At 40.1% G+C, this 72,089-nt stretch overlaps 1 protein-coding gene and 1 pseudogene across 2 annotated transcripts; one reads left to right on the top strand and one right to left on the bottom strand.

Annotated features, from left to right (window-relative positions):
• The first annotated feature begins 19,601 nt into the window (after positions 1-19,601).
• On the top strand, positions 19,602-21,327 carry LOC141477287 (tubulin polymerization-promoting protein family member 2-like; annotated as a pseudogene).
• Positions 21,328-31,099: 9,772 nt separating this feature from the next.
• SYK (spleen associated tyrosine kinase) lies at positions 31,100-62,871 on the bottom strand. Of its 2 annotated transcripts, XM_074166201.1 has the most exons (13): positions 62,458-62,871; positions 60,850-61,010; positions 53,607-53,745; positions 52,082-52,163; positions 51,006-51,055; positions 46,359-46,427; positions 39,173-39,263; positions 38,310-38,487; positions 36,788-36,997; positions 36,147-36,336; positions 34,578-34,718; positions 34,226-34,338; positions 31,100-31,172 (listed from the first exon to the last, which is right to left on the bottom strand). In XM_074166201.1, the coding sequence occupies exons 1-13, from the start codon at positions 62,869-62,871 to the stop codon at positions 31,100-31,102; spliced, it is 1,911 nt and encodes a 636-aa protein (XP_074022302.1). The 2 variants fall into 2 exon arrangements, with proteins under 2 accessions (XP_074022302.1, XP_074022303.1); XM_074166202.1 differs by lacking the exon at positions 46,359-46,427.
• Between the last annotated feature and the right edge of the window lie 9,218 nt (positions 62,872-72,089).

Below are 72,089 nucleotides of genomic sequence, written 5' to 3'. Positions count from 1 at the left end.
CATGATGTTTAACACACAGAGCACGCTTTCCCATGAAAGACTTTGAGAAAATTGAACAGCCATTATGGAGAGACTGAGGCACCGAGGAAAAATGTGGTGTCTCCCTAAAAGGCAAAGGCAGTCTCAGGGATAAATAATCCAGGTGTGCTATATATTACTTCTGTTGGTTAAAAAAGAGGGGGGGAAAGGTAGGTCTTAAAGATCTTTGGAGAGGAAGTTAAAATATCCACTTCTGTTTGAAATATACCTCGTTTTCCTGTTAAAACCTCCAGGTTTAGGAATTGGGCTTACATGGTGACCACAGGGAGGGTTTAGGCTAACCATGGTAGCACCGATAGCTAATCCCACCTTCTGTTTCTGCCCTGACCACAAAATGCAAACCCTGACAGGCCCAAAGGCAGTGATGAGGTGAGGGCTGCCCTATGTGCATGCTGGGTAGTGTTTGCAGTTACAGGAATATGAATAAAGCATGCTCCAGAGAGGCGTTAGTTACTGTCAGTTACAAATACCAAGGCAGGAAGGAGAACTAAAACCAGCACACAGTTTCTCATGTTGGTGATGGAGGGCAAGTATAGCCACAAACGGAAGATTTGAGAGGGAAAAAAGTATTTGTAAATAACAGTGAGGAGGAATTCTAAATTGGAGCAACCACACACTGACCACAGCATGGCCCTGGGGCCATCCGCGCTGCTGCCACCAGGACCGGAGCCTGGCTTTGTCTGCCACAGCGAATGGCTGGATGGGTGGAGGATGTCACTGCTGTGTGTGTGTGCATGGAGCAGCTGGACAAGTCACTGCAAAAATTGGCAGGACTTCCACCACTTTTCTCCAAAGTAAAAGGGAAAGGGAAAAAAATAAAAATCAAAAGGACTGGCTGGCACAAAAATGTGTTGTGCATTATGACGCACCAATAACCACATTCCTAAAACCCCTGAGAATCCCTAGCTCATTTCAGTAGTATTGCTCTTGCTGGGCCTGACTTAGTCAGCCCAGTAACCTCCAAGCCTCTGCACAGCTGTTCTGGTCTAAGTCAGTGTGACTGACTGGGGGAGAAAAACACACAAGACCTCTGGAAGGTCCCTTCCCATAAATTACTTCCAATGAATTATTTACAGTTTACATTAGCAGCCACACCCTACATAATATCATTAAACTTTACAAGGGTTTGGATGAACAGCATCTTACACAATATTTTTTCATCTTTACATGTAAGACACTGGTTCTTCCTAGGCTGTTCACTAGACCAGTAACATTTATTTTATTCAACCACAGGGCAAACAGCCATTACTTGCTTGAAAAACTGTACCTCTGTTTATAGTGAAGTATTAACAGTATTTCTTAAAAGCTAGCTTACTTTGGCCTTATGGGTAAAGTGTGAAAACTTGCTCTCACTATAATTTAGAAAATTAGTTTATTTCAGAGTTATGCTTACAGCTGTAGCACTAATGACTCATGGCATAGAAACCTTTTGGGTGATACCTGTGATGGAGAAAGCTCCCTGCCTTCCTAATGTTAAGATGAGGACTTTTGCAGCTGTTGGACTAAAGGCTCCATGAGCTGCCATTGCTTAGAGGATGGAGATGCTTTAAGTTTGGGCAAGTTTAGTCTGGTGTTGAGCCTGGGTTTTGCTTACATGCAAACTGACACAACCCAAGGAGAGTTAGTACCTGGGGCCTGAGAGGACTGATATGGTTTTCCAAATAGGGCCAAATGTAGGCAAGGTCTTCTGCAAGGGGCTGGAAGGAGTCCTATATCCCATAGTCACAGCTAGCTGAATGCAAAGACAAGTGAGGACAAAAGTAACATCATATTTTCCTGTAATGCAAACCTGAACCCATATGCCTGGATGCCAATGACAGGATGAATTTGGCTTGGCAAGTGTACCTGGAGCAGCCACACTTGAGCATCTGACCGGCTCTTAACCTCTCCCATCTTTCAAACCAAGAAACAGAGCCTAGCAATTCCTTTGCATCTCGAAACAGCTTCACAGCAGGGGGGATATGCCTGTGCTCCACATTTAGGGCCCCTCCTACTCCTTGAAGAGACCTGAAGTAAGGATTTCCAAACCAGAGGCTGGATCCAAAAAAAGGTGGTGATGCACTTGGGAGTGAACCTGATGCACAAGGAGAGATGGTGGCACAAGCCACCCATATCTAGCAATAAGGCATGGTTATTGCGCTTTTCCTAAACTGTCTTGCACATTTGTCATGTGTTTCTGTTTTATAGAAAGGAGCAGCATCCAAGTGTGTTTTGTTATTTGGCAAATGACAAGAAATTAGGTGATTGCTATTCTAACTTCTCTTCCTTAAAAGCAAGGCCTGTCCTTGCCCTGCTGCCCAGCAGAAGTAAACAATATTCCCTGGCCCAAAATTTAGCTTTCCTCTAGCTCTTCATAACATTTAGTTCACAGCGGTTAATGCCATTAGTCAGAGATCTTCAATTTAAGTGTCATAAAATACTAATTATAAAAGGCACTTATGTCTCTTCCCAAGCATACCAGCTCAGGATGCTGCTGAAGTCCTGTTGGGCAGGATTTACTGGGACAGAACAGGAAGGATGGTTTGTCGTGCTATGGAGGAAGTTAATTAGAAAACTTGCATTATTGGTGAACCTAGTTAATTTCATTACTTTAGAAGAGAGTCCTGATTACATCTGGAAAATAGCTGATAACCCCAAGAGCAAATTATGGGTAATTTGATGCAAGACGACTCAAGTTTATGGTTGCACAGCAACAGTGCATTTTGCTGACTTCTGAGCTAGAGTAATGACTAAGACCCAGGCAGAGAGAGCAACACACAATATCCATGGGACAGAAAGTGCCTGGTTCTGGTTTCCTGGGGGGAACCCTGATGATTTCAGGAGTAAAAATGGATGTTGCCATGGAAGGAGACTTACTGGTTGTTCCCCATTTCCACTAAGCAAATTATGTCTGGAGATCACCTTCCCAAGGATACTATTTGTCAAAGCTTACTTGTTGCCCTATGTTTAAATTCTGCTGAAAAGTACTAATGGGCTGCTTTCTTTGCTTTCTTTATGGGTCTATAAACAAATAGTTCTTGTCAGAGACGTTATGCACATAGACTTGCATGAAATCAAAGTTATTGTGGCTTTTAACCACCCCTCTGTACCTGTCCTTTTTGAAGATGTATTTCAAAAGCCATTTCCAACAGCTGCTGAGCTGGTGATACATGGGATTTCTTTAGTAAGATGGATAGATACAAGCTGACATCCTGGTTGAATCAGTTATTGGAGCTGGGGGTTACAGAAAATCCTTAGGGATGTGTGTACAGGCGTGTAAAACTACCAAGATAAAGAGCAATATAAAGAAAGTCTTTATTCTTGTTATTGCTCTGAGCTGTGACAGTTGTCCCAAAGGTTAGGCTGGCTTTGGAACTGGATGTAGCAGAGAAGCCCTCTTGAGCTAAATACTTGCCTTTTATTTTGTTGTATCTCCTTCCTTATATCACATTTATTAAACTTTTCATGTTAATGTAGTAAATATAATAATACATATGGCTTGCTACAGCCTGTTGCTAAGAGTGACTGGGAGGCTGACAGAGCTTCCCAGGGATTCACCAATGCTGGGAAGTCCACTGAGATTTTTGGTGCGTTCCTCCCCTGATCTGCCAAGCCCAGTCTGGCTTCTGGTAGCAAAGGGTGGGGGAACAGAGCCTCTTGGGCACCCGCTGCCCCATGCTACTGGGTCACGCAGCAGGGCATTGGGCAGAAGGCCTGGGATGCCCCACGTAACTGTAAGGTTGTATATGCTGCCTTGAATGTACAGTCATACAGGGGCCCTGTAATGAAAGGAAGGAAAAATAAAGATGAGGTCTTGCCCACACTGCAGAGGGTCTGCTACGGATTTCCAAGGGACCTCTGTTGAGAGGAGATTTTTGTGTGTAATGTAGTTCCTCTTGACTGTGTTGGCAATTGCAGCTTTTTTGCCAAGTGGATCTTGCATCTAGAGCTTTTGCCATTGTAAGTGTGTCGGCGGGGAATAAAAAAGAAATCCTAGCTGTGATGACAGTACCTTTCAACACTGATGAGGAACGCCTATGATCACACCCAGAGACGGGAGATGAGTAAGAGACTTGAGGCCACATTCTGCTCCAGCTATGCAGAGATGCTGAAGAACAATTAAGTTGAGCAGTTTGCCACTGGATGTTGGATATGTGCCCCTATTTTTTGGAAAGTAATAGCATTAAGTCATAGAGAAGAGAAAGGACGACACATAGCCTTCTGAAAAAAGGCCCGTTACATCTCTGTTTTTTCTCCTTTCAGTCCAGGGAAAATACTGTTCAATGCAGGTAATGGATGTGTTGCATTTACAAAACCAAAAGATGAAAAGTCACTTCTTGCAAAACTCAGACTTAAGGTGGGTTGCATAAGAGAACAGATCTGGCACTGCTTATGATCTGATTGGGAGTGGAAAGTTGTACATGTGCTTCTGTGTTTCTGTAGATTAGGAGTTTGTAGCAGTTTGTGTCCTGCCCCATCAAACTGTCGTGCCGTTAGTAAAGTTAGGTGATGTGAGACAATTTCTATCAGGAGTCTTTGGCAAGCAGAGTGCCCAGTTGCTCCAGGCCTTGCAGCATCAGCCTGAATGTTTGTGACAGGCAAGTGATCTACAAAATTTGAAGTATTCAGATTTGCACACAGATTATGTCTACTTGGAGTTTCCCATGCCCTTTCTCACCAAAATCTGAAAAATTCTGATGCCGAAATTTTGCTCATTATTGCTTTGCTGACAGAAGAATTTTTGTTGGCTCTCTTGCTGCAGATACCTGAAGAAAAAGCTATTTGTCTTTTCAGAAGAGGCTTAAAAACATTTACCCAATTTATTTTCATTTAAGCCATTGTAATAAGTTTATGACTAGGTATGATTTTTTTTCCTTCCCCATAATTAGACCAGCTTGCAGTCTTATCTTTATGCCATAGTTTAAAACTTGTGAGTAGGATCTTAATAAAAGACAAATGCCAAAACTTTTTATAAGCATTATTACTGTTTGTTGGATATGCAATGTAAGTACTAAAGTCGGAAAAGGTACTGCCCACTATTCTATCAAACCTGTTTCTGTGACAAAACTTATGTCATACTGAATATTTACTTGTAATAACTCTACCATCTAAATTGCAGTAATGCCATCTTTAATACATTCTTTTCAATGCAGAACTAACATGATTATAGAGGATTTATTTTCATTCAGTTTCTAAAAATCTGACTGTTCTGTACTTACTAGCAAGTGCTGAAGTGTTTATAATCATGCTGAAGGCCTGCTTTTACAACCATAATATGTTCATGAACGCATTGAAGAGGAGCTGAGATCAGCCCACATATGGACTTCCCCTTTAATGTGTGGCCAGCGGAGAGTATTTCTCTAAACACAGAAGAAAACCAAGCATGTAGATGTTCGGGGACAAGTTTCTTAATTTATGGAAATCACTACTACACAGTGGAAGTCAGTGTAGCTATGACAGCTCATTCCCTGCAGCGGATCTGCCCTTTGGCTTCTGCAAATGTGTGTTTGTGTGGGTAATGTGGAACAAGCTGAATGTGTCCAACTACACTGACTAATATCCTTCCATGGGAATAGGACATCACTCTCAAAAACATTACTTTTGCATATTGTGTGCTGAATAGGAACTGGTTTCTTTCTGGCAATGCAATGCAATGATGCTGCAGTCTGCACTCAGGAAGACTCTATTTCTTACCAATCACAGAATCACACGGGGTTGGAAGGGACCTCTGGAGATCATCTAGTCCAACCCCCCTGCCAAAGCAGGTCCACCTAGAGCAGGTTGCCCAGGAACATATCCAGACAGGTTTTGACTGTCTCCAGAGAGGGAGACTCTACCGCCTCCCTGGGCAGCCTATTCCAGTGCTCTGCCACCCTCAAAGTAAAGAAGTTCCTCCTCATGTTTAGGTGGAACTTCTTACATTCAAGTTTGTGCCCATTTCCTCTTGCCCTGTCACTGGGCACTACTGAAAAAAAACCAGCTCCATCCTCTTCACACCCTCCCGTTAAGTATTTATAAGCATTGTTCAGATCCCCTCTCAGTCTTCTCTAGTCTAAAAAGACCCAAGTCCCTCAGCCTCTCCTCGTAAGGGAGATGCTCCAGGCCCCTAATCATCTTTGTAGCCCTCTAGTTGTACCCTCTCCAGCAGTTCCCTGTCCTTCTTGGACTGGGGAACCCAGAACTGGACACAGTACTCCAGATGGGGCCTCATCAGGGCAGAGTAGAGGGGGAGGATAACCTCCCTTGACCTGCTGGCCACACTCTTCCTGATGCACCCCAGGATGCAATTGGCCTTCTTGGCCACAAGGGCACATTGCTGGCTTATGGTCATCCTATTGTCCACCAGGACTCCTAGGTCTTCCTCCTCAGAGGTGCTCTCCAGCAGGTCAGCCCCCAACCTGTACTGGTGCATGGGATTATTTCTCCCCAGGTGCAGCATTTATTAAAAGCTCCCAAATTACATCAGTGGTAAAACTCCTATTGCCTGAGAAGAACTATTTGGCCAAACCACAATACATCTAGAAACTTCAGCAAATATTCTTACAGGTAAGAGTATAAAATGTGCTCCTACCTTTCTAGGTGTCAGGACTGAAGACCCCAGCAGGTCTCCAAGTGTTGTTGATTCAGACCTCTAACAGGGACACTATTAAATAGGTTCAGGAAAGATTTTAGAATTCCTGCCCATCTCCACATCTTTTCAGGGATTTACTGCTACTGGTGGGGTTTCTGCAGCAAATTATATTGCCAGCAGTGTACACATGGAAATGAATTTGGTCCTAAAAAAAGAAAAAGAAAAAAAATCCATAGTTGTAAACCAGAACAACGTACAATGAACTTGTAAAGAAAAAACATTTGGCATCCCTTTTTCAAAACAGTGTAACTTTTCTAGATTGATTCCTTCTCATTTTCTTGTCTCTGGTGCATATGACATGAAGAAACAGACTCAAAGTAAGGGAAGAAAGACTAAGCAAGTCATTAAAAGCAGAGATAGTGAATCACTTGGATAGATTTCCCAGAGAGGCTGTAGTATCCCTATTACTAGTGTTTGATGTTTGTCTTATCTCATCTAAGATAAGACAAGCATCTGTAGGGAATGACAGAGACAGCGTTTTTGCCCTAAGAAAAAGAGTGGATGGCCTCTTGAAGTCTCTTCCAGATTCCTGCTATCCTCCCCTCTCCTTTCCCTGTGATTTATGATTCACTGAGGTTTCTGCCTACCCTCTTCTGTTTTCTTAACTGCATATTATGGAGGACTTGCATATAATTGTTGGGTATTTGAGTGTAATTAGTTGTTTTTCATTTTCTTTGATTTTCCAACTACATTTTGGTTGTTACATATCTGAAATAGCCTATGACTTTGTTAAACCACACTTCAGTAAACGATACTTCGGAACAAAGAGTGCTGTTTTGGATTTGAAGTTCGGCAAAGAACAAACCAATCTGATGCTACTGTCCTGACAAAGAACAATGATGTGGTATGCTTGAGGTGAAGGTCCTCAGAGGCCACTTGGAGGCCAGTGAGCCATCTCCTCAGCCACAAAGTATACAGGTTGGATCATAGGGAGGGTATTAACCCCATCCCATCTGGGTGGTCTTCATCCCTCAGCCTGGCTGATTTGTAGACTATGCAAATCCTCACTCAACAGATGAGCAAGGAAGAAGACACAAGAGTTCTTTCCATGGTAGGTAAACCACACATTTCATGCTGTCCTTCGATCGTGTTACATGAAGCCAAGTTTCTGTTGAGTCATGAAGCCAAAAGGACCACTGTGTTCCCCTGTGATGTTAAAAAGCTAAGACCCATTCTCCAAAAAAAGATGCTTTGTGTGGAGACATTAGGATGCCTTTTCCTGAAGAATTTTACAAAACCTCCAGAGTAGAATTTGAGGGTTATTCTCTCTTTAATGTGTATATGCATACATATATGGGAATATACCCATGGGTAAGTAAGTCTACAGGCCAGGAGTGGGTGCTGTGGTTTTTATGCAGGTAGTTCTCTGACTTTGTTTTGAATATTTGCCACAGATAAAGCAAGAAGGCCTCAGCAGCAGGACTTATAAACCTTGACCCTATGCTACCTTCTCATAGCCCCAAACAGTATTACTTCTGAATAGAGAACATGTGTGTGTTTTATCTCACTGCAGGCACAAGTGACAAGCGTCTACTGCAAGCAGAAGAGCGATTAGACTATGACAAGGTTTTTCTTATCTCAGCAAAGGTTGAGTGGATCATTTTAAAAACCTTCTAGTACTTGACTGCCCACTCTTTGGGTATCCATTGATGATGATGGATAGGTTAGCAGGTGGCCCTAAGTATTGAATTTCAGATCACAAAATTGACCTTAAAAATCAGCTATGGAAATAATACAAGAGTTAAAGAGAAGTTAGGAAAAAAAAAAAAAAAGAAAGAAAGAGACTTTGGGGCCATCAAGGTCTATATTTATATCTTGTTGCCATGAAGGGACCAGTGCTTGAAATTAGCGGTTGAACGGTTGTATTCACAGAGAGTGAGCGTGAGTGTGTGCTTGTGGAGGCTGTTTTTCTGCTAATACAGACCAGGACTGCCTATAATTAGAGGTGGCAGGTGGCGAGGTCCTGCGACAGCCATGCGTTCATTCTGGCTCCTCACTTAAAAATAGGATTTGGGGAAGCGGTGAGGTGTACAGAGAGATGTCTCAGGTTCTTGGGTTTTGCACAAGGTGTACTTAACATGAGTTAAGTACATGATTGATATCAGTTTGAAGCAAACTCGGTTTATTTTTTTTTATCTGCCCTTAACCAGACCTGAAAAGCAGTCCCAGGCTGTGGCTTCAGCAACCGGCAGCATGAGGCCAGCTGAGTTGTGTAGACTCCCACAAAGGGTGTCTTGCTTCCGGCAGATGTCCCAGATACCAAGCCATTCGATCCTACCACAAAAATAGCTGCGTTAAATACTGTGCATTGACTCTGGCCAGACAGCAATGGGACTGTTCCGCTTCACTGGGCGGGTGGAAACATCCCGCCGGGGCTGTGGCTTGTGTCCAGCAAGCCTTCTCCCTCCATGGGGCAGCGAGGTGCCTCTGTGCAAGAGCACAGGAAGGAAAGAGATATGGGGGAATTTTCTTTTCCCTTTTACAGTTATACTTTTAAAAATGGACGTGCGTTTTCCTATCTGGCTGCTGGCACCGAGCTTTGCTGCCAGGAGGGATGGAAGAGGGAAGGCAGCAGGGCTTAAGGCGTTTGAAACATTTTGGGAGTGTTGCTGTTGCTGTGCCTTCAGGAAAATAAGGACTTAGAGCCAAACCCTCAGCTGGTGTCAACTGGCAGAGCTGGGTGACTACAGTGCCGGGAAACTGATTTACACCTGTGGGGGGGTGATCTGACCCCAGAGAAGAACCGTGGAGGAAGCAACACGTTTTGCATTGTGCAACATAAGATGGTGAGGAGCCTGCATGCTCAGGAGCATTGTTATTGTCAACACTGCTGTTGGTCTTCTTAATGCTTTCTTTTTTCAGTGTCGTGCACTTCCCACACATGGCCTTTCACAGCCTTGCTGGGGCAGATCTGTGCTATTGCAGAATTTGAAGCTGGTAACCACTACTGACTACTGCATACATATATTTTTCAGAAAATTGTACCATAAAAATCATGCCACAATTATCCCAATTTTACAAAATAGTCCCATATGGATGGGTCAGTGAAATCATTCAAGAATGCTGCTTTTGCAAACAGAATGTTCTTAGCCAGAAGAGGCCTTCTGTTTAGTTCCATGGGTTTCAGACCTGGCTGAAAACTGGCTCTGCCCGCCTTGTCCTTCCTCTTGGTTTTATGGGACGTGTACCATCAATCTGAGCTGTGAAAGTGACAGGGAAGCAGTAACCTGGTACTTCATCAGTGAAGAGATGGCAGCACAGCCCATCAGCCTCAGAACTTCTCCTGGGATGCTGTGTCTGACAAAGCCTGGGCTGCCTGACTTGCAGGCAGAGTGAACTAAATTAATCCCACTTGGGAAGTTCAACTGTGTTGCAGCTACACGTGCCACCCCAAGTCTCTGCCTCCATTGGCTTGCACTGCTTGAGTACTGCAGAGAGTACAAAACAGGTGTCAGCTCTTCTGACACAGACTGGAAAATTTCACTGTTGCTTAAGTCAAATGTAAGTTATTTTATAAGCTGTAAAACAGTGGAAAATGAGCACTTGCACTTTCCTGCTTTTTATGAGCTGTCCTCTCTGAGTTTCTGGCATCCAGGACTCTGGTAATCATCTTCAGTGTAGTTGAAAGTGTGAGCTGCTCTGGCTCCCATCTGCTTTTACATGTGGCTTTTACAACCTTCCCAGCCTAAAAGCAGCAGTATTTTGTGGTGTGCTGGCATTTTGTTTAGTTGGTTTTTTGTTTGTTTGCTTTAGAAGAATCTCCAACCACAGCATGTTTTTCCTTTTTCTAGGAGAAGCACTGTAGGCCAAAAGTGCTTCACTGTAGGACTACAGTGGAGGAAGAATAAGAACTGCGAGAAAATATAAGAGGATAATGTCTCTGTAGGTCTGAAAAGCAAGAAAACTAAGTTGATAGTCAGTATGAAAATAACCATATAGGATCAGAAGAAGAGTTCATCCACTCATGCTCCTAGAGTATCATCTGATATAAAACTTCCTGGATACCAGTCAGGCTTAGAGGCCTGCCACGCTGGAGGCTGTTGCCTCTCTATCTTCAGTGGTCTCTTTAAGGACCTTCCCTCCATGGATTTTACTAATTGTTTTTTGAACCACTTCATATTTCTGTCATACAAAGTATCTCGTGGTGGTGGATTTCACCATTTCACACTATGAGGACAGAGTGAGGGGCTGTCATTTCTCAACCTGCTGCAAGAGCATGGAAGCACAGAAAGCACAGGTAAAGAGCAGCCCCACTAGACTGTGTCAGCACCCAGTATATTGCAGTAGTACCTAAAGGTCGTAACTTAGTTCTGATCTGCATTTTCGAGATGCTGTAAAGATGCAGCAAAAAGACAGCTCAGCTCCCAAGAGCTGACCACTGAAATATTTAGTGAGCAAGAGAGCAGATTCAAGTGGGTGCACAAGGCTTGAGATAGCCCCTACCTTTCTTTTGCCATTTCTAGATTTGCTGGTTGCCTGAGATGGTGCTAGACAGTGCAGGTTTTGAGAACACATCAGACCCTGACCACAAAAATGAGAAGGCCCAATTGGTTTCTCAGCTCCTTATGATGCTCTTAAAGGAGCACCCTCTGCCCCAGAATGGATTGCAGCGCTGTGTCCAATACATCTGCCAAATTCATCTCTGCTCTCGATATGCCTGGGAGGTGTTTGTTAAGTAAAAACTGAAACTCTAGTCTTGTCAACACTGGCAACTCAGAAAGGCAACAGAAGTGTGCACCTGTGTGTTAGGCCACACAGTGATCTCCTGCAGAGGTGTTTAAAGGGTGAGTGCCCAGCTCCCTGTCTTTGCCTTCACAAAGATGTTTGAAGCCTGAACTAATGCCTGACAGTAAAGACAGCCTTTTCCTTTGCAAGCTGCAGTGTGTTTTGAAATAGGTTGTTTGTTTCCTTAATAGTGATAAAAACATAACCCCTATTTTATTTTTTTCATTGATAGATCAGAATAGGAACAGGTCTGTAGCTTTAAAAGTCTGGTGTCCTAGACCACCCTTACATCTGCTGTTGGACTTTACAACCTGCTGTTAACACAACAACTTTATTTACTGACTAGGATGCAGAAAAACTAAGCAATCAAGCAGAAACCTCTTAAATATAATGTAAAGCCTCTTGTGTTGTTTAAGTCTGGTTGCGCTCACTGCTTTTAGCTGGAGTATGCTGTATAAGTGATTTGTTTACTTTTATGGAAGGCAAGGTAGAAGAGAAGGTGAAAACATAGTGCAAGGACAGTGTAAGACAAAGACTGCAGTTTGTGAAAGTGGACGTTGTATTGCTTAGTATCTCAGCAAATAAGGTCCAGTATGTGCTTTTAAATATTAGTTAAGCCATGACCTCTATGGACTGATTGTGAAAAATATTGCCGCTTGACAAAATAAGGCACAAAAATAAGGCTGGTAATTAGTTTTTAATATATTTTCCTTCTTTTGCTGGAAACTCACTTTTAAAAGCTTGAAATAGCATTCTCTGGTTGAAACAAGCCTGTGCAGCTGGTTGGAAAAGGAGAGAAGACTTGAGATATCATAGGCAAATGATGAGCCAACATCAGCTATGATATGAGAATATCTCAAGAAGATCATTGAATTTATTCATAAAGGTGCTAAGTGATGAGGAAGTGTGCTTGTCCTATTTGTAGTTGATGCATGCCAGCAGCTGATTTTCTGTTGGTCTAAATCATAGAACACAACTGATAGCTTGCAAATGCCTTTCTATAAGGATTAAAGCAGTTTAGGAGCTTAAATTACAATAGATATCTAAAGGTATGTTTCTCACAAGCATCTAAAATGTGATCAGACTTTTTTTTTTTTAAAAACATACAATACACTTGCTTTTTGTATGCAAGTATATTAGCCCTAAAAAAACTTTAGCTTAATATTTCTTGTACCTCCCTTCCTACAGAATGTTTTGATATGTTGTAGAAAAAAATAAGGAGCAACAACTGTGTTTGTACAGTAGTACACACAAAGGATCTGTACCTTTTCAGATAGACTTCTAGATCAGAGTTGAAGAGTTGTCGAGAGACTGCAGGCAGAAGGATGTTGTTGGAATAATGTGCAAATGGCTCAAGTTGTTGAAATAAGCCAAAACAAGATCATTTATTCCTAGATAATTGGATCAAATCAAGTTTGAGGTAAATGCATTTTTGCCTGTGGAGGGAGATAATAAAATGTAGCTGATACAGAATAGGAAAACAGACCTCAGGAGCAAAATTAGTTCCTAATATAGCTTCAGTGGAATCAGTAGATGTTACATTGGCAATAAATATGACTCATATTATCATATCTATGTGAATATAACCTTTTCAGTATATATGAAAATGATCTTTTTTGATATGTTAGTAATCACTCTTAATAATGCAATTATTAAATGCCATATTTCCTAATGAGTTAGCTAGAGTCTTGTAAAAGCATTTATCTAAGATTTTTTTTTTTGTAAGTAGTGAGGGAGGTTCAGCAAAATGACACACCTGCTTAGTACTCCAGCATTTTCATGCGATACCATGGGCCATAGTCTGCTCTCACTTATGCCAAGAAACCCGAACATAATAGGAAAGAATGACTTCTGACCACGGAGAACACATATTTGTCTTGAATGAACTAATCTGAGACAAGATGATTTTTCTGCCAATATTCCTATAATAAACAATAGCTTCAAAATACAGCTGTAGTGTTCCTAAAATTAACTTTTTTACTCTGATCAGAACACAGGCTTGACTAGGCTTAGCATTTGATTTTCTTCTGTGGTTGATATCTTTAAAAGCCTTTTTTTTTTGTGACTAAGGTGATTCTTGAAATAAACTGACAATTGTGGGAAAAATACGTTCACAAATTTTTGTGAAAATAAGTGAACATTGTGTAAAACTGCTCAATCTAAAGCAACAAACTTCGTCATAGAGGTCAAGATCATGACATGCATCTAGACCATCTGAAGATTTCCCGCTGATTTTGCTGTCTAAAGAGAAAAGCAAAGGAATGAAGTATGTGAAGACCAATAATCAGGAGAGAGAGCTGTGCCTGGTCCCTTGTATAGGAATGGTGCTTGGGGAGCAACACTTCTCCAGCTTTCTGGCCAAAATCAGTTCCAGCCCACACTGTGATCCAAAACGTATTCAAGGAGAGAAGAAAACAGTGGCTGAAACTTGCTAAGAGAGTTTATCTGTTTATATACCTTCAGTTTATCTGTTTATATAGTTTTTTAGTCTATTTCCTCCTGCATGCAGCTTGAGGAGGACATTGAAGGTAAACTATAGGATAATATTTGTATAACATAAGGAACTGTACAAAGCTCTGAAGGGCAGCGGTGACACTAAATATATTTACCTCATGTCTGTACCAAGCACTGAGCATGATCTTGCTTAGTGCCTCCATGAACTGTCAGACCTGCAGTATGACTATTAGGCAGGCTAGTAGCAGCACTGAGAAAAAAATGAAAGTACTCAGAATTTGAAGGGAGGGGAGTGAAAACTGGTTACTGATTAATTTCTGCCTCAGTCCCCTCTAAAGACATAAAGATGGCAGAGTGCCTGTAGGATTTCTATTAAAGGGATAATAATGGACGTGAAGCATGAAAGAAATGCAGTCTAATACTGCTTTGCACTCACTGTAATCACCCTTCCTCCCTGCATGGATGCTCTGTGCAGCCGAGCTTTTGGGCTCAGTTTACCTCTTTCTCAGCCTTGCTGTGGCCAAAGTGGCCACAGGAGCTGCAGAGCATCGCATCTGGGGCAGCCAAGGGAGGTGGGGGTCAGCAGCCACAATGGCAACCTGCCCCAGCTGTCTGCATGGCAGGTATTTTCCCACATGGTTCCTGGGCATTGGTGCTGTGGGTTTGGTGCCTGTCCTCTGTCATCCATCCCATCACTGCTGTGGGATGCCTTGGCTTCTCCTGCACCAGCAAAGCCTGCCATGTGGAGAGCCTGGCTCAAACAGGACCATGCATCTCCCATTGCAATGACCGCAAAATGTCACCCACCATGGACAAATTCCCATGAGAAGAACTATACACTGGGTATCCCCCTAAAGCACGTATTTCCTGGACAGGTGCAAATTCAGACTGACCACAGGTCAAAGAAGAAACCATCAGCTCTTCCTGTGCTTGGCCTCTGAAACGAGAGGGAGGTAATTTCCACAGATAGAGAGGCAATCTGGTTTTTTGTAATTTTCCATTTTTAATAGAGGGATATGCTCAGTAAGGTCAGGTGATTCAGCACAGGTGTAAGGGTGGATAATTTCTTGATTTACTCCTGTGGTCCCTCTGTTGGGTCTGTGGCTTGTCAGAGAGTCCAGGACAATGCATAAACAGTTTTCCACATGTTCCACATACTCTGCTCTCATGAGAGCCAACCTCAAGTACTGTGTCCAGCTTTGGAGTCCTCAACACAGGAAGGACATGGACCTGTTGGAATGGGTCCAGTGGAGGGCCACTAAAATGATTAGAGGGATGGAGTACCTCTCCTATGAAGACAGGCTGAGACAGCTGGGGTTGTTCAGCCTGGAGAAGAGAAGGCACCGGGGAGACCTTATAGCAGCCTTCCAATATCCGAAGGGAGCGTACAGGAGAGCTGGAGAGGGACTCTTTGTCAGGAAGTGTAGCGATAGGACAAGGGATAATGTTTTTAAATTGAAAGAGGGGAGATTTAGATTAGATACTAGAAAGAAATTTTTTACTGTGAGGGTAGTGAGACACTGGAACAGGTTTCCCAGAGAAGTTCTGGATGCCCCATCCCTGGAAGTGTTCAAGACCAGGCTGGATGGGGCTTTGAGCAACGTGCTCTAGTGGGAGGTGTCCCCTCCCACTAGAACTCAATGATCTTTAAGGTCCCTTCCAACTCTAACCATTCTATGATTCTATGTTGGTTTTCAAGTAAAGGATGAGACTCTCGAGTATGAGGCATCCAGAAGGTCACTTCAGCACAGGATTATTAAACTTGTCCTTATTTACTCCTTTGAACAAGTTTGATCTACAAATCCATAAAAGGTTTCCTGATTGTGCATGTGTGTGTGCAGGCCTGACATAAATAGAAGATGCACTGAAGAACTGAGATATTGAAAATACATCCCTTAAAATATTTTTACACAGAACAGCTGCATGTCTGGTCTGTCTAGATTTATCTTAATTTCTGACAAGCAGGTTCAAATTTCTCAGTGCAAGATTCTTGTTCTTTCAGCTATTCTGTAAAACTACTCTTTTGAGCCCAGGCACCAACATGTTGCTCTCTTTCTCCTCTTTCCCCATACATCTGCGTCAGACAGATTATATTCATTCAACAAGACAGTGAAAGTCACTGCCTTTCAAACTTGTCCTATGTATTACATTCCCCAACTTGACTCCTGTTTTAAATTTTGTTCTTCATCTGCTTGGAGACCAGGAAAGAGACAATTTGGCTCCAAAAGGACATGCTCTGGGATCAAACAGGGGTTATTGTGGAATGGGTACAGCTCCATATCTGAGTTTTGATTCACCTTCATCCTCCATTTGGGGTTTTCTGAGCCTGGCAGTAATCCGAGCAGCTCATTTTGACAGATTTAGAGTGTTTCATACAGCAATTGGAACCTCACTGCTTTAATGCCTTCATTCAAACGGTTTCTCTGATCATGGCGCTAAAAGGGAAGTCTTATGCTATATATAGCTTTATGTGAAAAAAAGGAGGTTTATGTGATTATGCTAATAGTTTGTAAAGTTTAGCAGACAAAGAATAATTTAGAATTCATTTCTTCATAACAGCAGAAGTTAATATTCTTCTTGCCTACAAAAGAGTTTCAGACATTAGCTTTTCTCCTGGATTTATGCTATTCTGCAGAGCTAGTCTGGATTGCTTCAGCATTACAGATGCCCTAACTTCTTTTTCTGTCCTTTTTCGTCTCTTCAAAATACTGTTTTTCATTAAATAAATAATGCTAATTCCATGAAGATGGTATCAAAGCTTTCTTCCAAATTTCCTGCAGATTTATATAAGTATTTGAACCGAACACTGAATTCTGGTCTCTGTTTTGCAGCTAAGCATTTTGCTGATAAAGAATAAATCACTTCCCTACAACTGCAGATTAAAGATTTAAGCAACTTAACATATCCTTTCATAATTTAAGAATTTCTTGTTAATTGTGCATTTGCTTCAGGAACAGGGGAATAGTGTGTTTATATATCTGTTTGTGTGTCTTATTTACGTTTTTTCAGTAGAATACTGCTTTTTCCTTTTTTTTTTCTGATGGTCTTCTTCTATTTCTTCAGCATCTGTCTTATCTAAGATACTTCAAACCTCCCAAAAAGTAATTTTAAACTGACCTCATAAAAGGCTGGCAACAGCTTCAAATACTTAACTAGTTCCTTGGGATCAAATTGTGTACTCTCTTGGCCTGACTTTGTCAAAAGCTTTGTAGTTGAAAGCAGAAAAAATCTGGCATGTAGCCATGAGAGAACTGAAGAGCAGAGACCATAAGCACAGTGATTCAGATTAATCTCAGTATTAACTTCACTGAAAGAATACATCTGGAACATATTATAACATTTTTTCTGTGTGATCTGTCAGTTATGTGCTATCATTCTAGAGACCAGCTCTTTAAGGCCCTGTCCTCCAGGTTAAATGAATCTAGTGGCAGCATACTGACAGATCACAGGAGATGTTTTTCCTTAGAGGTGTCAAGAGGGAAGAAATATGCAGCTTTTGGTGTTAGGCCCAATGCCTTTTCATTATTTTATCAGAGAGCTGAAAAGACAGGAAAAATTGCTGTTAATAAAATTTGCAGATGACAACAGGAACAGAGATCTGCTAGAGAAATATGAGTATAGAGAAGGTAGAAAATTTCAGAAGAGTAGCAATCTGGCCATTTGTCTTTTTCTTAATAAGGCATATTGGCTAATAAGAATCCCTGACCATGCCTCTCTGTGTGTGTGTGCATGCACAAGGATGGAAATAACGTAGTTCTCTTTTTTGTTAAATATTGGTGACGTCTGGTGATCTTGCATGCTTACTTTACCTGTGAGGTGCATAGCTGGAGAGGGGGCTTTGTCCTTTGAGTCAGACAGGGGTGGGATGAAACCACCCGTTCCAGCCATCCAGATCCACAGGTGCATGCCTCACCTTCCCTGGCAATCTCTGCAGTTTTGGAAACTTGGCTGGTTTGAGCTGTCTTTGTTTATGGCTTTGTTAAGTTTATGGCTGGGAAGCACTGCCCTGAGCGCTTTAATGGAAGCGACCTTTTAGTTTATTAACTGTCACATGCAGACTGTGAGGAGCAGAAACAAATAAGCTGTTGGCATCACAGGACCGATCTGAAGTGGTTTTGAGTTACAGGCCAAAAATAATAGGTGAACTCTTGACCTTGAAATTTATGGGCACTTTGCTACTCACTCTAAGAGCGTATTGACTTCTTTCCGGGTCCTTCAGCTTCACCTAATCATATAAAGCTAGAAATACATTTTTGAATTTAAAAAAAACTCATACGCTCTAACTACATGGGGGGAAAAAGTCCAGTTCCAAAAATACACTCTGCCACAGAAAAGAGACATCTTCCCAGAATACAAGAAAAATATCCCCCAACAACATGCACATCTGCCCCACACATCATCATTCCTGTGATGACAGCTGGTGCCTCATTTCTTCCCTGCTTTCCTTGCACAGACAGGGGAACTGGCATTCCTGCTGGGGCAACCCAAAACCAGGACACCGGCAACAAGAAAAGAGGAAACAATCATTGAAGTGATCAGCCCTTGTCTAAGAGGCAGAGAGGGCACTGCTACTAATCATTTGTCAGAGGTTTACATTGATATCCTTAGTCTTCGCGCAAGCTCATCAGCAGCAAGTGGTACTGCAGAACTGGTCCACTGCATGGCTGATCCAGGGCTGTGACATTGTTGTCACCCTAGTGGGGCAGGATACCTGGCTGTGTTCCCCAGCAATGGCAGGAGGTGGAACCAGATGCTTTTTAGCCATTTCATCCTTGCCTAGACCGTGATCAAGACTGACAGCTGTCCAGTGCCCTTCACACCTTTGCACGAGACCTGCCAAGGGGCAAACAAGTTTCTCTGGGTGGCAGTGGAATTGGTGAAAAATTATGGTCAGCTTAACAGGAAGACCAAAGGACACACAGAAGTTCAGGAGTGGTGAGCATGCAGCAGTATCTGCAAGGTTTTCCTCCTGGAATGGGTAGAGCTTGGCCAAGCTTACCCTGCTGCTGTGGGCTTGCTATGACCAACAGCAAGACTGGAAAGTACATGCCTATTAATTCATGGTGAGAATAAAGTATTTCTGAAATAAGGCATATTTATACATGGTTTCACTTTGCTAAGCACAGCTTAAGGAAAATAAATCAGCCAATGAAGGTACATTAATTTAATCTTACATGGACTGCAAAGATTAAATGCCTTTTGTAACAGTGTGCTGTCACAGTGCCCCTACAAACACATTACAACTGCCAGGGTGCAAGCTGAGACTTATTGCTATCCCAAAGCCAATTTCCAGCTACTTTGTTAGCTTGCGTGTGAAGAACTGTATTTCTCAATCTTTTTTCACAAGTGATGTGTGTTGTGTCTCTCCCTCTTCCCACCTCACCCTGCCTTTTGGAGTTACTGATTTCCTGGTGACCCCCAAAGGCGTGCGGGCATATCCCCTAGCCAGGGCATGAGCATGCTGGCGGCAGATCAGCTCCTTGAAGAAGGAGAAACAAGGACTGGCTGCATTTACTGGTTATAGGGATAAATGCTGCTTCCCTTTGGAGTACATGTCCCGGTATGGATGACATTTCCAGGTATTTGTTTTTTTGTCCCATAGTGGGCTAAGGTCCAATAACCCCCCAAAGGATTTGGACTGACACATCTCTGGTGGCACAGGGTTGTCCCCTCCTCTTCTCCTTCCTTCCTCCCGTCCCACCCTTCATCTTGTGGTGGACTTTCTGAGCTCTGTGACATACATGGGTGCCAGGTGACAAACCGCCAACAAGGCATGAGGTGTGGCTCTAAGTGCCCACTGCCTCCAGGACAGCAGGGAAGTGCCATCACCATCACCGTCACTGCTGTCTCACACAGGTGAGCTGGAGAGAGTGAGGGAGGGAAGGGTCCTGAGAAGCCCCCACACAAAGCCACCTGGAGCTCCCTGCTGCCCCCTTCATGCTCACAGCACACAGTCTCCACGGTACAAGCCTGCCTGATTTTGCTCTGGAGAGGTGCAGACCCACCCAAAATTTATGTTAAATGGCAGCCTGCAAACAACCTTGAGACCCAGAGCCCTTGGGTGAAGCACAAGGCCGTAAGACAGGCTGGGTATTTAAAAAGGTTCAAGAGTGTCTCACAAGCAGCAGGCATTGGCTGCCAAAGTTGTGGTGGACTGATTAACAATGTGAGCAATGGCTTTTATGTTCTCAGAGATCCCTGATACCTGGTTGTAGTGGTCTAAGTTGATCAGTAGCAGAAAATTTACTGGTGTTGAGAGGAGAACAACCTAATTCATGGAGCAATTCAAGGGATGATGTGTGATGGGGAAAGATGGGGACAACTCCTTGGTCACTACTTGCAATAAGGCCTGTGAGATTTAGGCAGTTTTCTGGAGCCTGGACTCAATCATCATAAGCATAAATCAGCTTACAAATGCAGGCATTTGTCAGGAGGAGAGGCTAACTGAAACCTGTGTTCCAAAAATGTTCAGAAGCTTTGGATGCCTCCTTCTTTCACATGCAGCAGTTATTAATTCATCCCAGAGCCCTGCCTGGGAGCCCTGTCATTGTTGTCCCATGGCGGAGAGACATTTGTGGGTGATACCCCTTGCTCTGCTGGAGACAGGGTGCATGGGACATGAGTCTATGTCCAGAATCTGCAGATGGTCCTCATCTCCTTCCTTGCCAACTTCCCAACTTCTTTTCTCTGCAGCAGCAAGATGTCAAAGGTAGAAAAAGCTTTCTGTAAATTTGCGATATACGGTGACACATCTGCCAGTGGCAATGACATGACAGGGAAAAACTTCTCCAAGATGTACAAAGAATGTGGGGTGATGGATGGGAAAGCCGTGACCAGCACTGACGTTGACATCGTATTCAACAAAGTCAAGGGAGTGTCACAGGTAGGCATGGTGGGCACCTCAGCCGGGCAGGAGGAGGGAACAGCAGGAGGCCAGCAGGCTCTAGTGCAAGAGGCAGTCCAGGAGGTTTCCCATCCTACTGCCACCCAGTGGTGAGGTAACTTTCCTCTTGGTCCCCCCTCATCATAGGACCAGGGGTGCCCACACCATCACCTTTGCTTAGTTCCAGCAAGCCACGAAGGAGCTCTGCAGCAGGTGCTTCAAGGGCAAATTGCCCGAGGAAGCGCTGCAGGCTGTGTATGGCCTCATTGAGGGGAAGAAGCCCAGCAGTATGGGTGCTACAGTGAGTATGAGTTTCCTTACCCACTGTGCACCTTGAGCTGCCGTGGGACCATTTATCTCTGCTGTAGGAACTTGTGCTGTCCTCACACATAGGGAAGAGTTTGTTTGTGACCTGTTTCCTGATGCTGGCTGCCTCTTGCAGAAAATCACCCAGATTGGTGGGGTCAAGAGGCTGACAGACACTAGCAAATACACTGGCAGCCACAAAGAACATTTTGATGAGAGTGGCAAAGGGAAGGGTTTTGCTAGCCACCAGGGTCTGGCAGACAACAGAGTCTATATTGGAGCCTACAAGGGAACTGGCACATATGACTAGACACATTAGGACTGAAACTGCTTATGGAAACAAGGACTTTTCTCTTATAACATGGGAGGAGAGGCAAATAAACATCTCATGTAACTAGTCTTCTGTGTCTGTGCACCCCAAATCTGACAGAGTGGGAATGCATGGGGTGGACACTGGATGACTCCAGAGTGGTGCAGGTTCACCATCTGACCATGCTTTGATTACTGTGTGGTAGGGTTAAATCCAACCCCAAATCCAAGCCTTCTGGAGGAAATTCTATGGGCCAGCTAGTCTGCTGCCATCACACTGCTTTGCATTTCCAATTAAGAGAACAGTAGGTTAGTCTCTGAATATTCACTCGTTATTTTTATTCTCCTCTCCCAACACTCTTTATTTTTTGCTGTGTTTTTTGTCTTGGGTAGCAGTGTATTTTTTTGTGTATCTAGATTGTGTTACATTTGAGCTAATGGTTTCTAGTGGCAGATAGCCCACCACTGGTGCCTGACCACACCTTGAAAAGCACTCTTACAAGGCATAGGATGAAATACATACCACACTGTGGAGAGGGAAGGAGCACCAATAACACCAGTTCCTGCTTTCTGCTTTCCCCTTTCCCCAGCTTAGACCCTCTCACCCATTCCTAGCACTTGGCATGGTCACTTATTACTATTTCCCCAGGCTTCAGGATGCTGGCAGCTGGGGAACAGTTTCTGGGCCTGAGGAAAGCAAATGAGCTGTGGTTTGGGGAATCAGGAAGGAGGGACGGCCTGTGTGGAGCATAGCAGGCTCTTACTCAGGAGGACAGTTTGCAAACTCTGCCTGCACCCAAATCCTTTCCCAAACTCCTCTCTCTTACCCCCTCTGCCTCCCACGCCACCACTGTGACTGCTTAGAAGTTCTCTAGTGCTGTCAAGACCTAAAGTCACATGTGCACTTGTTCTTTCCCTCTGGCATTTTGGCAGGTTGGTAGGACTAGCATGTCCCTTGTCCTTCCTGCTGGATCTGTGGCCGTGTGGCCAGTTTTGAGGTGTCCAGCATGGGCACCCATCTCTGTCTAGTAGAGGGCTCTGGGGGGCCCCTTGGGTGTGTGACTGGCTCTCATCCACTGGGGCTGCCTTCTCTGCCTAGTGCTTTCAGTCTCCTGAATTTAGCATAACTGAGCTCTTAGGGATAATTGAAACAGCACCTTTAGCACAGTTTCCGCTGTCATTACGGAGAATTACTTAGCTGTGCTATTCCATTTCTACAAGCCCTCATCGTGGGCCATAACATAGGTAATCAAGGCACGACACTTGTTCAGAGCACATTGTTCCTTGCCCCATAGCACACACGAACATTCTCCTTGCTGCCATAACCCCAGAGAACATAGCAGTTGGGTGGATGTAGGAATTAACAAATCCCACTCACTCGCTCTCTTTTAAGAATTTTCACTACTTTAAAAACAATCTATTGTAACCCTAGGTAACTCTTGTGTGTAAAGTGTTTTGCTGACTCTAGGATATGTGACAGAAAGTCCTACAGAAAAGCAAGCAGGTGCACTGGGCATAATTGGCAGGCTCTTCTTAGCTAGGAACTGCAGGAGTGACCTGGGAGGCAGTCAAAGACCACACTGTACTGACCTCCAGCCTGAGCAGGGCTGGAGCAAAAAGATGCCACCAGCAAGTGCTGGAACAAAGAAACACCCTGAGCTTGGGCAGGCACACAGAAGACACTGGAGGAAGTATGACTCTAGAGGGAGTGCAGCTGGTGGAGAAGGCCACAACAGAGCAGTGCAGTGAGAAACAAGGACCAGCAGAATAAGAGGAGCCACAGTAGCTGACCCCAATCTCCTGCACTGTCCATGGCCTCCTCAAAGGCAGTGAGGGGATGGGAGACCAGGAAGGGGGCACGAGAGGTGTCCTGGGGGGGAAGCTGATGTATTTCCCCTAAGTGTTTGTCTAAACACTTATCTTTATTTCTTAGTATCAGAATTGATAATTCAGAGTTTACGTTAGTTGGCAATAAAATAAACTCTGAAATTCAGACTCAAGACTGCTTCTTTGCTGTAGGAATGGGATATACTAAAATGGAAAGAATAGCACTGGAACGAGTAGGCCCTATGGCTGCTTTTTAGTTCTTTGTGTACCTTAGATCTTTAAAACACATACTCAAGGTAGCTGTCTTCAGCAGTGCTGTCTCGGTACATCATGTCCTGCACAACAGTTTAAGCAAAGTACCTGTAAATTAAGAGATAACAGGATGTTGTACAAAAAGAAAAGCTAATGCACTCATAAGACAATGACAGAACATTCTCACCAAGCTCTGCCTTTGGTGGCATAGCATTCCTCATTTAAATTGCAGGTAATTGCAACAAATATTAATATTTCAGAGCCATGATTGCTATTCCTGATGCTTTCTCTTACTATTTCCCAAAGTGGCTCTGCTCATCCTGTTGTTCTTGAGATGCTCCTGCAAAAACACGGCTGAGAGGCTGCAGGACTGTATGACCATGCCCTGGACCCAGAATTAGCTCTTTAACTGTTTTCTGTGCTTTGGTTTGTAAATCATAGGCCCCTGGTCTTCAGAGGATGAAGGACTGATTGATTTCTTCCCCACAACCTTGGCACTATGTGTGAACCAAAGACCACATAGTGTTACAGTGTAATCAAAGATATGGGTTTGAGGTTCTTCCAGTATTTTCCACACCCTTTCACTCCCAAATGCTTATTAATGCAGGATGGGTAGCAATCAGCAAGGTCCTGCTGATTCTTAATGGCCAAGCAGAAAGGCATACTGGCTTCCTGGGCCCACCAGCATACTGCCACCAAATAATGCAGTTTTCAAGCAAAAGATGTAGGTACTAGCAGTCTCACAGCTGTGTCAGTGTCCAGGTTTGGTGTGGACTCTGATGTCTCCATTCCCTCTAGCTGCACTTCAAACACCCTGGAACCTTTTCATTTGGGGGGAAAGGAAGGCAAGCACTGCCCTCAATAACCAAAGAAACCTTGAGTGCATTTCTGTGTTGAGGCCTCAGCTCCCTTGTAATTAAGTGACTCAAGAAATTGGCAACATAGAATTCTGTGAACAAACACAGGAGTGTGTTGTATTATTAGTTTCTTTTATATTTATATATATAGAGAGAGAGCTGGCATGAAAGAAAGCTGTGGGAGCTTTGGAAGCAAAGTGAGAGCTTTGTACTTGTGGTTGCGTAGGGTGAGTTCTGGTTTGTGTTAACTTGGGTACAATGTGACACTGGAGGGTAAATTTCTGAGACATGATTCAATCTGTACTTCATCCTGTAATCTAACTCGTGTAGTACTGCAGCATCAACAAGAATCACTGATTGTCCTGCCTTTTCCTTATAAGTAGAAACCACAAAAAGATGAGGAATGCCATGCTCACTCCTTACGGCAGCTACAGAGTGTACAGATAAAAAGGAAGTCATGGATGACTGAAGAGTTTAAAAATAGTACCTGATTAGTGCATGCCCCTGGGGAGGCAGTAATAGCAGTGGCTATTTTAAAATAGCTGAAGACATGCATATATCAATGACAGAGTCAACAACACATTTGTAAAAGAAAAAAACGTTTATGCTCTAGTGCATTGGGAGCCTGCAAAAATTTAGGTGGCTTCCCAGAGCAAGGTATGTGTGTGTAGTCCTTTTACACCCCTGCCATATGACAGTAAGTATCTGTACCATTTTGTATTTGCTCTCTTAAAGAGGTCGTATTACCTAGAAAACCAGCCACGCTGGGAGAAAGGTTAGGACCCTTCCTCTTGGCACTGACTGAAGTTTATTGTGCATCACTTCTTTGTACTGCCCTTTGACCTTCAGAGGGAGCCTGAGTGCTTTGGGAGACAGCTATCTGCTCGTGCTCCTCTTGTAATTTAAGCACGTTTGCATAGCAGTCAGAAGATCGAGGCCCGTAGAAGTTGCTAGAAGGGAAGTGTACATATATAAACCACCTGGTGTGTGGTTTCTGCTGGCAACTAGTGGAAATCTGGTTGAAACAAAATGACATTGATAACCTAGGTGTTTATACCCAGCTATGGCTAAGATGTGTTATTACTGTGGAAAAATAGGGAAGCATTGGCTCCAAATTACACATCTATTGGGAAAAGAAACATCGAACCAAGGGAAACAGTCAATTTACAACTGCTCCAAAGTAGAGTGGAAAAAACACCACTAAGTCCTACTCTTTGGCAAGCTCAGCTTGTTTCTCTGGTGCATCTCTTGATGTATCTCTGTCCCCTGCAGCCATTTCCTTCCATGCAGTTTCCTTCCCATCTTCTAGAAATACAACTCAAGACCAACATCAGCAATTCTTTGCCAGCTTGTCATTGCTTCAGGGTATTGGGGGTGGGAGCTGATACACCAGTCATCTAGACGTCATTTAACAACATGATGAAATCTGCACACAAATTAGAATGAGATCTGACAATACAGCTGCAGTGGCTGTGTAGTAAGAACTGAGGCCGGAGGACAGGATGTTATTGAACACAGCAGGTAGGAAAGAATGACAAGAAACTATATGCGTGTGTGTGTAAGGTTTTTAAAGTGAAGTCTTCAAACTGTATAAAAGACAGCTATAAAAGGCCTCTGCTACCTGTTCTGCTGCTCAGGAATGCAATTACAGTCTTGGCACTCTTGCTGTTGCTGAAATCAGCTCAATTTCACTTTAACAAAGCAGAAGGAATAAAGCAGAGATGTTGATGGCAATGCAACAGGACAGAGAAGTGAGTATCCATGCAAAGTAATACTTGCACTGCAGTGTGGGCTGATGGCTCACGCTATTTTCTCTGGTAGTGAACCCTTCTTTACGAAGTTGTTTCTATTGCTGTTGCAGGTTGTATTTCTAACATGACAGAGGTACAGGGATTCCAGCATTCAGCGTACCAACCTGCTGTCACACAGGGCATGCCAGGCAGGCAGCTGTAGCTGCACTGGTGTGGCAGTGGGACTCCTCCATGAGCACTTTGTTACAGTTAAGTGAGGCCTGGACCTTACCCTGACAGTTTAAGGCATTTGCGGTGGTAGACAGATATAGGGAGTTTATGGTCTATGCATGTTTATACTGGACTGGTTATCCAAGTGTGATTTACATTTGAAGCTATGAATTTTAATGGACAGTAGTGAAATGCTTCCCCCAGCTGCCTATTGTTTCCTCTGCTTCCCTGGTTATTGAGAAATATGCACATCTCCACTGCTTCAGGGAAGCAGTGTTTATACTCAGTGCAGCATTAATTGTATGCCAAGGAACCCAGTGGGTATTCACCTCAATTAGCACAAGTATGAAAGAAAAGAAAAAAATATCCACTTGGAGATTGATGTAGAGTACTAGCCTGGCGTCAGAGAGCTCTGAAGGAACTTCTCCAGTAGCTGGAGGACTGTTGTTTTCAGTTAGGTTTGTGCTACATCAATCTCTGATTTCACAGGAATCCATGGTGTAATGCAAGCCTGAAGGAAGACATGTATGCCATAAGCTTCTATTTTTTTTCCAGCACTATTAATCAATCTCATAGGAGACAATTTCTTTCCCTACGCACTTTGTCTTTCTGATAGTTGGTACATGCTCCATCCTCTGTTCTCCCCTCCTTTTCTAGCTGCAAACTTGCACAGGTTACCTGGCTGCCCCAGTAAAGGTGTTTCGTGTCTCAGCCCCCAGCTGCCTGTAGTTACAGCAGAAGGCATTCAGCTGTTCAGTCTTGCCCATCAGCCCTACAACCACTCCCTGTTACCACTGGGACTGCAAGCTGCCCCAGCAGGGAGAGCTGGGGCCCGAATCTGCTTATGCCACTGTCTCAAGTTGCACCATGGTGCATAGCACTGGGACACACTCCGGGGGAATGGTGATACTAACTCTTGAAGTGGCTCTCTTCCATCTGAGTCTGGCATCTCTTTAAGTCCAATACTGGTTTTCTTCACTGCTGTTTTTCTTCATTGTCAAGAACCAGATGGTGCCTTTTTTCTCTCTCTCTTCTTTTTTGTCTTCTTCTTTTTCTGCATGACTTACAGGCTTTCTGTCCTCACTAAACTTTGGGCTGATAATTACAATTGCTGGTTTAATGTTCCCCTGCACTATTCAACCCAAATACCACCCTCACTCCCTTCTATGCATGTGTGGGACGCATTCTGTATCTTTCTGCCTGCAGTCCCCCACTGCTGGTATCACTTAAAAGCACAGGGATACAGAGTCTCTGAAGTCTTCATTAATCATCCACAGCTAACCATTCATGATATAAATCATTAATGATTTCTCCTCACATGGAGAGAGGAGCTTCGCAGCAAGCAGCACACAGACTAACCAGTTCCTCCATACTGCACAGGCACAGCAACAGCCTGGGCGGAAGGGAGAGTACCAGAACTGCTTAGGCAAGTGCATCAGTCCAATATCGTTCAAGGATTGCCACCTCCTGGCAGGGCCAGGGCACACAGCTGCCTCAGCCCACGACCTGGCTGCGTAGGCCACTCTCAGATGTGTACTTGATCAAACTTGCAGTTCTGACTGCTGTGATTTTGGGTGTGAGAATTATGTGTATTTTTCATTGCCTCTTTTTGCACAGTGTTTGAAGCAGGTAGAAATTGTGCTGGGGTTTTTAAGAAGTTTAGGTGAGTCTTTATGGGAAAAAGTGTATGGCCTCCTGTGCTCTGAAAAAACTCCATGATTTTGTAGGTTTGAGCCCTAACCAAAACCGTAATTACACTGTGTTTTCCTGCACTGAAAAAACACATTTAACATGTTTTCACCTGCTCCTTCTTCCCTGAGTTACTCACACCAGTGTCCCTTCCTCCATGCTACAGTTTGCTACCCCTTAATTCTGCTCTGACAATTACTTGTGGGGCTACACTGCCAAATGGCACACAAGCCATTCTAAAATAAAGACAACAAAATCCAGACAGCCAGAAGACAAAAGCCCCTTCATATCAGTTGGTGGTACAGTCTGACAAGTGGGAATATGGAACAATTAGGCCAGATTTGCTACACAGGAAAACAACTACAGCAGTAGAGTGTAAGTCAGTCACTGACTGATCCCCCCCGCCAAGGTAAGTACAGGTTTCCTCCTTTTTTTATTATTCAGATTCACATTCAGTCCCATCTAGTCTTTGCTTTCCCAAGGACTTGAGCCTGCAGAAAAAGCTAAATGAAAGACTAAGATCTCTCTGGTGTTATTTCAGAATACCTAGAACAGTTGCTTCCACCTTTGAGGGAGGCTCCATGTGGTATAATGTGACTAAAATCCTTCATAGCTGATACCAGTAGTCCAGAAATCCTTGGACAGCTGATAAGCTGCACTAACTCCTGACACCTCTAACCTTCCAGATCCAGCACAGTTTTGCTGAAAAGCAGCATCTTGGAAAGGCTTAGGGGTAATAAAAACATGCATACTTTGGGACATTTTCCTGCTAGTCTTGAGTAGCTCTTAAAACGGTTCAGGATTCAGTGGGATAATCTGATGTGTCTGGTACCTTTCAGTGACAACAGGAAAATCTCAATCTCCCACAACAATCACAGTAATTCAGTAAATATACAAGCTCTGCACAGCATCAGCATTTTTTAGAAAGCACTTAAATATTAAGGATTCTTGTTAAAACAATATATTTTGTAAAACAGCATCTTTAATTTCAATTTTAAAACCTAATCCAATATTTTATATTTCACAATACTTTATGTTCTTATTGTAAACTTTTATTACATAATAGTGAAGTTAAAAATAATTGAGTAACACCAAAAAGTGACATTCACTCAGAACAGAGGGAAAGAAATATCCCTCCAGTTTTGTTGTATCAGATAACACTTTTTAAGAGAGAGAGAGATAGACAGAGATAGATATATGTCGGGGAAAGTGAGTACTGTCACCTACTGGCTAGTAGAGATTTGTGCAATTTGTTTATTACTAATATCCCCATGAACATACGAATTGCACATGTAGAGCTATCAATTTCTCTACAAGAGGACTAAAGCGACAAAACAGCTACATATAACTATGGCTAACTTCTACACAGGATGTTCTTGTAGAAAAATGTTTCTTAAAAACAAAACAAAAAATAAGTGATCTTCAATATTGGTCACATTTGAAACATGGTCTATTGCACTCAGTATCTCTCAGTAGCATGTGCTTTCTGAAGTCTTGCACTGGACACCTGAGATTAAACTACCAAAAATCCAGGTATTTTTTGAAAAATAGACCATACGATTAGTAAAAAGAAAAAAAAATACAGTAACTCATACGTTCGTTTATAGTCATCTCTTTTACGAAAATTATTTCACACTTTCTCACTGCAATTGCCCACACAGTTTCTTTGCTAGAGGAAAAAATATCACTGCATCTCTAAGAATACTGTGTTCTCACAACAATTAAACACGTATGTTCTAATGAGCTGTATGCAATAAATATATCTAAATCTTACTCTTCACATTCTTCTAAAATCTCTGTAACTAGTAGATGCAATGCATGTAGACTCCTGAGATATATGTAAATGCCAGTACTTTGCTGCCTAGCTGCTTGTGAGAATAAGTGATAGAAATTTTAATATCTATAATATTTAAAATGAGATTGGCAAACAAAGCACAAGGGTAAAAACAGAATCAGAAGCTGATTACATTATTTGTTATTACCATTGCTATACTTGCACATTAATGGAGATGCACAGTGCATTACAAAAGAGTGATAAGACAAACACCTTTTCCTGAGATGCTCACAGGGATTAATAACCGGACAAATACTAACATTTAGGAATGAAAAAGAGTGAACTTGATGTTCATATGCCTGTTTTAAAATATTTGACCTAGGAGTGAAATTTAGCTTTAGAGGCGATAAGGTGTGATGAATACTCACAAATGCTTTTCAAGAAAGGTTTGAAAAAAGCTAGAAAGGATTGCTGCTCAAAACAACACAAGGAGCTTTGGTATATCTGAAGAGACATGTGGAAAAGATATCTCTGGAGAAGGTTGAAACAGCACAAAGAAAGGAAGGTGCTGCTCTGTCACCTTTCACTGTACAGCTGTCTTTTCAGGAATGCAGTGATGGAGTTTGTGTTAAAACCCAGAATCATTGTCTTAAGTGCTGATACATTTTGTTCCAAGATGATAGCAAGCCCCTGAGTTCCCAGGTTTCACCAGGAAAAAAAATAACTCCCCAAGGGACACATGGGCTTCCACAGGAAGTGGAACGAGAGAAGTTGGTCACATTTAAAGGAGACGATGATGTTAGAAATTCACACCTCCCAGTTCCCCTCTGCCTACATAACTACTGAGAAGAATATAATTTGGTTTTAAAGGGGCTTGGGGGTAAGATCAAACATGCTGTCAGCCAAAGTGACTGTCACACTTTCATAGTGAATTTCCTTCAGAGTGAGAAATATTTACGCTATTCTTCCTTGGGGAGGGTGAAGGCTGGAACAACTCTTAATGCATTTGAGGGCTATGAATACTAATAACAAGAATCTAAATCCCAATCTGCATTTAAAAACAAGAGAGCAAGAGGCCTGAAAGACATTAAATAGATTTAACATGACCACAAAATGTAATGCTAATAAAGCTGTAACTGAAGTGAAATGGAACGTAGCAAAAGTATAAGCATCTGCTTTGATGTCCTTGCTGCTTGCTTTGGGGCCTCTCCACTTTCAACACTATTTTGGGGCTGGATATTTGGGGCTGGATATTCAGAAGGCAAGAAAAGGTAACCCTACAGACACAGGGCTTAGCTCTGAGGTTTGCAGGGTGAAAGCGGCAGTACAAAAATCAAAGTCCCGGTTTCAGAAACTAAACTACTTCTCAGAGGGTGCTGGCTGGAGTCAAGGAAGCTGCTGTTCTTCATGCTGTTAGTGGGAAATGTCGTAATAGTAGTTACGTAATCTCAGCTCGACCACAACAAATCCTGGTCGGTCATCAACACTGTGGAAAGACAACAAATATCACCATGTAAGAAGGAGAAAGCTGCAAAAGGGCCTTGTAACACTTGGGAGTTTACCTCAGTGAAAGCTCGCTTAAAGCTGCTCACAATATTTTAAGGCTACCAAAATGATGCTAGAAATTAATACCAAGTGGCAAATGTTACTATAGAGCATCCAGTCAGTGCATCATGTCTATTACTTTGTGGTTGGTGAAAGTACTACAAGAAAGAAATAGTAAGTCACCTCAATTTCATTTTCTACTTCAGTTATAATCTGATAGAAGACTATTTACAATGCAGTATTTGCCTTATAGTGGGTACTAGAGTCATACAGAATCACTTAGCACCACTTAGAGGAAGAAAGATATGGCTGTCTTTCTTTCCTCTATACCTGCAACTCTTTGTTGATTTGGGAGAACACAATTAAACTGACAACAAGCCCTTACAATAATACCTTACATATTGAGACAGTTACACTGACTGACTTGAGCCTTCTTTTTAATTTTTTTTCTTTTCCTTTCCAATATTAAAAATATTTGAGTACAAATAAAAAGCAGCATGTGTTACAATATGCTTGTTAATCCTAAAAAAAAAGAAAAAAGATCCCTTTCTCTCTAGAACTATTACGGCAGTCTTTGAGTCAAACCAAAACCAAAAAGCAGAAATTACTTTATGGCTCCACATTTTTTCTAGAGTACTAGGTACAATAAAGCTAACAAAGTTAATACCTAAAAGTGAAGTGCCACAGCTCCTTAAATTGAATCCAGAGACCTTTGTTGGACACATATTCTCCAGATAGTGAACTGGAAGAATAAGTGACATTATAGTAGACTTTGGGTGCTTTATGGACACCTTCCTACAGCTAAAAGTAACTTCAATGAAATAGTTTAAAATGATAAATCATAAAACATTTTAAATAATTTTTTACAATATTCTAATTAAAAAAGAATATCAGGTAGGCTTTCTCTTTTTTTTTCTTCTCTATATTTCATAAGTTAAGTTGCTAAACCGCTTTCCATTATATTTGAAAAGTTGTGGCAACCTGGTGAAGTTCCCGCTGACTGGAAAAGAGGAAACATAACCCCCATGTTCAAAGAGGGAAAAAAGGAAGACCTGGGGAACTACAGGCCAGTTGGTCTCACCTCTGTGCCCAGCAAGATCACAGAGTAGATCCTCCTGGAATCTCTGCTAAGGCACATGGAAAATAAGGCATTGATTGGTGACAACCAACATGGCTTTACCAAGGGCAAGTCATTCCTGACAAATTTGGTGGCTTTTAATGATATTGCCACAGCATAGGTAGACAAAGGCAGAGCAACAGACGTCATCTACCCGGACTTATGCAAAGCATTTGACACTGTGCCGCATGACATCCTGGTCTCAAAATTGGAAAGTCATGGATTTGATGGATGGACTGCTCAGTGGATAAAGAACTGGATGGATGGCCACACTCAAAGGGTTGCAGTCAACGGGTCAATGTCCAAGTGGCAACCAGTGATAACTGGTGTTCCTCAGGGGTCAGTACTGGGACCAGTGCTGTTTAACATCTTTGTTGGCGAAATGGATTGAGTGCACCCTCAGCAAGTTTGTGGACGACACCAAGTTGTGTGGTGTGGTCGACATGCTGGAGAGAAGGGATGCCATCCAGAGGGACCTGGACAGGCTTGAGAGGTGGGCCCATGCAAACCTCATGAAGTTCAACCAAGCCAAGTGCAAGGTCCTGCACCTGGGTCATGGCAATCCCAGGCACAAATACAGGTTGGGTGGAGAATGGCTGGAGAGCAGCCCTGAGGGGAAGGACTTGGGCGTGCTCGTGGATGATAGGCTCGACAAGAGCTGGCAGTGTGCGCTGGCAGCCCAGAAAGCCAGCTACATCCTGGGCTGCATCAAAAGAAACGTGGCCAACAGATCGACGGAGGTGATTCTACACCTCTAACTCTGCTCTCGTGAGACCCCAGCGGGAGTACTGCATCCACCTCTGGAGTCCTCTGCACAGGAAGGACATGGACCTGTTGGAACGGGTCCAGCAGAGGGCCACGAGGATGATCAGAGGGATGGAGCAGCTCTCCTATGAAGACAGGCTGTAAGAGTTGGGGTTGTTCAGCCCGAAGAAGAGAAGGCTCCAGGGAGACCTTATAACGGCCTTCCAATACCTGAAGGGGGCCTACAGGAGAGATGGGGAGGGACTCTTTATGAGGAAATGTAGCGATAGGGCGAGGGGTAATGTTTTTAAATTGAAAGAGCGGAGATTTAGATTAGATACTAGAAAGAAATTTTTTACTGTGAGGGTGGTGAGACACTGGAACAGGTTTCCCAGAGAAGCTGTGGAGGCTCCATCCCTGCAAGTGTTCAAGGTTGGATAAGGCTTTGAGCAACCTTGTCTAGTAGGAGGTGTCCCTGCCCATGGCAGGGGAGTTGGAACTCAATGATCTTTAAGGTCTCTTCCAACTCTAACCATTCTATGATTCTATGATAACTCTAACTTCTGATTTGTTATTGATCAGAAAAACTGTTTCTGACATATTAGATATGATCTGAAAAGATATTTTGCCTCTCATTAATAGGAAGTCAATGTGGGATCCAATCTGAGTATACTCAGAAATGAGAGAAGAGAAAAATAGGTCCAAACAATTAATTATTGAGGAATGGAATGAAGAATTTGGGAATATGACTTTGAAATTTCTGTACCGTCTTGGAAATGAAAATTAAACAAAATACAATCCAAAATGAAACAAAAATATTTGCTCAATTTCAAACTTTCTTTTCAAAATACATCAGACTGACCTTTTTGTGGAATTACTTGGGTTTTATGATACCTTATTTTTTGTATATAATTGTTCCAGCAAAATGACCTGCACACAGTCAGCTTCTTGTAGTACACTCAATAATTTTCACTTGAAAGTGCAACTCAATCCATAGTTTGGAGGTTGTTTGTAAGGTAAAGACCAGCTGAAATGATGTATTTTGAAGTACCCTTTCACCCCCCTTTCTGACCATTAACTAATTAGATTAAAATATACTTATATTAAAAGAAAGAGCATCACATCACACTCACTTGTATGTCCAACACAATTTCATTAGATCATAGACTTCTGTTGGACAGACTTCAGGACGTTCCATTCGTTCCCCTCTTTCAATCATCAGTGCAACTTCACCACCTTTCATTCCCTGTAACAGGGTGACCAGAACAGTCATCTGAGTTGCAAATGATTACACCACACATGCTAGTATAAGACAAATACAGGCCTGGAGTTGATGTTCGGGCTATTTTTTGACTCATTTGTTGCAACAGATGGAGTGCTAAAGCCTGCTTTGGCCTGCAATACCCTTTTTAGGCAGGAAAAGACGTTGGTTAAAATTTGCTCTGAATTTTTACAGAAAAAAAATTGCCAGATAGAAATACTCACCTTATATGGTTTTTGCCCATAAGAGAAAGCTTCCCACATTAAAACCCCAAAGCTCCAGACATCACTTTTGCTAGAAAATTTGTAGAAATTCATGCATTCTGGAGCATACCACTTGACTGGCCATTTTCCATGACTTTGTGCCTAAAATAAGTCATAAGAGAAAGGGAAAAAAGCAGGCTAGAGACAGCAGTTAAGTAGTAAATAACATCAGAATTCATATAAGCCAGGTTAACTTAGGTCTGCACACATTTGTACTAAGTACCATAATGTTTCTGATGCAGTTGGCATTAGAGATAATGGGTAGCAGCTTCTTCAAAAGTTACAAAATTGGTCCTAATTTTCCACTTTCAAAATAATGCACTGAAATGAGATCTATGGTAAAAAAGCTTAGCTAGATGACCTGGAGTCATGTTTTTAGTGGCATTTAATTTAAAGTTGCCCTTTAAAAGTAAGATTTTTCATCTAGGTTCTCCACAGCAGGGAAGAGATACACACCCAGCTACACTGAGTTTCATTATTACTTGAAGTTGATGCTCCATTTCAAGGTACAGTGACAGCCTTGTGGCAAACTGCAGTTTGATTAAATTATGCCATAACACTGTGTTATGACAATGCAAGTGCTAGATTTAGTGAAAGAACCCCACTGCATTTTGTGGACTTTTAAAGAGAATGGGCCTTTGATACCAATTCTCACACCTCTGACAAGCAGCTCTGGCTAGCTAGTGGTAGTGATTTAAGATGTTACTGTCTTTTCTGGCAGCAGTTATTGTTCCCATAGGAAGGTATCAGAAGGGAGTATGTGCTTGCTCTTCACGGAATCATGGAATTGTCAGAGTTGGAAGGGACCTCTAGAGATCATCTAGTCCAACTCCCCTGCTAAAGCAGGATTGCCTAGCGTTTCATGGTCTGGCTTATTAAACACTTGATGAAAAGGAACAGGCAGAAGAAAGAAATAATTTGAACTGCAAGAGCAATATATCAGAAAAAAGCTGCAGACATGATTAGAGTCTTTGTCTCCCATGGATGTTTTTACGTTAATAAATGTGGCAGTTATTTCAATCCTTTTAGCTGTACAGAGATCAAATGAATTTAAAACTGAGCTAAACAAATTCTCCTTAGATCAGATGATTGTTTACAAATTATATTCTTTCAAAAAGCTTCCCAAATTCTGTTCTGTTAGACAACAATATAGTGTACTAGACTAAATTTTCCTTGGACATGGTGAACACTGTAAGTACGTAGAAATTCACATGTGCAACAAAGACATTTTCCCCCTTTTATATAAGGATGTATCTCACTTCCAGCATAAATTTCAACCTTCTAATGACAAGTTTACCACAAGTAAATTAAAGAAGTAAGCAAATAAAAGAAGGGAACTTTTTCCTCCCTACGCATCTCTTGATGTTGATCACACATGTTGAAAATCAGTGATCTAATATCAGGCTATAAAATAATGCATGATACATATAATTTCTAATTTTCTACTTTTAAAAACAAGTACACTTCAACTGAAAAATAACCTTATGAAGGTATGCTACTATACAGCTTTCATGCTTGTGCAAACCTTACCTTGTAATAATTTTCATCAGCACTAAGAGCTTTAGAAAGTCCGAAGTCACTAATTTTGGCATAATGTTGGGTGACTAATAGCACGTTCCTTGCAGCCAGATCCCTATGAACGAAGTTATTCTCCTCCAGGTACTTCATCCCCATGGAAACCTGATGCACCAGCTCTGTTATATTCTTCTCCGTGACATGTCTGAAAATCATAATGGAATTATTAAGAGGTTAGAAGTTAATTTTCTATGAATGACTTTTCATGGAGTTCAAATACAAATCTTTACTATGAACTTCCCCACATCATACTAGGAATCTGGTCCACTTATGTTTAGGTAAGCTTTAATTACAGGCACCATAAGAAAGTCCTGAGCAAGACGATATGTGATCACATCAACAAATGAGCAATTGAAGGAGATATGAAAATTCTTTCATTTATACAAAATGCGCTAATTTACCAGAAATATTTAACATTTAGGATACATGTACACGATAATCACGTCCCAGTGAAGAGTAAATACAATCATTAATTATTACATTAACAACATGTCAGTTCAGAATTACTCTTAGGAAAAAAATATACAAAACAACCAAAAAAACCCCTCTATTCCCTTTGGATAAATCCTATGAAATGGAATCAAAAGCTTACATACCTATTTTTTTGCAAAAATTTGTTCAATGGCCCAAGTTCAGCCATTTCCATTACTAACATCCAGGCCTCAGCTTCACATATGCCTATCATTCGGACAATATATGGGTTATCCAGTTGCTGCATTACATTTGCTTCTCTCAGTAATTCATCCTTTATGGCTGGATCATTACTCTCATTCTTAAGAATTTTTACAGCCACTGGCTTGGCACCCCTACAAAAAGGAATCCAGTTCTGGGATTAGTTGCTGAAAAATCTGTGTCCATAATGCACACAATCTTCATATAATGTTTCTGTGCACATAGTACAAACTGTGACAAAAGCTAGAATTGATATTCAGAGGGGAAAAAACATGACTGTAACACGAATATCTCTCTATTAAATGCTCAGAAGACAGCTAAGCAAAAGAGAATAGAAAGAACCTGAGAAAATGATATTTATCATTTTCATAAAAATAAAAATATTATAAAAATGATAAAAATAAAAATGATTAAAAAAAAAAAGTCATAAGAACATCTTAACAAGCCTGAAAACAAATGTACTGGACAAAATTTTCTTACCCATTCTGGCAAGAATGTCATAAAGTTTTTCTGGCAAGAAAAGCTATAAAGGCCTTTCTAAGGGCGTGAGACTAGAATACGCAGCATTGCAAGGTCCCAAGACAGTGCTCTGAAATCCTGAGAAACTAAGCCTACTCCTGCAACATTCAGCTCATACAACTACTGAAAGAATGACTGACGAGATCAACAGAGCTCGAGCGTGAAACAAGATTAGCAAATACTTAAGCTTGGACCAGAGCCCTTTAAATCCCCTCAGATCGTACTGGAAAAAGAAAAATCCTTCCTGGCTCTGAAACCTTTGGTTAAAGAAATGCCTCCAGCTTCCAGTGGTGAAAGTGTATACATAATCAGCCCATGTGCTTAAATAACACACTGATAATATTTTACTGTGAAAATGCATGAACAGTCAGGTGCTCCCACTTTTGCCAGTATACACAGGGTCTGTTCCTACTGCAATTATATGAAAAAAGAGGTCACAGCATGTTCTGTCTTCTTGAAAATCAACATTGCAGCTTCAGGAAACAGATATTTATCATACTTATTTGAGGATAAACTCTCTTTGCTACAGGTAAACTCTACGCTATTTCTCAAAGACAGGTTGTGGAGATAGGAAATACTCAGTAGCATGACTGCTTATACAAACTACAGAGGAAGGCAGCAGATTTCCCACTCTACTATCCCTGACAGAGAGAAAATAGTCAGAAGGGGCACTTCCCCACTTCACAGACAAAAATATGGCTGGGAGGTGACTATGTTGGAGACAGAGGTGTTGGCAAACAGAGGAAAAGAAAACTATCATAGAGAAAATGAGTATATGTACAAACAGAGAAACCAGTAAATATTAACCCAAATTGCTTAGGTACAGTCTGTCACCCCAAGTGACGTGCAAAGATTACTGCTGCTCTGAAAAATAAAGGCTAGAGCTTTTATATATTAGACTCCATGAAAATAGAAGGAAACACTTACTTTTTCATCTTATAGAACCCTTTCTTTACAGTACCAAAGTTGCCAGAGCCAAGTTCTCCTTCCTCCAAAGTTAACAATTTCCTGTCAAGAGTGACATTTTTTGGTTTCATTTCATCTGGATCAGCATATGGACTTTCATAGACCTCAGTATCCATGGGTAAGGCATCTCTCTGATCACCTGCAGTTCAATCAATGAGAAAATTAGACATTATGTGAGACATTTTTGCTGCCACAGCTACTATATTCACCCTTTCTAAGTTCAAGATCATCAGTGTGTTTCATTTATGAGGGCATTATAAAGAAACCACATGTGGGCCAGCTACAGGCACTTTAGAACTCTCCAAAAGAGACTGACCTGGTGACATGCTCTAATTACTGGGCATAGCTACTCTCTCTGTAACAAGAAACATGGAGGTTCCTTGACAGAAGGAGGGTTAAAGGCTTCTCCTTACTACTTCCCATTAGTTACAACAGACAATTCTTCAACTCAGAATGCTGCCTTATATGTAGTTTATTCTTAGGCATATGTCTTTAATTTCATTTTACGCAAAGCCTAAGCACCAGCTTGGCACTGTGAATGCAACAGCAACATTTCTTTTTATGAAGTGCAAGAATGCAGCTTTTTGAGTCAAGGAAGTAATAATCTTCTGCTTCAACACAGAAAAAAAGCCTTTCTGCTAAACAACTTTTATTACAGATGGTGACACCTGGCAGTTTCAGCTAACAGGCGTGAGCTGTGATAGTGGCTATACCAATACACAACATGGTGCGAAATATATGCAAGAGAAAAGAAATATGGGTTGAGGAAAGATCTCTGGCATAAAGAAGGAAATTGTATTAATGACATAAATTACACTGCCTACCTTTTTCTGCTCCTGTAAGACCTCTATTCCTTTGCAGCACATAAGGATTAAAAGGTGCTTCATCAGATGGGTGGCCAACAGTTGGCTGAAGCTGTAGCACACAAATAGAGTTTTAATGTTTAACAATGAATAGGTAAGATAAAAGCATTTTTCCCCCAAGGATTGTAGCATAATGATTGAAAAAGACACATAGGTGAGAATCAGAAAGTAAGAAAGGGATCCAACAAAGTTTATTTCATTCTGAAGGTTATTGCTTGAGTAAATATGCAGGCCAAATGAAACATACACTGCTAAAGCATAAAAAGTTATTGCAAATATTTCAGAGCATTTGATCTGAGAGAATTGACTGGAATGCATCATGCACAAATCTTATTCTGCAGACACTAAATTTACATGGTCTTTTCAAATCTGCTTTGTAACACAAGTAGTCATAAGGATTTCTCTCCAATCTGTCCTTCCTCCCTCTGCAAGTTCTCTCTCTCCATATCCAGTCCATAGAGAAATTCCTAGCACAAAGGAAAACAAAAAAAACTTCCCTGTGTCTCTTGTGGATGTTATAGAGTGATTCCACGTGGAAGAAACTGGGGTAAAAAGTAATTATTTTAATAGGCTTGTGTAATATCATGGAGAAACATCATGGACCAGATACTAGGCCAGTCTGCCTGCTCTGAGGAGGGAGAAAATGACCTAATTCTTACTTGTACATCTGGTTCAAATACAATTCCTCTGCCTTTACTCTCTCAAGAGGAATACTATGGAGCGCACAAACCATCCGAGCAGAAACACTGTGCATTCTGGAGTTCCTTGGCTAAAGGATGAGTCTGACACAACAAAGCATAGATGAGAGAAATTTATAATCTGCTCTCTTCTGTCTGTGAACTGTCAGAAACAGGGAATTAAAGAACTTGATTCTGCAGTTTAGTCCCTTTTCTTTCTCAATGTAGAAATTCTACTCTACTCATGAGTGACCTCACCCTCCTAAGAGAGTGTTTTAAAAATAGAAATTCAAACATCAACATGAGTTTGCTCAGCTTGAATAGGACACAAAGATATATTGTACTTGCAAAACACTGGACAGGACTATTTTGCAAATATTTGAGTACATAATTCTTACTTTTAATAACTGAAGCTTTCAGTGGCATAAGTTTCTGCCTGAAATGGTTGTGGTTTTTTAAGTACAGAGAAACAGACCTTGAAAAATGTCCAGGAGTGAATTATTAGGTACAACAGAAATTTTACTAACTGAAACCGAATATTATAGGGAAAGTGCATGGCCTGGGTGGTACAGACCTCTAAATTGTAATGAAGTGATCTGCCCAGTTGGATGAAGCAGAAAAGGTTTCACTACATAGATTTTACAGCAAATCACAAGTAGGAGGCCAACACTCGGCAAGATCTTGACCTAGCGGGATAAGCATGATGTCATCAGGGATGGTAACTGCTGTCTTATGGAAAGGTGTTGAAAGGCAATTTGCTGTCATGGTAAGCCACAAAAGCCTTGACACGGTTCTGAGATAGGTCAGAGACCAAAGTGACCTGCCAATCTCAAGAACAAGGAGACAAATGTAATGGCTTCAAACTGGAAGCACGTAGATTTAGATTAGATATTAGGAAAAAATGTTTCACTATGACGGTGGTGAGCTGGCAGTGTGCACTGGCAGCCCAGAAAGCCAGCTACATCCTGGGCTGCATCAAAAGAAGCGTGGCCAACAGGTTGACGGAGGTGATTCTACACCTCTAACTCTGCTCTCGTGAGACCCCAGCGGGAGTACTGCATCCACCTCTGGAGTCCTCTGCACAGGAAGGACATGGACCTGTTGGAACTGGTCCAGCAGAGGGCCACGAGGATGATCAGAGGGATGGAGCAGCTCTCCTATGAAGACAGGCTATAAGAGTTGGGGTTGTTCAGCCCGAAGAAGAGAAGGCTCCAGGGAGACCTAGCGTTCCAGTACCTGAAGGGGGCCTACAGGAGAGATGGGGAGGGACTCTTTATGAGGGAATGTAGCGATAGGGTGAGGGGTAATGTTTTTAAATTGAAAGAGGGGAGATTTAGATTAGATACTAGAAAGAAATTCTTTACTGTGAGGGTGGTGAGACACTGGAACAGGTTTCCCAGAGAAGCTGTGGAGGCTCCATCCCTGCAAGTGTTCAAGGCCAGGTTGGTTGGGGCTTTGAGCAACCTGGTGAGGTGTTGGAACTAGCTGATTTTTAAGGTCCTTCCCAACCTAAACCATTCTATGATTCTCTAAATGAATGGTATAAAACAAGACCCTCAGCTCTAGTTTTGTTTTTCTACCCTGGCACACCTTGTCACATCTGCAAGTTAAGAACTGTATTTCCAAGACCTCTATCACTCTATTTCACGCACAGGTCATTCACTAATGCAAAAACTCCACTAAGATTGGAACTCAATTCTAAATCTCTTAAGTGATGGGCTCGCAGTTTCACTGTGAATACTTATGACAATCTTTCCCTACACTATGTCACAGTGTATAGGGAAATGCTTACGTTTAGTCAATATTACTCATCTTTTGCAAAGCAAAAACAAATCAGATGGAATTATACTTACTGAGACCATGGTGATTTTCGTTTGTGCATTTTGTACATTTTGTATTACTTCAGAACACCTAAAGACTTCTTAGGGTTTTTCATCTTATTGCTAGTTACTATGACCCATTCAGTATTACTACTAAAAATTTATTATAGTTGTAGTGGATAGATTCCTGGATGTATTTTTGCTTCCCTAAGTTAACTATATTTATACTTTAAAAAGGAGATCATTTTACATTCCAAAAGGTAATTGGAATCAATTAACTGAGTGGATACAAAGCAATATGGACTGACATTCATACCTGTTGCTAGACAGATACAAGTACAAAAGAAGCAGGTGCAAATTGCCACACTGCATGGATTTTATGGAAGCCTCTGGTTAACACTTCTTGGCAAAGGAGTCCAAAAGGAGCAGGGGAAAAAAAGGAGAAAAATACAGTGACTGCCTAAGAAAGGGACTGAGATGCTGAGTCTTCAGTGGCAGTTTCTAGGGTACTGGAAGGAAAGTTCTGAAATACTTAGGAATGATAGAAACACAGTTTCAAAGGATATCTTCTGTGTACTTTACCCTTAAAATAACCTTTCTGATAGAAATGCGAAGTGTTCAGAAAATGGCATCTAGAAGAGACTGCATTGCTCTGGGACACCTTTGCTTTTTGAAAGCTTTGATAGGACAATCAATTGTCCTCTGTTCACTGTGGGGAGTACATCAACTGTGCACCAAAAAGGGTGATGGGAATATCTGAAACAAACAGTTAGGTGCTGGATAGTTTCTGTAGTTGCTATTACATAATGAGGTATATAAATTCAGCCCACCAAAAGGTACATCTTCAGCAGATCTTCCTCGTTTTTAGATGAGTCAAGAGATTGTGTTCCTCATCATAACCCAAGCTTTAGAGAAATGAGATACAAGCACTTTGGGAAAGGCCTTTGAAAATTATAAGCTCAAGATTTCAAATGAACTTGAATTTACTGATTGAAGAAATGATGCCTTTTTGTTGGCGATATAGCCCTGCAGGCTAAGCGAACGACGGAAATCACCAATTCCACTGCAACACCTTGTATAGGTCTGATAGGTAGTTTCATCTGATTGCTGTCACACAACAGCATGGAAACACTTGAGAAGTACTCAGCCAGTACTGAATAACCCTACAAATTTAAAAAAACTTGGAGGGTATAAGGTCTCCTGTGATTAGTATTAGTTGCAGACTAGACAAGTAGTTAAACATCCCTGATCCTGGGTCTCATTCTATGAACTGGCATACTTCGGACTGGCTAAACAGAATTCATGTACCACCAAATTCATATATCTCAAGAATACATTCACTAGTGCAGAACAGCTGGTAAAAATACAGCTCTGGTCATGACATAGCTGACTCCTCAGATGAAATGTATAGAGACGTTTCTGCTCTTTGTAATTCAAGAACAGAACAGAAGAATCCAAAAGGATTGGATGCTTTTGTTCAGGAACTGCATTAAAAAAAATGAGCACATCACTCCTGTGCTTGTGAATAAAACTCAGCAGCTGTGAACTGGAAATGACAGTGACACCAAATCTAACAAAGCAGGTTCTCATTCTCAGAGAATTGCTCATGTTTAAGATGAGTGATAATGTCTTATATATCATTAGTGTTAGCTTAGTTAACTCATACATAGGTATGTGTGGAATGATATTCCTCATTGTTGCAGTTTAATTAAAATGATTAACAATAGGTTTTTTCATTAATATTCCTGGATGAACTGCAACTTGGTATTTCACAGGCACATTTTCAGTTCATATTAGTAACTTGGGAATATTGTGCAGCGCTCAGAAAACCTCAAGCAATTTTCTTTAGTCCTGCCAGTTATGGATTTGTAGCATGTAGCACCCTGCATGCCTTTGAACAGGATTTTCTAGCAGAAAGACTGGAAGTTTTCCCTTGAAGTCAAGCAAAGCTGTTTAGAAATGGTACACAAGGTACATATCATTGCATGTACAGTGGTCTGGGTAACAGGACAACAAAAATTTCCCTTTTATTTAATGGTCACTTAAATCCAGAGTGCATTCTGCCCTACACATTAAAAACCACAAGCTTAATTCTGCAGATCGTTTTCTGACAAAGGGAGCTTTGTCTCAATACAACCATGGTATAGGGTAGGAGATTACTCCTTGTGTTCTTACAAGATGCAGAGAATGGGCAAAATGACCATGGATTTGCTTGTCCAGGAAAAAGGAATACAAGAAAAGAGTCCACTAGAGGAGCCTGTTAAAAATGGCGCATGCGATGTGACACCTTGTGGTATGTACACTTGTAAACTGTGGGGCAGGCTATCATTTTATGCTTTCATATTAAAAACCTATTGTAAGCCTGTCCTGTTTTCACATCTACATATTTTTTTTCTTCTGCCAGGATTTAATTTTCGTTGGTTAAACTTCTCAGGTACCCACAGTTAAGCTAATCTAAATAGGCCATTCTTCCCCTTATTGGGGACTGGCTATAGTAGCGTGGCAGTTATTATCATAATATAGCCACAACCACAATGAGAGGACAGCAGGAGGCAGAGAGTTTGCATTGACTCAAAGATATCTTTCTAGTGAAAGGAATACCACTTTCTATGCATGGATAAGGCCTAAGCAGGAAAACCCCTAAGCACGTTTGAAAGAATTTAGTTGATGCAATAAGAACAGAACCCACTTACTGTTTGCTTTAAGATATGAAAGAAATGGCTATAACTACCCTAAGTTTGATTTCTATAGTAAAGATTATCATTTTATAGTAAATAATATATTTATGAAGGCAGTCAGTAGAGCAAGTGTGATTTCTTTTCAGGTTAATAATTCTGATTTGCAAAAACACAAACTTATATGTAAGGCTATAAAGTTGTCCTATTTTGCTAAACCAAACTGAATAGCAAAACATTGCATGACAAAGACCTTTTTAGCCAAATCCTCAATGATCTTTGCCTAAGACATCTTAGACTCCACTAGGTGGCACAAGTTCATTTAAATTGTGGTCTAAATTGCCAATTTTACATCAGTGAGTAAAACAGCTTGAAAAATTTTGCTCCAGTCTAAAATTATACCCAAATAACCAGTTTATGAAAATTAAAAAAACCTCCTAATTTTCAAGACTGAATAAATGTAATTGCATAAATTTTCTGTTTTACTGTCTGAAAGTTTTTGACATAAGAGAAGCAACTGCCTAATTAACCTGGTCTAAAGTAAACTCTGCATGTTGGGGTTAATGGAAGGTAAATCTTGGGAATGTTCAGAGCAGGACTTTTGTTCAGTCTAAAATTTAGCACTATGAAGAAATTTGTGGGTTTGAGCATTCAGGGTTAAGTATATGTAAATGGTAATCACATCAGATTTCTGAAATGATTTTTCTTAAGTGACTGGTCTTTCTCTGCCAATATGCCTCAGTCTGTACTCTGTGTATGTTCCCCAGAAGGCAGGAAACAGGTATTTGACTACAGAAAGCAACCAGGGAGAAGCACGGGTTTTACCAGATGAACAGAGAGCAGTGACCAAAGTCATGTCTAGAGAATTCAGACTCTACAACTTGCTTTTCTGAACAAAACCAAAATACCTCTCTTGTCTAATGTGTATGGCATTTTTTTCAGATGACTTTAGAACATGTCCTGACACCGGATATATATATTTGTACAAGGTGACAGCACATTAAAATGAGACGTGGGTTCTATAAGGGTATAGAGATGACAGCATCTATTGGTACTTCAGTATTAAAGTGAACTGTTATAAAAGTTATAAAAAATGAGTAATTGCTATTTACCAGGATTATCAAATACAGTACATGTCAAACATTTTTTCACCCTGAATGGTAGGGTACCTCTAGGGCTTTTTAGGCCTGCTCATTTTTGTTGAAGAGCAACTGGAAATAAATAAATAAACAAAAAGAGATACTCATGGGTGGAACAGGGACAACACATGTTATTCTCAGCATGCAAACAAAGCTCATAACTACATAGAATCATAGAATCACAACTACATCAGTTACTGGACAGCATAATTTTTTGGCCACGCAGCAACACTTCCATTAGTACAGGGCTGCATTCCCCTTTACTCCCTGCCATCTTATCACCTTTCCCATTCTGCTTGGTCTTGTGGCATCTTACACTTGCCTAAATGTAATTAACATCAATGCATAACAAGATTTGTGCACACAGGTTCTGTTAGAATATATTTTGTGGTTCTTTTTATCAGATTGTTCCCTAAATGTGCTCAGTAATAGCATTGTGTAAGCAAACTAATTTTCTGAGTAGGAATGATAGTTCAGAGTATAAATATCATTTTGTTCTGCTGTGACTCATTTTTGAAAAACATTTTATCACATTTTATTTGTACACATGTTGAAATCTCCACTAATATTTTGGGATGTGAGGAATTACTTAGAAGTATTCCCTCAATTTGAAAAACTTCTTTAAAGTAATTGCTTTATTTATAAAATGAAGGACATAATTATACAGTGATTATGAAAGAAGTAAAAAGCTTATAAAATCTTCACAATGTGATTGTTAGTAGCCAAGACACACATTTAGTAACAGCAAGCCAAAAGGGGAGAAAAAGAAAAGAGTGAAATTAGTTAAGTGTAAGTCCTTTTAACTCAGTCAAAAACCTAAAAAGACTACGAGGCACCTTTTTGCTGCCAGCCTTTGGAAAGGTGTACGATTTGAGTCTTGAGATAATTCCACCTCCTGCCCAACTCTAGAAACCACAATGTCAAAGAGGAACAGTAAATGTGTCAGAAAAATAGTTAAAGGTATTTTACAAAACAGATGTAGTATACAAGAACAAAACACTTCCAACCTTTCTCTTATGCTTGCCGGCAAGCACACATATGATCCATCAAACAAATGTAGTGTAGAAAATCTTAGTACTAAATTTTATTTCAACTCTATTACTCTCAAACCATCTTAAATCTGTAGATTTACATTAAGGCAGTTTTTAAATTCAAGCACATTGCCCTTTCCCCAGATCTTTTACACAGTATGTTTCTCCTGCCTCAGTTGTTGAACTTCAGCCACACCACAACATATTTATCAATGTAAATCAGTTGATAACTTCACAGTCTTGAAGTATGACTAACGTATCTAGCAAGATTTGAAGAACACCTTGGTCTTACAACAAACATTGTGGTTATTGAAGCAAAAATTAATATTAATTCCAAACAAAAATGAACAGGCTTTAGATTTTACATGTGCAATTATGTTCTGTATTAAAGATACTTTTAAAAGAAATGCAAATATGTTTTACAATAATATATTAATTTAATTAAATATCACTAATTAGCATTTCTAGGGGTCACTGAGAGTTTATACATACCTAATAAAAACTGTGGAACAGTACTTATTGACCAAGTGTTTAGGCTGATGCTGAGGTTGAAATAATAATCTGAGCCACATTCTCAGGCACTGTAAACAGCCTTTGTACTGACTTACAGCTAGGTGTTCTGAACTTTTAAATAATAACCTATTTGGACATATCTTTTTTTCTGAAAAGATAGCTTTTCTAATTGATAGGACTGGTATTTTTCCTAGCTTTCTTTAAAAAAAAAAAAAAAAATTGATTTCACATAAAAAAGGTATCTTTTGTTTTAAAACACCAAAGATAGTCACGCAGTCCCTATTCCTGCTGGAAGAACAGAAACTTTTTTCGATGCTTAACAGTCTTTATAGTTGTGATACTTAAAAATCCCATTACTGCATAGTGAAAAAGCTTACTGAATCCCCAATTTTCTTTTACCTCACAAAATTCTGCTTCCATATTGGGAATAAGTGAAACCTTAAGCACTTCTTAGTTACAGTTTTGCAACAGATACATTCTCTAAGAGGTTAGGTGATCTTTTGCACATGGTGAGCATGATTCATTATACTTTTCCAACAAGAGTAGCTTCCAGCACTTGACCAAGCAGCCACCTATACTGCCTTGATGGTAATACTGCTTAACTCAAATGTTTTTATTAGATTTACAAAAGCATGCTAAGAGGAATACTTAACCAGGGACAGCAACAGTACTAGTCTAAAGTTAGGCTATACTCATAAGGTTTAAGTCTATTTTGTTACTATCTGATAAACTGTGTCTAAACAAAGAAAATACTAAAAGAGGTTAAGTAGAGAATTTGGGAAGCAGCCAGAAGTTGGCAGCTTCGCTCTGATGACAACTGACTTTAGGCTCATATCAAAAGCTACTCTGCAGGTTTAAATACATATTGGGATGGTCTGCAGGGAGAAAAAAGTAATTTACAAAGTCAAGGGGGATCAAAATCACCTTAAATCTAGTTACAGAGCCTCTGGTGAAAGGCAAGAAAAGTCCTAGTCCATACATGTGTCGAGATAATTAAGGAGGAGTAAATCTCCATATTGTGCGTGTAGAAATTATCTTCAATACAGAATTTCAGCAGAAATTCCTTCCTTCTGCAGAGGAAGCATATTAGTATCACTAAAAAGGAGATGTCCAGATTACAGAAAAGGGGACAAGAAATAGTAACACTTTGTTACTCTTAACTTTGTTCTTGGAGCATTAGCAAATACTACACAAATCCCTTCCCTGACCTGATGTTGTAAATTTTACTCCAAGCTTTTACACACCAACAGTTTGCAGTTAAGTTAGTTAGACAGTCTGCCTTGCATATCATCCAGCAGATCCTTCTACAGTGGTCATACACTCTCGAGCAACTTCAGATTTGGGTATGTTCTCCACTAAGGCTTTGGAATCTCACCATTGTATTTCAGGCATTAACATATATAGAAAAATAAAAAATTATTGAAAAATTGGCCTAGATGGGAACACCGCTTTTAGACTGTCCCTCAGAAGAGGCCACTCGTCTTCTTTCCTCAGCTGTTAATAATGCTCTCTCTCCTTAGCTTCTTTATTCTAATCCGTCTTTTCTCACAAGTCATGATCATTCCTGGTGCCTTGCTCTGGATTACCTCCTGTTGGACAACATTATTCGGTGCAGTGCCAAAAACTGGTGAAAGTATTCTAGCTGAGACTTTACCAGTCTTGAACAAGCTGGAAACACTCTTGATGTTTCCCTTTCTTCTACCAGCATGATGGTTGCTGGTCCTTGTTCCTATTCTGATCCATTACAGGCATAACATTGTCTGAAAAACTTTCACTCCTCCCCATCCTGTGTTCTACAGCTGACTATTAAAAGCACAATATCTTGCACTAATTTCTATTGAACTTCACCCTGTTCTTTCCAGGAGGTTTGAAGATAGATTGCCCTCCTTCTACACAAGACTTTGTGATTGCATTTGCTCTTTTCAGGATGCATTTTTGGTTTTGCAACCTGAATTCACTGTATTTCAGGCTTTGCACATAAAAAAAGCTACATGAGTAGTCTTCAGTGAGTTACAGCTTAGATATTAATGTATGAGAACCTAGGAATATTAACTAAATTCTTTGAACTACATGAATAGTAATATTATTTTAAAATTTTCCCCTTCCAATTTTTATGTTTATACTACAGGGAAGTAACTTAGCAGGCTTGTTTTATAAAACTAAAGAAAATACAAAATTCAGATTTCAGTTTTAGAAAGTTCAGAATGTCAAACATATTGTAGCTTTAAACAATATTTTAGGAGAATATTTGCAAAATATGCACTCAATGCATCTCACTCATATCTTCAGTGCTTTTCCTTCTATCCATCATGACAAGTCTTAAATGCAACTACTACTAATCAATCCTGAAAACAGTAATGGTTCTATGTAAAATGTGCAAGTGAACAAGCGTATCTAAGTCAGCTACGTGCTAGGTGAGTACATGTTCAAGGCTGAAATTAATCTTACCTAACTATGGCTACCTAAAAGCAAGGAATATAGTCTTGACTAATCATGTAGGCCCCTTCTGAGAGAAAGCCATATTGGCACATATTGGTGGAAAGTCATTCCACCATTTTTAGGCAGAAGTGACATATGGATGGGTACGTGTCTCTGTCTTGCTTCAGAATGCCACAAAATGAACCCTTGTGATTTGCTGAATGACTGGCTCTTCATTTGAGTTCGCTAATGTTAGGCACGATTTAATCACACCCTGTTAGCATGGCCGAATCTTTCACCTGTAAAGCATCATGAACAGCTAGGGAGGTATTACTGCAATGCACTGATGTAAAGAGAAGAGGCTGACCCATTTGCTTTCATTGCACAGCCCTAAACATCAGTCAACTTAATCAGATACACTTTTTTTTGTTACTACTTCTTTGCTAAGTTAAATACCTAAAGTAAGATTTCTTGAATTTACTTTAACTTACACTTAAACCACAAAATTTTCTATGGATAAACTAAAACCTATGTAGTACTCCCACACTGAATGTGCTTGCTCCACCAGTATAACTCTGTGTGTACCGGATAATATATATGTGGTCTCATGTGCTTAAACTTCATGGTTATCCTTGTAAATGGCATAAGTCCAAACTTCAGGACAACATTTTTAAAAAAATGATGACACCAATTTTGGTTGCATAATTTCCAATGATTTAAAAGAGAACCTGATTTTCAGAAAGTGGTGGTATAAGAACGGTTGTTCATGGACCCACAGAGACTCAAGTCTGAAATAAGTGTAAAAGCCTATTTGAACAAAAATTTTTTTTTCTATAATGTGGGACTGCATCAAGGTAATGACCTAGATGATTAGGCTCTCCTGGAAGTGGTGAAACAACTAAATTAAACTCCCTATTTCAGATGAGATCAACTGCAGCTGAATGAGTTAGTGTTATGTCTCATACCTCAGGTGGCTCCTCTAACCAATGGACTCTAAGAACTTAGGCAATTATAATCACAGATGGGCTTGCTCACTCTTCATGGAGCTGATGAAAGAACTTCCTCTAATTTCAGTGCTCAAGGAATCAAACCCTCATGCAAAGTCTGATCTTAACTGTACACGCCAAATACAAAAATAAATTGAACTTCCATTTCTGCTTCAGCCAGCAGATTCTCAAAATGGACAATGTAATCAAAGTAGTATCTTTCCTCCTAGCATTGATACAGTCACTATAGAACTGACCATCAATGAGGCATTTTGCATATGAAAAATACTGATTTTTACATACATTATATATAAAAAACAAAATTAAATTATGAATAGCTCATGCAAAACACTGATGAAAGCAGTAACCATAGAATATGCTAGAATATGTTAAGCTTATTCTTTTTAACTTACTACTTATATCCCTAGAAAAAAACGAATTCACTGCAAATTCCAAGCACTAGGATTCCCAGAGCAGTATGTGACTGTAAGCCTTCTCAAATGAGTGCTACTGCTATACCACCACCTACTCTTACCTTAGAAGGGGTTCCAGGAAGAGGAGGGCGAGTGTTAAAAACAACATTATCTGTAAAAGAATGAAATGTAGAAGGATACTGAGCAAGGTGAGAAGTGTATTGTAAGAACACAAAATTTAACATAGGGGACCAACTTCCTAGTTTTTAAATTATGTTGCAGTGTTTCTCCTGCCCTACCTTCTTTGGTTTTCTCTCTAATGTGGAGCAGACTCTGGTACTTGCTGCCACGGAGAAAAAAGTACATGCAATGCTTAAGTGACTCCAAGGAGTGAAAAAAGCACAGGCATATCCTCTCACCATGGCACTGGTACCCAGTTAGATTGACAGAAGGCAGCCTTAGAGAGAGAACACCACTGCTGGAATAGCACGAGGTAGACAAGGATCAGGCAGAAGCATCTCTTTTCCCCTGTCAGTCAGGGCAAGAGGGAAGACAAGGCCTCATCTGTATTTAATGTGACATTAAAAAAGAAACAGGCCAAAGAGCATACTGAACCTCAGAACACTCCCCACACACACCAACCTCCCTTACCCTGCATTCCCCCGGGTTATCAAGGAATGCCGTTCTGACTCCCATTTTCAGCATCAGGTGTAGCAAATCTCTTGTTCTGCTCTGCTCTCCCCAACGTGGGAATTAACTCCTCATCTACCAGAGGTTAGGCACACCTCTCACTACACCCAACCTGAATGCCTGTAGCAGCACTGCTGATGTGCTGGCCTCAGCTTGAAGTAAGGACCCTTGGAGGAGTGCTGGGACAACCACCTTGTCACTGTGTGTGGGCCAAGTAACACACACTGCCACTTTGAGTGGCAAAGCACATTTTTGATCTGACATGAATTTAGAGCCAGCAACAACTGGAGTCGGTATCCTTCCTTAATCTGCAATATCTGCCTCCATCCTGCATGGTCTGGCATCCCTTAACTCCTTTGAAAAATTGGAAACTTAACATTTAAAATTTTTTAATCCAGTTTTAATATACCATAATCTGCACCCACCTATGTGGCAAGTGGAAAAAATGCACACTTTATCATCTTTAGCATAGCTATTTATAGATATCAAAATAATAGGAATAACTCACCATTTTCTGAGCCAAGCTGTGGACAGGGAATGGTAAGAACCCTTAATAATCCATCTGGTTTGTATGAGTAATGTTCAACTAACTACCAGAATGAGAGGAGGGGGGGGAAAGAGAGAAGGAGAGAAAAAGAAGAGAAAAAGATATGGAAAGGTAAGGGAGGCATAATAAAATATACCGTCTCTAAAATTATGTGCATATATACAATAATAGGTATACATTACAGCAAATGAACTAGACATACAGCAGATCTTTACTGCACTTGTTCTCACCTCATCTTTACTTCTCTTTAGCAGGGGTGCTTGTTTCTGAAGTAACCTTGTGGATGAACCTGGAATCTGATCCAGGAGCTGGATTTCTAAGACTCAGCACTCCACGCCTGGTTCTGCTACTAACCAGCTTTGTAACTCTGAGCAAATCACTTCTTTTTATCCCTCTGAGTTCCCTCCTGCTATATTTATTCATTTATTTGTTTGTTTGTTTATTCAAGATGGGCATAACAGTACAGGGATTGTCCTAATATGCAGTGCTTTCTTCGGACCTCAAAGTCACAGTGGGATGTTAATAAATGAACAGCACCAATAGTTGTGGCCATTCACGTTCCTGGATTGTCCTCTCCATGCCTTTTTATCACAGGTTCATTACTGCTATTTTCACTTTGGTGCATTTGGGTAGAAGGGAGGGGCTCTATGACTGAAAGGGTTGCAAACATATTAAGAAAACCTGTCAGACAGCATAAATGCTCTTAAACTTCCAGTGACTCCAAGAAAGAAAAATGCAGGACATTTATTGGAAAGGTTAAGAATTAACATATTCAAGTCAATACTCATATTTTAGATTTGTGACTCATATTTGTTTTAATAGAATTTTAAGCAAGAGGACATAAGAGATTTCTGCAGGGTTTTCAATCCCATTATCATTTTCAATTTGCACAGTCATTTCTCCAGTATTCAGTTTTATTATCAACTATGTCAGAGCCAACTATGCATTCTTTAATTGCTTAATCTTTATCAGGTTTCAGACATATTTTGGTGGCAACCCTCAGCAAACTATGTTTCTTCAGTCTCAAAGGTAGAAATTCAAAGCTAAAGAATGCAGTATCTGCACAGCATCCCAAACCATCCCCTTTGTGCTTCCTAGAATTCTGTTTATTGCTGTCATAAAGGACAATAGCAAAGGACTACACCTAGCATAGCTATTATTGAATATGGTTACTTGCTAATGCAAACAGTCCTCCATTCTAGAGAACGTTCAGCTAACTGAATAATAATTACATCAATTTTGAATTTGGCCAAGCTGCAACATCACATTTAAAAATGATTAAACTCTCTACACTTATTTAGCTTTCTATATTAACATATATCTTCTTGATGTATAAAAACCACATCAAGTCAGAAACATACGACAAATAATCTGCCAAAACATGCAGCTGTTTAGCTAAAGACTGGTGTCGTGCAGAAAAATAAAACAAGCTGCCTTAGTCAGTTACACGGAAACATGATATCCAAGTGATTAAAATTTAACAGACCTGCCAGAGGGTGTCAAATCTTTTTCCTTCTGGTATGGAGAGCTTTCCTGTCTTATCTCTGTCAATACGGTAATGCAGTACTTTTCCATCATTCAGCAGACACAGGGCATAGGAACCATTGCTGTCCCTTTCTCGGATTCTGTAGGAAAAAGAGAGATTTTCAGGGTTACCCATTACTAGGAACGAGCATTTGGGTTGAAATTTGTTTTGAAATCACTCTTTCCTTTAAGCTTTTGAATTAAAACCAAAGCAAAATCAGCACTGCAACTTCTGAAGACATTTTGTTAAACCTTTCATTTATTTCTTATTTATTTCTGTTATCTTTTCAGATAGAGTTCCCTAAAGTTCCCCCCCCCCTAAAAAAACCAAACAACCAAATAAACAAAAAAGACAACAACAGAAAATCCATGATGTGGAACTCTTTGCTAGGCAGCTACAAAACACTGTGCAGTGCACGAAGTGCTATCTGAGCAAGGAAGAGCTTGAAGGCTTGTGCACTGCAGTCCTACAAAGCTTGTGGAACTCTCAGGCCAGGATCCAGCATATACAAGCAACTACACTTCAACCTCCTCTACATCTGACCTAGAATTCCAAACAACAGATAAGTGCCTTCATTAAAGCAAGATTTCTCTCTGATGTCTTTTATTTTTAAATGAAGAAATACCAGTAAGGGCAGAAGATAAAATACTAAAAGAATATGAAATACAAATACAGGGAAAATCTTTGTTCACTGAAACAACTTGTTGTTTGGCTGGGAATTTAAACTAAATCATACATTTCTGTAATCATCGATTCTTACAATTTCTGTAAAATTTCACATGGTATTGGGGTATACATCTGGTCTAAAGTTCACCAGGGAGGGAATGGAATATAATATAAAGACACTGTCTAAAATTCATAGGTAGCCAGGATGATCTCCTTCTTCCAGGATATCTGCAAGCAAGATCTGAGATGGCTGTAAAGTGTTGCAGAATTGTTTTATGTGTACTCAAAGCCACCTCACACTGAGATGAGCATCTTCTGCTGACTGGACCCAAAGTAGATAGGTATTTGCTACTAGGTCTATCATAGTTGGCATTGTATTTCTGAGTTTAGAAAGTAGGTTTTTTCATTTAGTTTGAGGTGCCCATGTTCACTTGCTGCTGATAGTGAGACAGCTATAGAGCTAGATTGAATTCTGTGGTATAATGGGTTTTTCCTACCAAAACCCCAGATTTAGCAACACTGAAATATTTCTTGTCCCAGGCTGCACAGAAATCTACTCGCTCTCCCATTAATTTTCCAAAAGCCTTGAAAAGAAATATAGCAGGATATGCTCACTAAGGTGTTGGGAAGCTTCACTGGTGCAACACTAGTACTTGCTATCATCTCAGAAGATTGCAGAGGCAACCATTAAATTCTGCTCCTCATCTGTCTCACATAGGCCGAACTCAAACTCTTTTGTCTGGACTAGTCATGCAATGATTTTTTCAAGCAGAGTGACTCTTGTTGCCTAAGACGTGAACAGGACATGGGCTAAAGGAAAAGGGAAGTAGGGTCAGGTTTTTTTTCTGAAACCAAAGTAACTTGCCTAATGTCTCTAAAACAACTTGAAACACATTGTGGTTTTTCATGACATGCAGGTATTTTCTCAGCATGCTGATTTCCTGTGCTGACTGACCAGTGGAAAGCAACAGGTTCTGCGAAAATGAAGAATGACTTTTACTTTGTCTTTCTCTGACTCGCTCTTTGAAAATAAGGCTTGGAAAAATATTTTCAGAACAGAGGACATTGTTTCTAAAACACAAATGAATGGTATTTCATTGCATTCAGACTTCTGTTCAGAATACAGCACAAGTAAGATTATAAAAATGCAATGGATTGTTTCCCAGTAACAAGTGTCCTTCATGTTTCACATGAGGAAATGGTGGCTCCAATACAATTAGCTCTTCTGAAACTGATTCTCATTTGCAAGAGTTGTTTCAATCACAAAAGGCATCAAAACCATTTCTTGAAAGTATGGGCATCAATGGGAGAAAAGATTCCTGATTTCTAAGGATGAGGGCACAGTTCCAAACAGCCCTATCAGTATCCAGTGCAAGATTTAGGCAGAGTTCAGGTTTATAAGATTGTAGTTGTGTTCCTGAGCTCTTCCTTCCCTCAACCCAACAGCTACGTATCTCTGAAGACATCTGCAGTTCACAGTGATGGCAACTTCTGTCAGACAGCTCTATCACTGCATATGAAAAATATCTCCATTCTAACACTTATGATTGACCAAGGTCCAGAGGGACACTTGTTCTCTTGGGGTTATGGTATAGGTGTTTTTTTAAACTGTAGCCAGCCAACTCCAGCACAATTCGGATCCCTACAAAACACAACAACAGGAAGTACTGCTACCTTCCAAAAATTCTGAAGTGCAGAAGTATCAAGAGCATTGAAGCAACAGCCAAATGATGGCCTAAATCTTAGTTTTTGCAACCAGATCCCTTACTGGTCCAAAAAGAGCTCTCACAGAACTTACCATCACAGTCCAAACCAAAAACTTTTACTGCCTCTGGTGACAAGAATTGTCACAGGTGATGTTTCACAATTTCATTTTGGCTTTGTTGACTGTGATAATGGATGTCTACATTAGGCTAAGCCTCCAGAACTCCAACTGGGTACACTGTACCTTACAGTTACCATAAAAAAGGGAATCAAAGAAAAAGGCTGCTCAAACTGAAAGGGTATAAACTGAAACCTCTTCAAATGGAAATCAAGGTTTTCACATCTTCTTGATGGTGCTGCAAGTACTACCTGGGGTCATCACACCACATATGGGGGCTGTCTTCATGTATGGAACTTTCCTTCTATGAAAAGTAACAATTTTCAGAACATTGAGAAAAAAAAACAAAATTCCAAATGCACTATCTGTTTCAATGTGCTCTGAAATTACACACAGTATTTACTGTTCTTCAATACAAACTGATAACAAAAAAAAAAAAATCTTCATTTTAAAAAGCTGTATTTTTTAAAAAAAGTCTTTTGGCAAGGAAGGAAGCCAGCAGGGAAATATCGCCTGGTCTTCCATTTCATACCACAGCAGAGAATTACAGATCTACAGAAGAAAAACATAAAGATAATAAACAACTGTAAATAAACAATATCGTCCTTTCATCCACTGAGATTAATCAGACACATGAACAACTTTACTGAGAGCAAATTTGAATTCATAGATATATTAGAGAAGTACCAAGGTATCTAGATTTTCTATGGCACACATTTTAAAACAGCAATTTTAGAAGGACCTGAGAAGCTCAAATTGTTATGTAATGCAATGTAAAGACGGTTTATCTATTGATTTTAATTTTCATGCAATCTATGTTTGAGCATTTTTTATGGTTTTGTGAATGTAACCCAAATCGCAACCAAAAACTATTTGCAGTGTCATTACAGACTGTGTAAATAGGTATCCATTCTCTCCTTTGGTGAAGTTTCTATTTTCCTTGGAAGCAAAAAGAACAGTGTCCCATTTTTTTCTGCTTCCAAGTGAAAAGCAAAATGATCCCTTTCTTTCTAAAGGGAAAAATCCCTGAAGGTAAAAAAATAAATTGCTATTACATGTCTCATTGACTGTGTAGAAAAAAAGAAGTCACAGCATTCTACAGTGGAGAATAATGAAGGAAATAAACCAGCAAAATGTTTTCTTTAGGAATGGTGTAAAAATTATTCTCACTCCTGAATCCAAGGGGGTGTAAATTTTGTTCTTGGGCTTGCTTTGCCTTCTCAGTGATAACAGCTTTGTGATGCCAGAGATACAGATATTCCCCACTGCTGATCAAGCTCCAGCCATTCCCTGCTTGTCTGCCCTTATGGCCATCTCCCTTGTAATGTTATTAAGAACATGGCTATTCATTATTCCTTCAAATATCTGCAGCACACTGCACACATTCTAAATTTGAGGGCAATAAGGAATGAACTTGGTGCCCTCTGTAAAAGGTTCATACAAAGGAAAAAAATGGATTGACTGCAATCTTCATTTACATCATTTCTTCTCCCCTATTTAGTAACATATCCAAAGCTGTTTCAGAAATGTCAGCCCACTACAGAATTTATGAGCTAGCTTTGCCACACACTATTGCTATCTACAGTGGAACCTAAACTTCATCTTCTGATAAGCTGTTGTGTTGTGCTGCACAGTGATGACACACCTTTGTGAGAAGGATTGCATCACTGCAGTCTATTTTGCTGGCACTGCACCAAAACCCTAATAAATAGTGTTGCTGTATAACTCCACCTGCAACAGGGGATCTTCTCAGTACAGCTATCTCAGTCAGGGATCACATCTTTTCTTCACACCTCTCACTCACCCTGCTGCTGAAGCACACAGTGTACAGCTAGCCTTGAGAAGGCTTAGCCCTGTTGCAGCAGTCTGCAAGTGGCACATGTAGCTAACTGAAGATCAGGAAACAGCTCTCCCAAATTGCTGTAGGCAATATCCAGCCTGCTCTGGGGGGAATACAGCCTCTCCAGAAACATGGCTCACTGTCTGTATTTTATCATTTATCTTGGAAAATTTTTATGGTCATCTAAGCCAAGCTACTGCTTGGCATTTTGAAGAGGAACTTCATCATTAATTAATATCCCTGAATTAAGGTCATGTTTTGTAGTATTGTTTTTACCTTGTCAGATACAAACATACTGATAGATTTATTTAAAGAATACTGTACAAGGTCAGATAAAACACCCAGCTCAGTATGCATTCCAGTTGTTGTAAATTCCTAGAGGAAGATAGTAAGATTAATATAAATATATACTGCTATATGTATCAGAAACACCAACTTCTGGGTCTCTTATGGACAACTGCACTTCAAAAGTTGGTATTTTGAAATGATGTTACTAGTGTTAACTATTGTGACGTATAAGAGACAGTTTAGTCTCTATATGTCATGAGATGCCATGATGAGTAGCGCTGTGAGTCATTCTAATAGTCTAAATTAGTTTTGTCCTCTTTAGTATATCTTGTTGCGTATTGAAGGCATTCTTATGATTACTAAAGTTACTTTTTACTTTCATTTTACACAACTGTTCACATTTTATGTGAACTAATATGGCTATGAACCCATATAAAACTTTTCTAGAGACTAAACTGTTAATTATGCAATGCCTTCACTCACAATTTCCTTAATGTTGCATTTCTAAGTTTAACAGTATTTCTGAATATTGTTTATCTCCCTTCAGCTTCAGAATTTCTGGTTCTTAACACACATGCAAGATCACATGTTCATATAACTGAAGTGGTCACTAGTGATTACAAACCAAGATGTGCTCTTGAGCTACCACACACTTACCAGAGTTGTTTCTTATGTCAAACTGCAGAGAAAACTAACATTTCTTATACTGCTGGTCTGTCACTGTTACGAAAATTTTAATTTGTTTGTCAACTGGTCCACACATGCATGCACTCACATAGATAATATTAACAAAATTATCAATAATATTATGATATGTCATCAATATGAATATTATTAAAATATTAATAAAAGTATTAATAGTATTATCTATGACCACCTAGACAATATTGATCATCATATTCTATATTTATGCCCCCTACTAGGCAAAGTCTAATGAAAAACCACAAGTCTGGTAAGAACCAGCATCCTAACACAGCATGAAAAGTAGTGTTAATGAAGCTAACAGGGGCCTGAGACTTAAATAAAGTTCTTTATTTTCAGTTGCTTTTCAGGTCTCTTTAGATATATCATATTTTCCTTCTATTCCACTGCTACAGTGTTTTCTCCAAATTTTGTGGCTAAAGTGGCAATCTTTCACGAGTGTTCTTCCTGGAAAATGTGGGCACTGCTTCCTATTTCACATCATTTCATGACATTGTTTCTATAGTTGGCTTTGAAAACAAACTCTATAGCACTCACATACGTACTTATTTCACTGACTTTTGAGCCATGACAAAAACTTTAAAAAGACATTGGAAAATTCCCTAGTAAAACACCCACAGTTAGCTCAGAACTTTCCAGTACCTTGGATGAGTCACGCTGCGATTCCTAACTCAACAAGCAAACTTCTCTTAGACATTGAATGTTTCCAAGTTTTACCTTTCAGTCAGCTATCAGTGTCTCAACCAAAGTGAGAAAAACAGTCCCTACATTCACAAGCACAAAGTCACAGCCCACAGATGTACTGAAGATTCTGGTATGCGCTGCTGTTAGGCAAGGAAAAAGTATGTGATGCCCGTGCCTGGAATGTAAAACAATACACCACTCTAGCACTCAACAATTTTGCTGCTAATCTTTCAGTTAGCTACCAAATATGAGTGGTTTATTTCTCAACACCTGCTGAGCAAGGCAATGTTAGGCAAACCCCTGCAGAAACCAGAAAAATCTTTCTCAATTAGAGAGTTCTTTTGTTATTTACTATAACCCTCTATCTAGGTCTACCGATCTGAGAGCTAGAAGAGCTCTAGAAGGAGAAATAACCAATTTCTGATACACATGAACAACACATTATTTCTTTTGCTGCTCTGACTGCTGAATTATGGGGCAGATGAAGATCTCACCCTGTTTTTTAACTGCGAGCAGAAGAGTAAATGGCAGCTAAGTGGTTACTGAGCTTTAAACCTGCCAGATAGGCCAGATGTGCAAGAACAATTACAATGCATCGGAAAGGAACCTACAGGTGCAGAAGTAAATGGTGTTGTCCTTAATAAAAGGATGCAAGCTCAACATACTATGTTATATTGTAATTTTAATTTAATTAAGAATAAATTAAATTACTCTTCCCCAAGTGGAGTCTTTTTTGCCCATGAGAGTAACTGGTACATGATCTCCCTGTCTTCATCTTGACCCACAAGCTTTTCTATCCTGTTTTCTTCCCCTGTTCTGTTGAGGAGGATGAATGTAACAGCAGCTTGGTGGACCAAGGTTAACGTACTACAGCCACTTAGTACTACTGATCAGTTATAAAACAAAGTTCAATGAATTGTTCTTGAGTTTCTCTGATGCTCCCTTTAGAATTAAACCTAGCACTTGATTAAAAAACAATGACGCACACTTTTGCTGTAGTTTCTCATCTTTAGTTAAGTCAAAACTTAATCTTGGAGACACTTGCTTAGTACAAGCATGATTATGTCACATACATCATGCTGGACTAAGCTCTCTCACTGTGAATGAGCCACCTTTTTGGGCACACTCCCATTTGAGATTCATTCAAGGGAACTGTGTAGTAACACCAATGGCAAACAACATACTACAGAAAAAGCACTCACAGAAATTTTCCATTATTTCTTGACCCAACGAGGATACGGTGTTCTGACTCTTCCCGAGAGATCCTCCCGTGGAACCACGGCATCTTCTCATGCGCCGTAGTGGCAATCAACTTCTCCAGCTGAGGCTTTTGACTAATAATAGCTTGTTCAAGAGCATGCCCCTAGAGCGGTAAAAACACAGCAGGATAGTCAAACTGACTTCTGCAATAAAAACATAACAGGTAGACTCACAGTACTGGGTAGCTTTTGGGGCATCCAAAATCTCCACATATTTGTTATATGTGCAGAAAAAATCTGGTTGCTACAAAGACATTAAACCAGAAACTAATGTATGGTAATCTAAACATCAAAAAGCTGGGATTCTTCCTCTACCTCTGAAAAACAGAAGAAAAAATAACCAGTAAATTAAGCCCTTGATATACCAGTATTTCAACTGAAAATTACATGATATTTATATGCTAATGAGACATTGCTAAATATACTTATTGTCACTCTGAGATGTCATAACATACTTCCATATTACATATCCTATTGTAGTTTAATGAAATAAACTGAACACAGCGTTGTTGCAGCATGTCTATGTTGAAGACATCAATGCAAATTTTCCCAAAGCAAACAGAACAGTCCCAATTTTAGAGTGAACTATGTTAATATTTTAGGTATAACCTAGGCACTTCTAAACCCATCTACAACTTATCACTTCTAAATTTGGCCAAGAATCCGAGAGCAAAACCCCCTAGTTTAATCAGTTTTCAACTTGAGTTCATCAACTTCCTTCTAGATTGGGTTCAGACTCATCAGAAAAAACTGCAAGTCTCAGCACTTGTAGTAAATATAGTATAAGTTTCAGGCTTTTCCAATTTGGGCATTGCTCCAAATATTTTACAGAGCAGAACACAGAAGGTTACTTATTAGTACCAAAAGAGATTAAAAACTTAGTTTAACTCCATGAGTTCATAATGGTAACTAATGGCATACCAAGGTGAAATAATATTCCTGTTGCAGCCTCCTACACTAGTTTTCCCATGTTAAGACTGGCTTCTTCACAGTCATTTGAAGGCAAAATACAGACTGTCTTCTTCAGCATGGAACATTCCCGCTTGACATGTGCAGTACTGAAGATGTATAGGCAGTGCTGTGCAGTTAAGAGAGCAAGTTCTGTTTTGGACATAATATAAATATGCATTACAGAAACAAGGCCAGCTAAGAGGAGAGGATGTAAAACAAGTCACCATGTCACCATGACGCCCTGCACATCAATCCATAAAAATTCAGAATCAAAAGCAATCAAACAAACCATGTCTGTATGTTGTTATTAATTATTGGTGTTTGTGGAAATCTGATGACACAGGTTAATGCCGTGGTACATAAGGCTATGCTAGCCCAAAACATCATAGAAGTCTTGAGTTTTGTAAAATTTGAGGAAAACCACACTTATGGCCAAGTGACTGCACGTATCAGGGTGGAAAAAAACCCCACTGTTCAAAACTCAAACAGCTATGATTCCATTATGAAAAGATACTACATAGCAGCAGCAACAGCTGGAAACAAACACTGCAATCTCTTTTTCTCAAAGACCACTTTATGGCAACATCAGCCTGGATATACCTGCAAATTCCAAGTTTGTTTGACATACTCTCTGATGAGATTCTCTTTTAAATCTTCAAAGGGTCCTGTTTTGGGTTCAACGCCTGGTGGTCGGTTGAAAGGTTTTCTCAGTAGACAGATAAGGCCATCTTCTTCCTCTGAGTGATAGCTAATGAGTTCAGCAGGACTGGCATGTGACTTGCCTCCTGCAATAGCATATGAGCCACTCAGCTCCCTCTCAATTGTATAATGATGAACCTTCCTTCCATGAGCCAAGGATAACGCAAAGCCCCCCAGGTAATTCCGGCTTTGGCGGAGCAAGTACAGTCCATCACTCACTCCTCCTTGAATCAGATACTCTTCGGCTTCTTCACGTGTAATATTGCCAAAGAAGTACGGCAAATGGTTAGCAGGGTTTGTTGTGTTAGAAGCCATGCTTTTTTCCTTTTCCAAGTGGCAAACTTAGTATTCTATATCTGAAAAACAAAGACAGAGACATGAGTATCACTTGAAAAAAACAGAATAAACCAGTAACATGGCAGTCCACGTGGTATGTCAGTAATTCATTTTAAAAAAAGATTTTGTTGTGCAGATCACATTTTTGTTTTTACCTTATTAGAAGTTGTCCTCCTAAATCCAAATAGAAAGTTTTTCCCTGTTATACATTAATATAAAAGTCTCCTGTAACTGCACAAGTTTCCTTTAACTCTTTTCTTCTCTGTTCCTTTGCCTAGCCATATAGAGGTCCAGACATTTTCACTTCCCTGAATGCCTCTATTGATCCTTTTGTACTGGCCTGTAGGTATTTCCCAATAAAAGGAAATAACTAGGTAAGAAAGATTCAGGGAGAAGAGTTTTTCATTCCAGTTTTGTGCCATTATAGTTTGCTTATAAGATTAGCTTACGCCAGTATATGGACTGAGTATGGACAAAAGTCCTATATTAAAATAGTTGACATTCATCTCCACAGAGATTTAACAATGGGTTTTTAATGGAAAAAAAAAGAAAAATGGTAGTGTCTTTTTGAACAGTTTTCATTTCAAACAGCTTATATCGAAATAACATAAAGGTGCACTACCAACACCACCACAGAGAAGAATCAAGTTCAGCATGTCTGAAGAATAATAGTGAATTTAACACAAGTAGCTTCAATTCCTTTATTCTTAATTTAACAATAAAAATAATCTCATATACATTTAATAAATATCTTAAGAGATTATATTATTATATATTATTATTTGATTTTTTCTTTTTTTAAATAGAACAGATCAGAAAGTCCACGAACATGAGCCAGCTCATATGCAGGTGACTTAATCCTTCCACTCACTACAGAAGTTAAACCAAAAACATACAGCATTCCAGAGAGAGCTAATATTTATGTATAAAACTAAATAGGCAACAGCTATAGGTAAAACTTCAAGTTCTTTCCCAAGTATTATCACTTCTTACAAAAAGGCAAGGCAGCAGCCCTTAGCTATCAATTAAAAGTTTGTAATTAAATTATGAAAAATATCAAGGCAATATTTTGGGAGGAATACTAGAAACTTCCACTGCCAACACTCAATATTCATCTACTCTAGCTGGGTAAGCACTGCATGGTTTCAGCTGATGATCATTCTCACTCTGCTATTTGAAATTTTATCTGGAATGGGGCAGATTCAGTTGTCTGAATTTATGAAAACTTGCTTCTACAGAAATCTGCATTTCACAGATCAGTCACAGCAACTCTCACATCTGATTTTATTTTCTCATAATCCTATGAGTTTATAGTCAACATGTTGGCTAAAGGCCAAGGGAAAAAAATATATTTTCTTCACTTTTTTAAAAGGATGTTACTACACTACACCTAATGCCTTCCTGTGACGGATACATTTAAAAATGTTGTTTCTTTTTACATGTTATAGTTCCTAAGACAGTGAGGAAAAAAAATCCACTGGCTGCAATTTATATGAAATGGCAGTGGCAGTGAGGAGGGACTAGCTTTTAATTCTTCAGAATGTAACATGGAGAAGTTCAGAGCTCAAATAAATAAGAGGGCCTGCTATAAAAAGTTTATAAAATATGGAGATTTCTCAATTATCACTGAAAGGACAGCAGCAGGATCCTTATGAGCTCTTTGATTTCACGAGCGATTTATTTAAAACTGTTTCAGACAACAAAGGCCTGATTTGCTTGTGCAAAAAAGGTTAAAGTTGATGGATTTCAGGCAAGGTTTCTCTACCATGTCTAATATATGAGGAATATTCAGTGTGTTAGGAAGTGTTTGGACTGATGGACATGTCCATGGACATGCAAGGAGACACATACACACAGAAAATATTAGATAATGGTTAAAAACTTCTTACCTATTTTCAAAGAATTTCTGAATTTGAGATGGCTGTTCCTTTCGGTTGGACTTTCAAAATCTTGCCTTCCTTTTGGAAGTTTAATATCCTTCTAGGATCAGTAATAGAGTAGAAGAAAATGTATTTTGGTTCACATTTTGCTCCTCCTCTAAATTCCTCCAAGGGACAAATAATGCTGAGCTTGTCAAGTCAGCACAGTTACAAAAGTGAGGCTGTAAGATGGAGGTTAAAGCTGAATTTAAGGCTTTACCCTTGAGAGGGCTGAAGGAAGTACAGCTGGTTACCTGAGTGTAACAGTAGAAGAGGGCCTAAAGTGCAAATCTCCCCATAGCCATTAAAATTTACTTTTAAGGAAGCTACAAATGCAAGCAAATATCATGGTTATCTTACATGAAATAAAAAAAATATTATGCAAATACATAGGAAAATTAGGTACCCGCTTCCCCTCAGGTAGCTTCCTCATCAATGTTGCAAACAGAGGGTACTCCAGACATGATGCAAGACTTCAGTATACCACACATTTTATGCATGTAGGGAAGTGGAAAATTCTTATAAAACAGAGGAGCAAAACTCAGGAAAACTCACCTGGAAAGTGTTAGAACAAATTTGTGCTGACCATACCACTACCCTTAGCTTGCTTCTCCTTCATCTGTTATATTTAGACAATGATAAAGGTAGAATAACTGTTTTATAAGGTTTGCATAGCAGTGAGCACAGTGTTACCGAGGTATTGATTTCCACTGTAACATAAAAATTATAAATAGGAGTATGAATCTTTCTACAAAGAATGCGTAAGGAGACTTGGGGACAGCTGATTGATGAGTTTACCCACCAACTATTTAATGAGTAAAAGGACTGAAGTGTGACAAAAGATCAAAAGCCATATAATGGTGAAACACTGTTCTGAATAAGCTCTTTATATGAACAGTTATTTTTTTCCCTTCCCTTGTTTGTCAAAGTAGCATTCTGTGAGGAATGTATGAAAGTAAAGGAGTAAAGTTTAGAGCAAATGTCTTTTGCATGCAAAAGACATAAGAAAGGCTCACTAATGAAATTATGCTGACTGTAACAATTTGTTCTAGCACAGGATGATATTTTAAGTACCCAACTTGTAGCCTGAACAGTTCCCTCGTTATGCACAGAAAAATAACATTTAAATAATGACATTATGCACTTTTTTCTAAAATTCTTGTTTAAATAAGGTTCTTGGAATCAAGATGCGTGCCCCTGTGAACAGCACTACAATCCTCCATTCTAGGACATTCTTTTTTACATTTCCACTTTATTTAACACACCTAAAAGTTGAAAGGAATTAAGCATGCATAGAACTAGAAATATACATTTGATGGTGACTTCATCCAGCGTATTAAATATTTTGGTACTTCCAGGGTCTAGTATAATCTTAATAGTGTTCTCCAAACAGATGTAAAGTGACAGAATTACCATCAAGGTATTATTATCTCACATTTAATCAGATATTTACATTTTAATAGTATTTTTTACAAATAAAATGGATTTAAATAATTGCTGTATTCTCATTTCTTCATCTTTAAAATCACCTTCTGCTCTGTCTTGGCAGCTGAATGGTGGTCTTAATTTGATTCATAGATTACCTTTAAATGTCTTCTTTAGCTTACTGCATAAACATGAACATTTAGTTTCTATCCAGAACTTGGAAGAGGAATTTTATAAGAAAATTATGCAGAAATATAGGAAGAACACGGTAAATGTTTAAAAGCAACTCATTAGGGAAGGAAATGAAGAAGAACACCGTTTTCTCAAGTGAAACTAGAGTTTGATTGGGACACTACGATGAACTTTCTGACCTTAAAATCTTACATAATTCAGCTGGTAACACTGGCGATTTTTACAACTTTTGTAGACAGTGACAATGTCCCATTCATCATACTGAAAGAGATGTGTGTAGTACTGTCTCAAAGGGAAATGTGACATATATGGGATCACCAAGGTGCTCCAGTATGCTGATCTTCCTCAGGGAAGTGCCCTGGCTGTGTACTGATGCCAAAGGCTGTATGTCTCAGCCTCCACTTACTGTGTCTCAACCAGCTTTCAGCCTACAGCAACCTTTCCATCACTCATGCTTGGGCCTCCTTCTCCACGTGTTCTCTCCAACTTCTCCATGAGAAGTTTTCCTTATGCAATCAGTGTCTGATCTCTGCATCCTCTCACCAATGATCTAAACGTTATGCTACACTATTTTTTTCCCCTGAACTTCAGACTCTAAAACATGCCTTCTTTCATCTCTAAAGGCTTTTGTGTTGTTCCACACACATTCCCAGGCAATGCTGATGGATACACAAAGCGTATCTGTCAGTTTTTAAATAAATTTCACTTTTATTATTTCTTCAACATTGGTCTCTCTCCTTAGCACTTTTATCGGACGTACCTGTCTTGGGTGCCAAGTTCCATAACTTACTTTGTACCAGTTGAGCTTCAGAAGCATTTTCTTTCTTTCAGATATTTCTAATTTCTTCAATGTTTTTAGGATAAAGTGCTCCTGCTAGGATTTTTAAACACAGATGTATTCTGTAAGAGAACTGTAGCTTAATTAAGTCTGCTTGGGAACAAACAGGGAATGTGGTAGCTTTGGACCCAGAAGACTTTCTGCTGGCGAGTTTGCAGCCTGGACCTAAAAACACCATCAGTGTGGGATTGTCCGATCTGTGGCAGGTTTTGTGAGTTCTCATGATTCTGAAAGTTAATAACCTTGCTAGCACTTTCTCAGCTTAAGAGATAACAATGTTTGCCCTTCTTCATGTAAATTATCAGGATTTTGGCCACATTAGTACAAAAAACTGCCTGCTGAACTGGTGGTATTGGTGCTTCATCTACTAGGTTTAAGAAAACGCCACTTATCTCCCCTCTTGCATCAAAGATTTATTGATCCAAAGAACTGAAAGAAATCACAAACACACCTAAAATTATTATTAGTTTCAAAAAAATGTGGTTTTAGAAATATTTTTCTTTGGATTTGCTTTCCAGAGCCATTTTTATCTATACTGAAGACAGATACATGCTTTTATCTCCACTGAAACATGCCAGAGATGCCCTCATTTATTCTAAATTGCATCTGACATTCTGATATCATCAGACTACTCCAGGCACTCTGGCTATTGAAATATTTCCTGGGGAAATACTACTTGACTTGGCAACACTACTACTGACCTATTATAAGACAAACAGATGCTTAGAAAAAGCACCACAGTGTTCACATGTTTTTCATGGGTTTCCTATATAAGCTGCTGTACTTAAATCATGGAGGGGCATTGATCACTAAAAAAACATTCTTCACTGATGTTAGGAGTCTATTGTGTCTCTTCCATGACACCTTGCTTTTGGAACTCTCCTGTCTTCCTGTCTTTGGTAACCTTTCCACATGTCATAGTTTTCCTCTAAGAATGTTTTTCTGCTTTGATCTTTTAAAAAGTTCAGAATCTACTGGAAAAAAAAAAAAGGCCAGGCATTTGTGGATTAGAATTATTCTTTCCCTGGGTAAGAAACCCCATGATTTTCTACCCATGGGGTAGAAACCCCATGATTTTCACATATATCTAAGAAAAACAGGAAAAATTTTTTTTTTTCCCTTTAGAAAAGGAAAAAAAAGCCCCAACAACACAAAAATATCAACACTTCCTTACACATCCTCACCATGCTCTACTAGTCATTCCTGTGCCTCCTTTTCCAGAGTACTCTTACACTGTCAAAATGGAACCATTGCCTCTGGCTAAAGACGTCTCTTGTCCAAGCAAGCATTTCAGCCTTAAAACTGATAGCATCGTTTGTATAGAAGCCTGTTCCCTTTTGGGCAAAGTGCTTTACTGTGATTGGTATCTATTAAACCACCATACAAAACGTGGAGGCACTGGGAATGAGCTAACATCCTAAGGAAAGCATTCAAGATACTCCAGCCAGATCCTTCTCTAATCTCCCATTTTCCCTGCTGTGACAAGGTGTGAACAAACTTCTCTGGGCACAGACAGACCCTGACCAACACCAGCTGTGGGCTCTGCAGCGACTACAGAAAAGCACAGGGATAACTGTTTCTTCCCAATGCTGACAAAAAAAAGCCGGGGTTGGGGTGCAGTTACAGAATTATTTCTCAGAGAGCCCAAAATTATCTCTGAATACTTCAGGAACTACTGAGCTGAGTTACATAACATAAAGTTCCTCTCTGATATTGTTTCAAGTTTAGTGCCTTTCCAGAAATGCAGTAAAAAGTAGAATTCCTCTATAGAGCGTAGAGTGGTTGTACCTGCAGGGAAGAGCAGACAGAACAGGTGACCCAGAACTGACCAACAGGGTATTCCATCCCATCTGCCCCATTCTCAGTATAAAAGCTGAGGGATCAAAGGGCCAGCCCTCTTTCTTCAATGGCCGATGTCTGAGGAGGACCCTGTCTGTTCGTCTGCCTTTGATCCCAATCTGTGTGTTCCTGACCCCAGATCTGGAATCCAGTTCCCATTTGTCACTGAGTCCACTCTGGGACTTCCCCAGTGCCTGCCAGTGACGTCATCCTGGGAGCTTGATATGGTTTTGTATATATTGCATCTATTTCATTATTTCCTTTTCATTTTATTATTAATATTTCATTAAAGTAGTTTAGTTCCTCCTAAACTCGTAAATCTCTTTATCTCTCTCCTTCCTCTCCTCAGAGCGAGAGGTGAGGGAGACATCTGTCATCTGTCATTGGCCAATCTGGCCTAAACCACGACATGTATATAATGATCTCAGTTTCTTAGCCACAGACATAAGAATATTCAATTGCTAATATTCTAAAGTGAACAACAAACCAAGAACATTTGGATCCCATTATACTTCATTCATTTCTCTGAAATGTATTGCTTTGTCTCTAGGGTCACTAAAACTTGTTGCCTGAATGGATGCCTCAATGGACTGGCCTCACTGTGAGTTGGAGTGGCAAAATTAGGCAGGTCCTCTTTCAGACTGAGGTTATCTGTCATCTGAAACAGTCTGCAGTATCCTGCTTTATATAAAGTAATTACTGCAGGAACAAAAATAACTTGTTTTTCATACTCCTAGAATAGGCAAGTTTCTATAAAGCTGATCAAGACTTCTCAGTGCCACTTTCTAGTGTCTATAAAAACTGTGCCATGTTAATTTACTCTTTAAAAAGCTCCTGGTAGGAGGATATAGCAAGATTAGTGTTCTGCTATAGAGGCACTGTAACTGACAATGGCTCATGTCTTGCTGGCAATTATGCTCAAAAAGAGTTCACACCCATAGATATATGGAAGGAAGGACAAATTTTTTTTTTTTTTTTTTTGAAAGGAAGACATGATACTAATTCACTCAGCCAGACTTCCAACATTAAGGATCAGTTTCTTAAAATCCATGTAACAGTTTTATAATTAGGAGCCAGATCAAAGGAAGGCTTCCCTCTAAAAATAGTATCCTCCAGCAATGGAGCCAGGTCTTCCTTCCTAGCTTTTGTGAGGACGTGTACATCAGAACAGCAGACTGCATAGCAAAAAAGCTCCTCATACCAATTAGCTCATCAGTGAATCAGTGGTCCAGAAAAGACTAAGTCGGTGTTCTCTCCCCATACCACCCTGTATCCTCAGAACAAGCAGCACAGCTAAAGCTTACTTCTTACTGCTGTAAAGAGGGGATCAGTCGCTTAGCAGGCAGGAATCCCTTTTAGCCAGCAAACAACCACTTAGATTAACTGTAACCTCACCTCTCATGTAAAACATGAGAATGTTCCAGAAATGCTACACAGAGAAAGGTACAAGCCTTCTCCCCTCCCACAGAGGAAGCCTATTTGCTGCACCTGGACCAGTCAAATGCTCTTGACAAGGCCCATTTATCACTCTGGGCAGACAGAGGATGCACCTGGTCTCAGCACGTTCTGGGCCAACAGACAGAATTTCCCTAGCTCTTGCATGACAAACTGCCAGGCTGGAAAAAAACAGCTCATAGTCAGGCATCTTTTCTCATGCTGTGCCATCCTCTGCATTGCATCAAGGATTACAATGCTAAGTGGTCCAGTGGTAACTGTTGCTACACCAGGATACCAAAAAGCTGCCTCCATTTGATGAAACTTGTCCCTTGGGAGTCAGACACAACTGGATCTCATACTGGTGACAGCACTCCCTTACCATAACACTGCTTCCAAGTAAACACATCTCTGCATCTTTTGTAGAAAGCAGGCTCCAATGGGTTTGAGTTCACTCTTACCTTACTGGATTTTTTCCTGCACTTTTATGCATAGCAGTGCCTGCAGACCAGATCTTTGTTGCATCCACTGGATGATCACTGTCACAGAGTTGTTGAGCTCACATAAGGCAGCATGAGATTCCTTACCAATTGCACATGACAACTGAGGACACTCAGTAGCCTATAGTGACTGATAGTCTCTCAAAGCTTCCCTCGATGCCGACTTTGATTCTGGGATGTCCTGCTCTGTGCATTACCAGCACTGTTCAGAGCAGTGCTCTTCCTCTTGATGCTCACTTTAAAGAAGTCACCATTCTCAGAAACTTGTAAGATGGTCCACTGATTTGAAAGATGTCTAATCCCATTGCCTGTTTTACAAAAATAATCCTTACTTAAACATCCTGCTTGCATACTAACTTTTAAGCAAAATACTGTGCAATTCATAAGTATGCTTTGAAATGCCACAGTAAAATGTAACCCTTTATGACAAAGATGACAAAATTATTGCTGCTTCCTTTATTCACATTCCCTATATTTCAGATATTGGATATTTTCATCTTGCAAAAATCTTAGTTTTGGTTCTGTTATTTTCTTCCTTTTTTTTGCAAAGGGTGAACTTCTTTACTGTATTATATTTATCAAATTTGGGCTGACTTTACCAGAGTAGAAACTTATCCGTAAACAAGTGCTTTGTACAATTACTAGCTTCCTTTTCTGTGTTCTCTCCAAAACAAAATGACAACAAGGATTTTTCAGTTAAAAGTTTTCCTGAAATGTATTCTAAAAGAGTTTGCGAGTTGGGAGGTAGGAGGGGATGGGGGGGTGGAGATTTCATCTTTTTAGCAGGTTTCAAACCTCAGTTTTCCAATCTAGATTAAGTAATCAATTGTTCAGGCAACCCCACAAAAAAAAAAAAAAAAAGAAAACTAGTTTCTAAAAAACATTAAGACATTTTTTTAAACTGAGCTTAATTCCTCTGAAATTTTTACAGCCAATTTTGAAATCGGTACCAGAATTTTTAATACCAGAACTACACACTTGGTTGTCAGCAGCAACATGCAGTTCAACATTTTAGCTCTAGCATCCCACAGATGCTCTCAGTTACACTGG

The sequence above is a fragment of the Numenius arquata genome, chromosome Z (genome assembly GCF_964106895.1).
Source record: "Numenius arquata chromosome Z, bNumArq3.hap1.1, whole genome shotgun sequence".
In the NCBI taxonomy this organism is placed as follows: domain Eukaryota; kingdom Metazoa; phylum Chordata; class Aves; order Charadriiformes; family Scolopacidae; genus Numenius; species Numenius arquata.
This window is presented reverse-complemented; position numbering and strand designations above follow the sequence as displayed.

Bases quoted from the DNA above. Each gene is read 5' to 3' on its own strand.
- SYK (XM_074166201.1), bottom strand. From the start codon at position 62,871: ATGGCTTCTAACACAACAAACCCTGCTAACCATTTGCCGTACTTCTTT. The intron at 53,746-60,849 runs GTGAGTGCTTTT...TTTTTCCTACAG, and splicing joins AGAAATAATGGAAAATTTCT to AATCCGAGAAAGGGACAGCA. The intron at 34,719-36,146 runs GTAAGGTTTGCA...GACTTATTTTAG, and splicing joins CTGATGAAAATTATTACAAG to GCACAAAGTCATGGAAAATG.